This window comes from Vulpes lagopus, chromosome 20 (genome assembly GCF_018345385.1).
Source record: "Vulpes lagopus strain Blue_001 chromosome 20, ASM1834538v1, whole genome shotgun sequence".
NCBI classification, from domain to species: Eukaryota; Metazoa; Chordata; class Mammalia; order Carnivora; family Canidae; genus Vulpes; species Vulpes lagopus.
This window is the reverse complement of record NC_054843.1, coordinates 14,169,910-14,230,857: the sequence shown is the minus strand read 5'-3', so window position 1 is coordinate 14,230,857 and position 60,948 is coordinate 14,169,910. Positions and strand designations below refer to the sequence as shown.

Sequence of the window (60,948 nt, the reverse complement as noted above, 5' to 3'; positions counted from 1 at the left end):
ACTACACACTCCTCTGTGAGAGAAAAATTTGTTTTCAGTTACAAGCTTCCAGTAAGCACAGTTTTATTATTAATAAAAATTGTATCTTTTTTTAAGATTTTATTTATTTATTTATTTATTTATTTATTTATTTATTTATTTTAATTTATTTATGAGAGACACACAGAGAGAGGCAGAGACATAGGCAGAGGGAGAAGCAGGCTCCCTTCAGAAAGCCCGATGCAGCACTCGATCCCAGGATCCTGGGATCACGCCCTAAGCCAAAGGCAGACACTCAACCACTGAGCCACCTGGGCGTCCCTAAACATTGTAGTCTTCATAGACACTACTCTGAAGAAATTTCAGTAAGTCCATAACGGTTTAGACTCATCTGACTTAGCTCCTGTATAGTTTGGGCCTCCAGTTCTTACAGCATAGACACTTGTCAAGACGTGGAAACAGAATTTCAGTTACTTTAATTCTGTCATTTTATGGTGACAAGGAGTTTTTGTTTGTGTTAAATATTAGAATACTAACACAGAATAGCTAGAGAGTGATGATTTGAAAATCATGCCTTGCTGAATCTGAATTGAAGGAAAAACTCCCTCATTTACTCTTGAAACAAATGCACACAGTCATATGTCAGAGCTCACTGTAGCATAACTAACATCTATCTTTTTATTCATCTCTATATCCATCATCTATTATGTATATCTATCATTATGTATTTATTTACTACTTGTCTATCATCTATCATCTATTTATTACCATCATCTCCTCCTCCTCCTCATTATTAAATGTTTATAGTAACTACAACGATTGTTCAGGACTTAACCAACACTTCTTTGTGTGAGGTTCCTCAAAGAGTTAAAAATAGACCTGCCCTACACCCAACAACTGCACTGTTGGGGATTTACCCCAAAGATACAGATGCAGTGAAACGCCGGGACACCTGCACCCCAATGTTTATAGCAGCAATGTCCACAATAGCCAAACTGTGGGAGGAGCCTCGGTGTCCATCGAAAGATGAATGAATAAAGAAGATGTGGTCTATGTATACAATGGAATATTCCTCAGCCATTAGAAACGACAAATACCCACCATTTGCTTCAACGTGGATGGAACTGGAGGGTATTATGCTGAGTGAAGTAAGTCAATCGGAGAAGGACAAACATATGGTCTCATTCATTTGGGAAATATAAATAATAGTGAAAGGGAATATAAGGGAAGGGAAAAGAAATGTTGGGAAATATCAGGAAGGGAGACAGAACATAAAGACTCCTAACTCGGGGAAATGAACTAGGGGTGGTGGAAGGGGAGGAGGGCAGGGGGTGGGGGTGAATGGGTGACGGGCACTGAGGGGGGCACTTGATGGGATGAGCACTGGCTGTTATTCTGTATGTTGGTAAATTGAACACCAAAAAAAAAATTATTTAAAAAAAGAAAATAATAAACAGATCCAGTATTCATTGGGTTTTGTCACTGTTTTTATGTTCTTTTAAGATAGTTCCTTTTATTGCCTATCCTTATCGAGTATGGTCCCCACTGCTCCACTGCACAACCCACAGGAATTCACCTCCTGAAGATACAGATTAGAGCAGATGAAGGACAGGAAATGAGTCTAAGGATGAACAGGCTATAGACAGACCCACTCACTTATCCATCCAAATGTATTACTGTTGTGTTCTTAGTCCCAACCAATGAAGAATTTTTAAAGGTTCTGTGCCAGTCGTGGGCGAATATGAGATATTCTTCTGTTACCATAGCATGTGGAAAACTTGGAAAGACTATTTCTTGTCCTGTAAGTTCAAACATATCATGGAGATATTTTTTATCCTCCAGCACTCTGAGGGCATGAGGAAAACTGTCAACATCCTTGGCTCTACCTGGGTCAGGATACACATCATTTCTGTTCTTAAATTCTCCAGTTCTCCAACCCATTTGGTAATTTTTCATTTTTCTGTACCATTCCCCAGGAAATAGACTAAAGAGAGGCTATAGAGTCATCTCCAGTGACACGCTGATATCTAGACACTCTTAACTCCTTTTTATTTTACTTTCATTCAAAGAGATTATTTTATAATCTGTTTTTAAAGGTTTACTTACTTATATGTGAGAGAGAGAGCATCACATGAGCAGGGGCAGAGAGAGAGAGCGAGAGAGAGAGAGCAGGAGAGAGAATCTCAAGTGGTCTCTCTACTGAGTGTAGAGCCTGATGCTGGGTTTGATTCCAGAACCCTGAGATCATGACCTGAGCCAAAGTCAGACACTTAACCAACTGGGCCACACAGATGCCCCTATTTTATGATCTTAAGAGTGAGGAAAACTTGGTACTAACTGAGCCATTTTTTTCCTTGCCTACAATCTCTTCAGAATTTAGGCTGTTGAGATTAAAAAATCAAAAACAAAAGCAAAACACAAAGCCTGTCCTTAAATTTCTGAGTTCTATTGTTTTATCTCTTCCCTGTGGGATGAGGAGCTTCATATTAGCTAAAAATCTCAAACTATTATCCTCATTTTTATTGTTTAATGATCATACTTCAAATATTTATTACGTGTCTACTTAGTACTATTGTTGACTGCTTGATTTCTCAAGGTTAGCACTACGACTTTGGCCAAGTTATATAACTTAATAAGTTTAAATTCTCTTAGTTGCGACAATTGTGTTCATAATAATGTCTACACTTTCTATATCATATAGTGGTCTGTGAAGAGCAAGTGAGCTAAATATATCAACTTCTTTTGCAAATGAAAAGAATTATTAGTGTGCATTTAACTAAAATTGTAACTTTAAAAGGGCTACCCTTTTAAAACATTTTCAACCATATGTGGCTAGATAATGTTTTCCCTCTTTCTCTGGTCTCTATTCCAGAGGGTAGCCACCAATGCATTTCACTGACTCAATGGAGTGTACAGCACAACTGGAGTCAAAATAACCTAGAACTGTTTTAGTCTTTATGCACTTTTGTTTCTGAAAGTCTAAGCCTCTATGACACTCTGTAAAAATGTTGACAATGGCAGAAGAGGAGGTTTGTGGAGGTGATATCAAAAAACAAAACACTTATAGGAGAAGGGATCATTTCTTTCACCATTGTTGGTAGATATCTGGTAGCCAAGTCAACAGGTCAAGCTTTCGCCATGAATCTAGGAAATGGCATAGTTCATCTTGACATTGGCTGCACTGGTAGTTGTCAAAATTCCCCTAGCAATTCTCATATGCAGCCAAGGTTGAAATCTTCTGATCTAAGCAGCCTAGAACTAGAGAGTCTTAAAAAAGATTGCCAAGTATGATAAAAAAATTGGCAGAACTGGGACTTCTGTATGGCTCAGCGATTGAACGTCTACCTTCAGCTCTGGACATGATCCTGGGATCTGGGATCGAGTCCTGCATTGGGCTCCTTGCAGAAAGGCTTCTCCCTCTGTCTGTATCTCTGCCTATCTCTCTCTGTGTGTCTCTCATGAATAAATAAATAAAATATTTTTTTAAAAAAATAATTGACAGAGCTGAGAAGTCTAAAGGGACCATGTGAGCAAGTATAATATACATCTTCTCAGTGACATGTATGGACTCACCTGTATGGATTGACCTGTATGAATCATCATGGACTGATTCCATGAACTATTACCCCAAGCACTGCTTAGCCCTACACAAGACCCTAAAAAATGTGTAATAAGTGGGAAAATGTGCAACAAGTGGAATTTAAGTTAAATTTTAGAAAATAAAGATGCATTTCTTGCACATCTAGGTTTGTGGTATGAGATTTACATTCATAATGTTTCTTGAAATTCATTAAAAACTACTGAAGTTTCTTTGTGTTGTAATAGGGAAAACATCACAGCACAGTGGAAAACATAGAAATCATTCTTCCAAAAGTATACCTTGATTAATGAAAGAGCAAACAAAAGAATTCTTAATTCTTGAAATTTTGCCCCAATTCTTTGGCTAATTTTATCAATATTTTTGTAATTCTACCCTCTGTTACACCTTTTTACTCTTTGTTCCCCTGGCAAGTAGGATAACATCCCTCATTTAGTCTCTGGAACCTATTATGGATGTCTAGTTACTTCTCTTAGTACCAAAAGGTAAGACAAATGATTCCATGGCAACCTTTAAGCCTATATCTTTCATGTCTTGATTTTGTACTTATTTGCCTGCATATATGATAAGTGATACCTTTTCAACACACCCAAAATTTAGGCCTTTTGGAATGGAGTTTGAAAAAGAAAACAATCTTAGGGAAAAAAAAAATCTGTTTTTTTTTTTTTTAATTTTTATTGGTGTTCAATTTACCAACATACAGAAAAACACCCAGTGCTCATCCCGTCAAGTGTCCACCTCAGTGCCCGTCACCCATTCCCCTCCAACACCCGCCCTCCTCCCCTTCCACCACCCCTAGTTCGTTTCCCCGAGTTAGGAGTCTTTATGTTCTGTCTCCCTTCATTTCCCAACATTTCTTTTCCCTTCCTTTATATTACCTTTCACTATTATTTATATTCCCCAAATGAATGAGAACATACACTGTTTGTCCTTCTCCGATTGACTTATCGGAGCATATGACTTCACTCAGCATAATACCCTCCAGTTCCATCCACGTTGAAGCAAATGGTGGGTATTTGTCGTTTCTAATGGCTGAGTAATATTCCATTGTATACATAAACCACATCTTCTTTATCCATTCATCTTTCGATGGACACCGAGGCTCCTTCCACAGTTTGGCTATTGTGGACATTGCTGCTAGAAACATCGGGGTGCAGGTGTCCCGACGTTTCATTGCATCTGAATCTTTGGGGTAAATCCCCAACAGTGCAATTGCTGGGTCGTAGGGCAGGTCTATTTTTAACTCTTTGAGGAACCTCCACACAGTTTTCCAGAGTGGCTGCACCAGTTCACATTCCCACCAACAGTGTAAGAGGGTTCCCTTTTCTCTGCATCCTCTCCAACATTTGTTGTTTCCTGCCTTGTTAATTTTCCCCATTCTCACTGGTGTGAGGTGGTATCTCATTGTGGTTTTGATTTGTATTTCCCTGATGGCAAGTGATGCAGAGCATTTTCTCATGTGCATGTTGGCCATGTCCATGTCTTCCTCTGTAAATCATTGTTTTTTTTTATTTTATCTTATCATTTGAAGACATTTACATTTATGTGGATTTTGTCATTACATATTGCTAATTTTTTAAATATAGTCTTATATTACCAAGGGTTTGACTTACTGAAGCCTTGCTGGTGGTTTATAGAATAGAGTGAGGGTTTAATGTTAACATCTAGTCTTGATTTAATGTTTCAGAGTTATTAGATGGTCTTCTTTTATTTTTTTTAAAGATTTACTTATTTATGATAGACATAGAGAGAGAGGCAGAGACATAGGAGAAGGGAGAAATAGGCTCCATGCCAGGAGCCCGATGTGGGACTCGATCCCAGGACTCCAAGATCGCGCCCTGGGCCAAAGGGAGGCGCTAAACCGCTGAGCCATGCAGGGATGCCCTTAGATGGTCTTCTAAGGATAGAAATTCATTCTGAAACTGACCCCACAGTGAAATATAGCAACATAATTGAAAATATGTAATTATTTTATTCTATTATTTTATTAAAGATAGACATGCAATAAATATTTGGTGAACAAATTTAATCTATTCATTGCAAATATGCACTGAAAATTAAATAACTTTATTATAAAATAAACACAATATTGAAGAGTTGGATATATAAACATTGATTGGTTCACAAGATATTGGAGATATTCAGATGTGACCCATAGGAGTGAATTTGCCCCACAAATATTCATATCCTCATCCTCCCCGATCCCACACATACTTTCAACGCTGATATTGGCACGTTAAATATGGCATGTTATATGCAAGAGAAATGCAGAATTGAGAAAATAATACACATAATTCAAGCAAAACAAGATGCTTTAGCCATACCTATTTATTTATTACAGAGTAAAATGGAGGTACTTATTTTAGCCTGACTAATTGCCTGAATCATTGCCTTAATTCTTCATTTTACTTTGCGTGTGTAGACCTGAACAATGACTAAAGAATAAAACAAGGAACAGAAACCATTCCATTCAACACCCAAACCTCAATTCCCTAATTAGGAGTGTATTTCCTCTTGATGAGAGTTGAGGATTCACAGCCTTGTATTGATGTACCTTATCAAGACAGTTAACTTCTGTTTGTGTCGGTGCAAATCATAGGTTATGAAACATACTACTTTTCATTTATCAATTATTTTCCCTTGAATATATAATCCCAGGCAAGTTTAATTGTATAAATTAGGTGCTTCAAAATCATTTTCATAAATTTCCTAAGAAAAATCAGGGCTCCACTTTCCCCTAAAAGTGTTTAATTACTGATGCATTTGAGTTTCTGAAAGGAATATCAAATCTTTTCATTAGATGGACATCTCCGTATTTTGATAAATTCAATTAAAAATTCTTGTTTGATATCTATTATTTTTCAGAGTAATTGCTTAAGAAAGAAAAACTCTATATTTCAATTGTTACTGTATTAATACAAGAAATAATTGGGAGGAAAAATAACTTAGGTTTTGTTTTAGAATATGTTTTATTCCTGTGTATTATCAATTGCAATAAAATTTTCATTTCCTAGCAGATGATATACGATTGTCAAAAAAAAAAAACCGTAGTTATCACTATACTAAGGATGTGGATATACCTGATTTTTGACTACACAAGTTGGAGTGGGGATTATTTGTGCCTAATAACAGTAAATGCTTTTAATACATATGAGGTGAGAATGTCCAAAGCAAGTCATTTCTATTCCTCCCACAGGTGACAAAGTACAATCTATATACCCTTTATACTTTCATCTCAATTTAAATGCAGCCATAAAGCAAGTTCCCGTGCCTGACGTACTTACAAGTGTCTGGCAGGACTCTATAAAACACTTTGATTGTAATCCATAGTTTGAGCCGAAAGCAGGTATTAGACATAACTGGTGGAAGTCTTATTAAGCACTGTCACATTCCTCCGTTGCTCTGTGTGTGGCACACAATATCCAGGGGCTGGATATCTGTGCCTTTGCTTCTTTCTGTTGCAACAGCAGAACCCACAGAGCAGACCCCCTCCAATGAAGAGGACAGCAGTGCTCGCCCAGCCCAGGAAAAGAGCTGCTCCCAGCTCTCGTTTCTGACCCACGTGGATGGCTGGGTTGTAGAAATCCCTGATGATGATATTGGCTGTCCAGCACACAGGAATCAGAACGAAAATGCCAGTTAGGATGAAGAGGACCCCAGAAGTTCCCAGAAGGTACACTTTGGCCCTCTCATTAGAGCCCGTGCACTGGATCTGCTTCATGCCACAGATGCCAATGAGCAAAGCGATGAAGGAGAGAGCAACCGCCACACACATAAGGGCTCGGGCTGCTTCTAGGGCAGGTGGAAGAGCCAACAAAGAGCTATAGAACTTGCACTGCAACCGGATCTTGGCTTGTCGAACACAGTTCATCCAGAGCCCTTCCCAGAGCCTTTCAAAAACAATAATGTTGCTGCCAACAAAAGCTGATACCCTCCACTGAGGCAGAAGGGTTGTGGCAAGAGTCCCAACCAGGCCAAAGAACCCAAGAACCAGACCAGCAATCTGTAGGGGATAAAATGCCATTGCCTCTCCTTTGAAGATTGAGCCAATCTGGAATGGTAGAAGCTGCTGGAAGTCCAGAAGGTGGAGGAGGCCTCTTTGAGTCTACAGCAATCTCTGATTGGGTTCTCCGTGGTTACTGCCCATAACGTTTTAGTTGAAATTAGCAACAGTGAGTGAAGTTGGTCTGACGAGAAGTACCTGTTGTCAATGCAGGCTGCCTTTGTACACAGACACTCATTTCTGTATGGATTATTTACTAGTCATATATAATTGTTTCCCAGCCAATAAGAAGGTAGCCAGAGGTGTGTCAAGAAATACGCATTCAACTTTGGTATTCCTCTTATTATTATTGTCTTAGCAGTGTTGTAATTAAATGTCAGAGCTTCCATTGTGGATTTCTAATTACAGAGCTGAAAACTTCCTGTTGAAAAACCACTCTGATAAAAAAAAAAAAAAAAAAGCATAAATACATATGCTAAGTCACAACTGGAGACAGCGCCAAAACCTTGCCAGTTTTTTTGGAGAGCAACTGAGAATCACTTTGCACTTTAGATAACCTATTACTTTCTTCTAATCTAAGCCATTTTTCTTTAATATGGTTAGTCAATTCTGGTTTTTTTTTTTTTAAGATTTTATGTATTTATTCATGAGACATATATAGAGAGAGGCAGAGACACAGGCAGAGGGAGAAGCAGGCTCCATGAAGGGAGCCCTATGTGGGACTCCATCCCGGGACCCCAGGATCTCATCCTGGGCCAAAGGCAGATGCTCAAGGCATCCCACAATTCTGGATTTAATATAGATTTCTGGACATGGAGAACTGTTTAGATATTAGTTTCAAGACTACTTACTTCTACTAAAACCACTGATGCTTTATAAAAGGAGGAGTCCTAAGAAAAAGAAATTCAGATTTCAGTTTATTCTTAAGAGCCGGGAAAGAAGAACATAGAGAAATACCCCTTATAATTTAATTTCCTGGTAATCATTATATTATCTTTTAGGTAACCCTTTGTCTCCAGTGAGATAATGTTTTGTATATAAACTCTCATTAGCTGTTTGTTCAATGGCAGTTTGAAATACATCACATTTATAAAACCTAAAAGCGTATACTCCATTTTTATGGAACAATATAAAAGTGGCCCTTTGAACTAGCTATGCAATTGCCCAAATTCAGATAATTGAAAACTTTTTAGGGAGGAAAGATATTTTCAAATTTATCAGGCTGAAGTCTCCCATTTGTCAGATTCAGAATGTGAGGTCTTCAGAGTGCTTGGTGAGGCTAGCTATGTGGTAACAATCTAGAAATAAATTTGGTCTTTACCTTACTATGCTTACTGCCTCTGACTAGTCTGACTCAAAAGGAGAAGGGAGAGATGCTTTTCAAGTCTTTTCATACGATTGAGACTAAACCTGAAATTAATTACCTTTTAATAGTTTTTCAAATAGTTTTTAAAGCAAGCAAAATTCTGTTTTCAGAATTTTCTGAGACTGTTTCAAAGTTCAAGAATCAAGTTGTCATCGTTGACTGCCACTTGCCTACCACAAGTGCTTAACGTGGGAAGCACGGTCCTTTTCCCTTTTTCTTCCACACCCTATTGCAAGGAATCCATTTCAGGGATGAAAACTATTCAAAAACAAGCACAGCAAGCATATTCCAGCTGGGAGACACTGCAGTTTGCCACAGGTCCATCATCTTAGTCAACCACAGGCCAAGAGCCATCCAATACCATCCAGATTTAAAGAGTCCATTAATTGAATTAGGAAATATGAACACCATTGAGTTTTTAAGATGGGTGATTATCTCTCTATTATTTATCCATTATCTGTCTTTGTTGTTGTTGCTGTATTAATACCATTCTAGACCAAGTGAGAACTCCCTCTTTAAGGAATGTGAATCATTGAGGAAATAGATGACTTCTGGGTAGTTCAAAATTTCCTAACACCAGCTCAGAAGGCAGGGTTTTCTCTGTCTTTGTTCTAGGCTCCTGAGACACAAGATTAGCCATCCTCACCCTGAAGGGATTTGCCAACATTACTCTGACTTGTTGCTTCCACTTCCTCTTCTGTGTTCTATTTCCTCTTCCTCCTTCTATCTCACTTCAAATTTCATCTTTCTTTTGTCCTGGAAGTTTCCAACTTATTGTTCTTTTCCAATTGTTTGACTTCTTCATGAGATAGAATATCTTTTGTATTACAAATAAACATGAGAGCATTATGTTTACTTAGAATATGGAGGTACATTCTGATTATAAGAATAATCTGTGAAACATAAGTAATATGGGAGATTTTATTTTTTGCCTCTCACAGCCAAAGCTAATGCTCAATGCTAGCTTTACTTTCTTGCTTTATATTTAAAAAGAGGTATTATTTTCCTTTCCAACGTTTTTCTTGTCTTCTACCTCCTTGGGAGCCCTGGTTCCATTGATAATTCCCTCCCTCATTGTATCTACATCTTCTTCCTCTCTCTGAGTTGTCCTTTACAACATAAATATATTCAATTCTCCTCCATATTAAAATTCTATCCTGCCAGAAATGTGTTCCCTGCAATTTATGCATACACAGCTTGTAATTCACTTACATTTTCCACTGCTCCAACATGGAAGTCTGACTTCTGTCACAGTGTTGCCCACTAAAACCTTATCAGAAATGTGACAGACTTCCTGGGCATTCTTACCTGCTATCTTCAAATAACACTTGTATATCCTAGCCTCATTGGCTTTTCTGTAGAGGCTGAAGGAAACCACCATTTTTTAATTGACACAGTAAAGAGCATATGCTTTGGAGGGGAAGGGGCTTGTTCTGGTCTTGGTTTGACGCCTTAGCCATCAACTGGTTCTGCATCACAACCTGACTTCTCCTTATACCAATACTCTCCCTTCCCTTCTTTCTCTCAGGTGTTGATCCCAAGAGCACCCCTTAGTAAAAATAACACACCCTAACCTCCACCTTAAAGATTGCTTCACAGGATACCCAACCATTAATAGACACCATATTCTTTTTTTTTTTTTTTGAGAGCAAGAATGAGAGGATGGGGAATGAGCAGAGAGACAGAGAAATTGAGAATATCTCAACCAGTTTCCATGCTGAGCACAGAGCCCCATGTGCAGCTCAATCTCAGAACCCTTAAATCATGATACAAGCTGAAATCAAGAGTTGGATACCTAACCAGCTGAGCCACCCAGGTACACCATTTGATACTGTATTCTCGCTTATTAAAAATGTTTCTTGTTGTAATATTGCTATGCCTTAGTTCTACCGCCAACCTCTCTCATGTGAATCAACTCAGGGATAACTTACTCTCCTTGCCTCTGGTCTTACTCCTATCTTATCTGTATTCCATCAGGGACCACACAGAGCCTTCTGAATCAAATTCTAAACATGCCATCACCTTGCTTAAATTCTCTCAATAGTTCTCCACTTGCTCCAAGATAAAATCCAAGTCCCTCTGCTTGGTGCAAAAGACCAATCTTTGGACTGGCTCCTGCTCAAATTTAAAACTTATCTTCTGACCATGACTCCATCCCATGCCTTCACAAACTTACATTTTAGTGAGAGTAGTAAATACTAAGCAAGCAATTAAAAATATATGGAATTAGAAATTGAGATATAGCTGTGTATAAAACCACAGAGTATAGAGAAAATCTCAAGGTCATGAGATCGAGTCCCTCATCAGGCCTCATACTCAACATGGAGCCTGCTTGAGATTCTCTTTCTCCTTCTCTTTCTACCCTACCCCACTTGCGTGCTCTCTCTCTCAAAACAAACAAACAATTTTTTTAAAAATCTGTATTTGGGGGGAAAGGGTTGGAAAGACACAAAATAGAACATGAAGAAACCAGTTAGAAGGCTATTGTAATCGTCCAAATGGGAGATAAGGGAGGTGGTCACAGAGGACAGGTCACCACCTGGTACAAAGGAGTGGATGGATTTGCACTGTGCATGGGAATTAAAACTGGAGTGTTAAGTGATGAACTAGAGGTGAGAACTGATTCAGGTGTAACTGTCTTCACTGGAAGGAGTAGCACTGTATGAGGGGTGCATGTACTGAGGGAAGGGACCCTTGAAGGATGAGTGACCTTTTAGAAATAGATCAAGAGTTATGTTTCAGATGTAGAGTCTGGTTTGCCCATGAGCCATCCCAGTAAATAATGTAGAGAATTATATGTTTTGCAGCCCATAGGAACAGTCTGGACTATACACAAATGTAAGAATTTGTAACCTCCATCCTGGCCAGAAATTATGATCAGATCACAATCAGGGAGAGGACTCTGACAATACAGACTGATGATTCACTTTATTGTCATGTCCTCCTGGGACTTGTTCTGAGGTCCTAAAGAATCTAATTTAGGTTGCAGGACTTTTGACTTCTCCCTATAAAAATGTGTCAGAGTTTTACCTACAGCATCAGATTCCAGTGAATAGGAGTGGGAGTGTAACATCTGTGTGGAAAAATTAGGACGCTCAAAGCATCCTCGTCTTGCCTTACTTTTCTCCCTTTACAGGAGATACACCCCTGAAAATGTTCAGACATTCTTCCAACTTATTATGTGTCTATTTTGAAAGATGTTGTCTTGTCCCCCTCAGTGGCCAGTGCAAGTCTTAGCAAGTACAAATGAGTTGAAAAGTTTTAGTTGGGTGTCTATTAGCTTGATTTGAAGCCATATGGGAGTAAATGCATGAATATACACATATATAGAGAGATTCCTATGCTATTACTGACTTGGGTATAATGCTAATCTCTCTACCTAAAGCACACTTCCCAATCCCCCTGACCTGTAACCATTCATTCTCCTTCAGGTTTGGATCCAAATTTAGTCACAAGAGAAACTAGTTCTGAAGGAGATCATACCAAATTTCAATTCTATCCCCTGTCATTGGTTTAGCCTTCCATAGTACTGTACATTTTTCTCCAGAGCATTTTCCCACCAATTCTAAATAAATATGCATTTCTAATTATGTTTATTTAAGTCTGTTCTGATCTAGAGTATAGATTCTATGAGAACAGAGACTGTGTCTACTTTGTTTACCATTAGATTCCCAGTATACAGCAGAGAGCCTGTCTCAGACTAGGCCAGCAGTAGTGAGCTCAAGAAATATTGTTTGAATGAATAATGAATGAATTAATTAATACAATGTTTCATTTAAGTAGGCTATCCTCTAACTTAAGGATCAATATTTAATTATATCTTCTTAAATTATAAATTCACAGTTTGAATACTTCTCTCTGGAGTTAAAGACTGGATTTATGTAATGAAATGTACTACATAACAATTTAAACACCTCATTAAAAAAAAAGTTTTCTATTCCAGGAACGCATTTGGGGTAATCTAAAAACCAACTGAATTAGGTTTAATACCACTGGGTAGTCAATCAAATTCATCCTATTATCTTGCATTACTACCTCAAATTTCTACTGTCTTTGGGCTACTTACATGTCAGTATTGAAAATGGACTTTTGTATTAAACCAATCAGGGAAATCTGAGTTCTCTCCAGGTAATGAAAAACCTATATTCAATGTATGTGTTCTTGCTTCCACAGATAGTTGAGAATATGCTATAGAAATCTTTGAATTTATCTTCCTTTACCTTCTCACCTTCATTTTTTGCACCTCATACAGCTGTAGAAATCACTGAAGACAACTTGTCAAGATAGGCAACAAAAAAAGGAGACTTGTGATTAATGAAAAGCAAATGAGGATTTGGGGGACAGGGTAAAATACGACTAGAAAATAGAAGATAGGTGCAGCCCCAGGTGGCTCAGCAGTTTAGCACCACCTTCAGCCCAGGGCATGATCCTGGAGTCTGGGATGGAGTCCCATATCAGGTTCCCTGCATGGAGCCTGCTTCTCTCTCTCTCTCATGAATAAATAAATAAAAATTTTAAAAAAGAAAATATAAGATAAAAATGCATGAAGTTTTTCCAACAAATAGGTGCCACATTTGCTAAGCATTGGCCAGGAACTTGCCTCTACGCTTTTTATTTATTTTTTTAAGATTGTATTTATTTGGGAGAGAAAGAGTCTGCATACAGGGAGGGAAGGGCAGAGAGAGAGAGAGAATCTCAAGCAGACTCCACACTGACCATAGAGCTCAACATGGCACAGTCTCACAATCTTGAGATCAGGACCTGAGCCAAAGTCAAGAGTCAGTTGCCTAACTGACTGAGCCACCCAGGCACCCCTTGTCTCTAAGCTTTTTAGCAGCAATATTGTGTCCATGCAATAAAAGCAAAGACATGTCTTTAGGAGTTGCTTAACTCTCCCTGCTTCTGACACCAGAAAGAACTTCTTTCACTATGGAATACAATGAATAACATCCTTATAGTAAATAGAGTAGACAAATTTGTCCAGGTGTTCTTATTTTACAGGAGTCTATACGATGTTCCAGGTGTTCAGGTCTTAAATCAGTGGCTCTCAGTCTGACTGCACATTAGAATTACCTGTGGGAGCTGTGAAACAATACCAGTGCATGGGGCCCCACCCCAGACCCATTAAATTAGGAGCTTGGGGGGTGGGGATGTGGCTTCAGAATTTTCACTTATATTAGGTTTTGTTATAGCAGATTTGATACTGTAAAAGCACCCCCTGTGATACCAACAGCCAGACAGCATGAGAAGCACTGGTTCAGAGTTTCTGTTTCGGTGGTTCTCAGTTTTGGTTTTTAATTAGAATCATACAAGGGAAGTTATTAAACATATCAGGTCTCACATCAAACTAATTAAATCAGAATAGCTCAAGATGGGACTCGGACATCAGTATTTTTTAAGTGTCTTAGGTGATTTTAGTATGCAGCTGGGACTGAGAGGCACTGATCTATATGAAAAGATGGATTGTATATCCTTAAGGTAATTTTATATTCATATTATTTCTCTCCATAGAGCTTTTGAGACTCGAGAGTGAATCTGAGGTTATTCTCCTTGACAAGAATCTTGAGTGTAAATATTTTATATTTCTAGTTAAACTCCATCTTATGTGAGTAGGTGGTGAAAGAGCTTTGAAATAAAAATGATGAATTTATTGCTCTTATCTTTTTGCAATTAGGCAATGCTATTTTTTAAAAAGCAAGTGAGGGCATGATATTTATCCATTATCATTGAAAACACCTCCACTAGAGTATTTGTATAGTGCTTCTCAACTGTGAATTATGTTCAAATACCTTTGAAGAACAAGTTTTTAAAAAACCTTTTATATCATAATATTACTTCAGTTATGCTCAAACATAAAACGTAGTATAAACTTTTACGTTTATGGCTCTTACAAAAACCATAAAACCCAAATAATCAACAAATTAAATACAGACAAAACTGCACAACTGATATAATTTAAATTATCAATGTTACTTTGATTTGGTACATAGTATTGAATTTCTGAAACTAAATTTTGGTTGTTAGATTTATTAGCAGAAAGATACACTTTTATACTTTACCCTCCACAAATCATTTTTTATTTGTTGGATATCCAGTGTGATACACCATTATCTGAAGCATTCATTTATCACTGTCATTTTTTTTTCATTTAACAAAGAAATTGTTCTTAAACTGATCCAATATTCTGATGAGCCAAAACATTTGAGAGCCTGTTCATAAGCAAAATACTGGCAAATTAAAATGTACTGTTCTTTATTGCATATTTACTTCTATACTTACTAATGAGCTGTGCAAAAATCAGATCCGTTCATTGCATTGGACCCAAATATAAGAAAAGTTTAGCAAGTTCTTTCTTTACTTGATATTTCCTGAGTGTCACTCTATATTGCAAGAATTCAATATCCCACTAGCTAGTTCTGTGACTCTGAACTCTACATAAGTACAATGTGCTATGACTACATTTTACCTGCATTTTAAAAAATTATGTCAGTGTGCAATGTCATGTTCACAAAGGCAAATCAATGTCTCTATTATATGATTTAGCAAACTAAAGACTAATTTTGAATTTATTTAAATTGAAAACTATCACTGCAAAACAATTATATCTGTATAAATAGTAAAAATAATTAAACCATTAACTATGTTACGCAGACCAAATATTCTTACTTTAGTTTTTTGAAGACCTTATTTATTCGAGAGAGCGCAAGTAAGGGGAAGGACAGAGGGAGAGAGATAAGCAGACTTTCCACTGAGCAGGAACCCAAATGTGGGGCTTGATCCCAGGACCCTGAGCTCTTAAGATGAGCCAATATCAAAGAGTCAGACACTTAACCACTGAGCACAGGTATCCATAATATTCTTACTTTAAAATTTGAACAGGCCAACCTGAAAGAAGTCAGATCAAGTATATTACATGTTGAATGTTTTCACTTTAGATAATCACTTGGGTCAGTCATAGGGCAGGAGGCAAGTACAACTATCATCCAGACAAAAATCCAACATAATTGAAAACTCTCATTGAACAGAAATGTCTCTAAATATTTTGGAGACTCTCAAGTTCTTATGGATATGAGTTTAAAGACTACCAAGAGATCTTTCTAACCCTGTTTTTCTCTTCTGTACAAATTGATTAAACAAAATAATTAACATAAATTTGTTAACTTACTGCATATAGTAAATGTTTTCCATATGCTAATTTTATAATCAAAACGATCAAAATATATTCATTCGATACTTATTTTATGACATTCCTTTCATATAAACAGTCCATTTTGTTATATTTCACATAGACCTTTTTTTTTTAAAGATTTATTTATTTATTTATCATAGACAGAGAGAGAGAGAGGCAGAGACACAGGCAGAGGGAGAAGCAGGCTCCATGCACCGGGAGCCCGACGTGGGATTCGATCCCGGGACTCCAGGATCGCGCCCTGGGCCAAAGGCAGGCGCCAAACCGCTGAGCCACCCAGGGATCCCCACCGCTGAGCCACCCAGGGATCCCCTCACATAGACCTTTTTATAACAGTTTTATTTATTTATTTTTCAATGTTTTTAATATTTTATTTTATTTTATTATTTTTTTAATAAATTTATTTTTTATTGGTGTTCAATTTGCCAACATACAGAATAATACCCAGTGCTCATCCTTGTCAAGTGCCCACCTCAGTGCCCGCCACCCAGTCACCCCCACCCCCCGCCCTCCTCCCCTTCCACCTCCCCTAGTTCATTTCCCAGAGTTAGGAGTCTTCCATGTTCTGTCTCATCTAGAAAAATTTCTTTTTTTTTTTTTTTTTTTTTTTTTTTTTTTAATTTTTTTTTTTTTTTATTATTTATTTATGAGAGTCATACAGAGAGAGAGAGAGAGAGAGAGGCAGAGACATAGGTAGAGGGAGAAGCAGGCTCCATGCACCGGGAGCCTGACGTGGGATTCGATCCCGGGTCTCCAGGATCGCGCCCTGGGCCAAAGGCAGGCGCCAAACCGCTGCGCCACCCAGGGATCCCTCATCTAGAAAAATTTAAGAAGCTCATACAGAGAGTTTTTATATCTCACACCCAGTTTCCCTTATTAGTAATACCATTCATTTGGTATGTTAGTTATATATTTTGGAGGTTCCTCAAAAAGTTAAAAATAGAACTACACTATTATCCACCAGTTGTACTACTAGGTATTTACCCCAATATACAAAAATAATAGTTGAAAGTCATATATGCACCCTAATGTTTATAGCACCTTTATCTACAATAGTCACATTATAAAAACAGCTCAAGTGTCCATCAACTAATGAATGGATATATTTTTTTCTCAAAAAACTTTATTGTTTCAAAATGTTATTGGTCTCTGTGGGGCACCTGGCAGGATGGAGGGAGGCTTGGGCTGGGGCGGGGCTCCACCCATTACAAAAATCAAAGGCTTTTATAAAAAATTCTATAAATTGATATTTTAAAAAAAAACGATGGAGGCTGGAGGAGGAAGCAGAGAGGGGGCTGTCAAGAGAGTGAGGGAGGAGGGACCAAACCTTCAACTACTAATACCTGAATCTGGTCAGGAGGGAGGGGGAGAGTCGGGAAGGGTGGGAGGGTGGTGCGGATACAAATAATATTCCATTATATATATATATAATAGAATATTATTCAGCCATAACTGAATGAAATCATAATGAAAAGAATGAAATCTTGCCATCTGCAATGACATGGATGGAGCTAGAGAGAGTCTTATGCTAAGAATAAGTCAGAGAAAGACAAATACCATATGATTTCTTTCATATGTGGAGTTTAAGAAACAATACATATGAGCAAAAGGAGAAAAAAGAGAGACAAACCAAGAAATAGACTCTTAACTATAGAGAACAAACTGATGGTTACCAGAGGGGAGGTGGGGGGGGGGTGGAATGGGTTAAATAGGCGATGGCATTAAGAAGGTACTTGCAATGAGCACCAGGCATTGTATGGAAGTGTTGAATATATTGTACACCTTAAGCTAATACTATACATTGACTAACTGGAATTTAAACATTTTATTTATTTAAGAGAGAGAGAGAACATGTGAGTGTGCCCACAAGTGGGAAGAGGGGCAGAAGAAAAGGGAGAGAATCTCAAGCAGACTCCACATTGAGTGTGGAGCCCCACTCCAGGGTCAGTCTCATGACCCTGAGATCATGAGCTGAACTGAAACCAAGAGTTGGACACTTAACTGACTGAGCCACCCAGGAGCCCCAACTAAGGAATTTAAATGAAACTTTAAAAAAAAAAAAAGATGGCCAGGGATGCCTGGGTGGCTTAGTGGTTGAGCATCTGCCTTTTGGCTCAGGGTGTGGTCCAGGGTGTGGTCCCTGTCGGGGATTGAGTCCTGTATTGGGCTCCCCGCAGGGAGCCTGCTTCTCCCTCTGTCTGTGTCTCTGCCTCTCTCTGTGTGGCTTTCATGAATAAATAAAATCTTAAAAAAAATGGCCAGACTTTTAAAGGACTTGCACCTTTTGTTTTGCTTTTAAGGAAATCAAAATCTTAATAAGCTTACAAAAACATACTGTGATTTTATATATTAGAAATAACACTATGAAATCTGCATTTATGTTATAGTTCTGTGTGCTGCTTGCCTTAAATTTTATTTCTGCTTTGCTTTGTTGTACCAATGTGCCAGAAGTCAGTTAGTATTTTCCCTCATGCTTTCTTTTTAATTTCTTAGCATGCTCTGCCATAAACTATTCCAGTTCTCAAGAAGATTGTGATTTTTACAAGGAAATTTTAATACATTGGTCTTTGAAAATACATGATGTGGGATGAGAATTCACTTGAATTCTTTCTTCATATCTCTTAGCCAATTATATCTACATCTTTTATTGAATAAAGCATTGTTTTCCTGTTTTTTAAAACATGCTTTCTTTTTTACACATTGTAGGAAACAGAGTAACAGCCCCGCAAAGATATTAACAACTTAATACTGGGAATCTATAAATATATTCATTTATATGGAAAAGAGTTAAATTTGCAGGTGAACTTAGATGATTGCAGGTGATTTTTAAGATTGGGAGATTATCTTGGACCACATGAATGGGCTCTTTAAAAGTGAGAGACAGAAGAGGAACAATCAGAGGGATGGCAGCATGGAAAGGAGAGCCAAATGTTGCTAACTTTCAAGATGAAGAGCAGAGCTCGAGTCAACTTCTAGAAGCTGGAAAAGGCAAAGAAACAGATTGTCTTTATAGAGATTCTGTTAAAAAAAAAAACCTCTCAAAAGAACCCGGCCCCATTTAATACTTTGATTTAGTCCAGTGGGACCCATTGTGGACCTCTTACACCTGGAATTATAAAATAATAAATGTGTGAAGTTTAAACCACAAGTTTGTGGTAATTTGTTACAGCAACAATAGAAAAATAGACATACTATATCAAATTGCCCCATGCTTGGGCTCACCCAGCACCTTGGATCTCCATACCTCTTCCTCTGCAGGCACACTCGTGGTGATTTAATCCAGCCTCAGGCTTGAAAACCATCTTCAACTTTTTATCATCAGTTGTTGACATTTCCTTGAAGTCTGAACTCATCTGTCTAACCTGTTGGATGTTTCCCACATTGGGGTCCAATAGACATCTCAAACATAATTTATCCATAACTAAACTCTTGATTATTGAAACTACCCCAAATTACTTCTTCCCAATCTCAGTAAATACAATCTCTATATGCCCAGTTTCTTAGGCCAAAAAAACTTGAAGGCATCCCTATCTCACACCTTTGGTTCACAGCCAACATGCAATCCATCACAATTCTTTATGTTCCACCTTCAAATCCAAAGTCCAACTATTTCTCACCTTCTTTATCCCAAATATTACAGTCTAACCTACCACTCTACTGAAATTGTTTTCTAGTTAGTCTTACTACTGCCATTTTTCCTGTTGCTGTTTATTCTCCACAGACCATGTTTCCCGGTTCTTCCTATAGCTTTTCATCAAACTTAGAATAAAATCCAGTATCCCTACAATATGGTCCCTAGATCCTTTGACGTAAGCTCCACTGTTCTGACCTGAGAGCCCTCCATGCTCTCTGCCTTCATATATGTGCAGAGCTTCCTATATGCTTCTTTAAGATCACTGCTCAAATGTTACCTAGTAAGAGGAGACTTCCCTGACCAGTGACTGACCACCCTATCCAAACTGGAATTTCTCCATCACTCTGTCATTATTTCCTTCTTTATTATTTCTTTAAAATCACTTATCATTATTAAACATTATAATATAAATCTATGAGTTGATTTTTTAGTTGTCTTTCTGTATAAGCAAACTAAGAGAACAAGGACATATCCTGTTTTATGTCCTAATACACCCCAGTATTTAGACCTATACCAGGAAGATAGTATGGGTTCAAGAAATACTTTTGAATATCATATTAAAAGTATACTCATATTGTTTCTAGATTTTCTATTCTACATCATGGTCTTATAACTTGCTAGAAATCTGTTCACATTTTTTTGTCTGCTTTTGTAACTAGGCCGGTTTTCTTTTTAGTCTAATTTCACATCAGTACATCATCTTTTAATTATTGTAATTTTATTTTAAAAAAACTGTTGTCCACATTTTAAATACTTTTGGCCTTTTTTCAGATGAACTTTAAAATAGACTTGTTAAATTAACAACAAAAACTACATTGGATTCTGATAGGAAATAAGCAAATCCTATTATTAGACTAAGAATGGCCAACAGTCATATGAGATTAAAGTTTATTACAGTCTCTCACTTGATTTAAAGTGTTTTATTTTGTTGATTTTATTTCTAGATGTTTTATCCATTTGTTATCATTTGGATCCTGTATCTTTTATAATCTGAAACTGTAAAATAAGAAAACTGTTAACTTTTATGCATTTATTTTTCCCCTATCTGAACTATCTGCTTATTTCTAACGATTATCTACATTTTGCAAATGAGGACATGAGGCAACCAGAGACAGTCAACAATGTTCAGAGCCTGACTTCAAGCTCTGATGTATATCTCAGTTCCAATGAGATATATCATGTTTTAAGTATCTTCCTGCATTTGATGGTATGCTTCTGGCTGTCAGGGACTATGTCAATTCATAAAGGTTCCACCTCCTCCCCATAAAACTTATTATATTATAAAACAGTGGTTCTCAGTATTATTCCCCGAGGCACATTTGGCAATATCTGGAGACATTTTGTTCACACTCGGGAGGTTCTGCTGACATCTAGTGAGTAGGGATGCTACTGAATGTTCTGCATTGTGCAGGGCAAGCCCCCAGCACAGAGAGTCATGGCTACTAGTTCGGTAAGCATGGACATATACCACGCAGATGATATATGTCATTACCCATGTGATCTGCATTATCACTTATCATTATTAAGACTCAAGATAACCCCAGAGGGTTGGCATTATATTCATCTCCATCTTTCAGGAGAGGATACCAGATGTGCAAACTAGGGTGGGATGTCATCCAGCTAATGTAAAGCCAGGATTCAGGCTCAGATAAGGTGGCCTAAGAGCCACATTTTACAATTCCATATGCTACTTTAGGTTTGTTGCATTTAATTAAATTTGAGTTAAGTGCTCCTTTAACCTTAAAAATGTATGGATTTTTCTTACAAAAACAAATTAAAAATCAGTAACAATTGGCACTTAATTATAAGTTTAATTGCATAGAGATGGAAAATTGTCAGGTTCTACCATGGTTAATTTGAAAGTTAATGTTTCACCGTGAAAGATGGAAATATAAAACCAAGGCTCTCCACCATCTGAATTCAGTGATTTCTCCTGAACTTTTTAATGAGGATCATAAAAGCTGATGGTGAGAACATTTAAAGTTTTATGTAATACTGCTCAACTATATAATAAGGTGGTGAATATTTTGTAGGGTTTAGTGGTTAAGAAAAAATAGATAGACACACCTTCCTCTGGCACAGAAAATCCAAAGGAGAATATGATTCACCAAGACCCTTTATAATGACTAGTGTCACAGGATAGAAAAATTTTAATAAGAGGATAGATAATTGTACCGTGGCCTGAGGAACAAAGGCTTTATACACATTATCTAACCTTACAACATTCCCAAGAGAGAGAGCAGGAGTAGGTGCTACATCTGTACTTAGTCGTGGGAAAAGTGAGAATAGAGAGCAGCTCAGTGAGTTGACCAAAGGCATTCCAAATCAGTAACAAGAAAAATGTTTTTAGTGTCCTCTGCTTTTAAGTACTCTTCTTTGAATTAATAATTCTTTTGTAGGAATATTTGTAGTATGCTTTGCAATTCTAACACATTTGCAAGAGTTTTTGGGTAGATATTGTGGCCCAGCAATTGCTCAAACTAACTATACATAATTAACAAGTATGTATGTATCATTTATCAACAGTTTATTTATCACTGTTGAAATGCTCCACTTCAGGGTGATCTGGCTATGACATTTGTCACCCCATTGATCAGGGTTGATTGGGCTGATCTGGTTGCCTAGGCAGGTGTCCCTTCCTCCCTCACCACTTCAGGTACATCCCTCCTGAAGCTGAACATTCTGACTCTCCCCCATAAAGACTGTTCTTGGATCAAGGGTGTATGAGTAGTTGCATCCGCTCCTCTGCTAGAACCTCCAAACAAACTCTCAATGTCTGTTTGTAAGAGAACATCGGGCAATCAAGCTTCCAAGACTCTGAACACAACCAAATGAGGCATTGTATACGGCAATCACCCTTTCTTTACAAAAAATAAATAAATAAATAAAGCTCCACCTTCAAAGAGCTTACCATCTTCTTTAAGAAGCAGGATGGAACTGGAGGGTATTATGCTGAGTGCAATAAGTCAATCAGAGAAGGACAATCATCATATGGTTTCACTCATACATGGAATATAAGAAATAGTGGAAGGGATTGTAAGGGAAAGGAGGGAAACTGAGTGGGGAAAAAAGAGGGACACAAACCATGAGAGACTCCCAACTCTGGGAAACAAACAAAGGGTTGTGGAAGAGGAGGAGAGTAGGGGGAATGTGGTGAATGGGTGATGGGCACTAAGAAGGGAACTTGATGAGATGAGTGCTGGGTGTTACACTATACATTGGCAAATTGAATTTAAATTAAAAAAAAAAAAAGAAATAGGACTAGTACCTTGTACTAATTAGAAAAATGCCTAATATGTGTTAGGAAATTTAAAAAATTTAACAATTTTTATTCTTGTAACTGACATGATTTTCTCCCTACAACAACCTAGTGAGATAGCTACCAATTTCATTTGCTTTTTTACAGAGGCAGAAAATTGAAACACAGAGAAGTTAGGTGAGCTGCCCAAGGACACAGAAGGTATCTGAGACAGAAACTCAGACCAGGAGATTGCCAAGTACACACTCTTGATCACTACGCTGCATGTACAAACTTTAAAAGTTGTCAAAAAAAAATAGTTGTCAAGTATTGAAGAAATGAAATAATGTCTGCAGGGATCACTGGGAAATATGAAGGTGCAGTATTCAAATTGGGCCTTTAAAAATAGGTAAGATAATCCTCCACCAGTGGTTCTGAGTCAGAGGAATACATTTTAGGAGCATTCTTGAAAAGGAAAGTAAGTGTTTGGGGGGAGTGGTATTTGCCACAACCATTGAGAACTTGGCTGGCATTTAATCAATGGGAGTCTATTGGTTATCTTGTACAAACAAGACATAAAAGACAGTCCTTTACAAAGATTCATTGTCCTGTATCTTACACAACTTCTTAGTGATTTTGAGGATAGTGTGAAAAACCCGTTTATGACTATGAACATAGAACTCTACTCCACTTTGAAGTAAAAACTTTTTTTTTTTAAATGCAAGACGAAAAATCCAGGAATGCCATAACCAGTAATTCAAGGGCAAGGGCAGGTTGAATTTTCTTTTGTTGAGAACTTATATTAAAAACTCTTCATCATTTAAAAAGTCCCATTGTCCATGGCAATGGTAGTCAGGGAATTTTAGATACAAATCTAACATTTGTATTAGTCTATTTTTGTAGCTCTCATATTGACAGTGAATCCACATGTAAAGCAAGCATCTAATTTTTATATCTTTCAGTGTGGAAGTTCCAATCAATCACATAATAAAGTATGTATTATCTTAAATAAATTATTTTCCTTTAAAATGTTCCTTACATTATAGATAGGAAATAATAATGACATTTCCAAATGACTATTTCATATAATCTGTGATATGCATTTCAGAATATTCCATAGGACATGAGCAAATATTTTATATAAAAAGGTGACAGGTCCAATAGAGAGGGATATCCTCATTTATATTAATATATGAGAAAAAGGCATGGATAGTAGGACAGTTTCATTGATTCACTTTCTATCTACATCAGCTCAGGTAATGTACCTACTACCTACTATGTGTTAGCTCACTCCACTGTGCAGTAGTCACAGAAAAGTAGGTAAGAATGGTAAGCCCCTGATGTTATAGACTTCACACCTGTAATGTGGAAAAAAAAAAAGGCCACTACTTAGAAATAAGGCAAAATAAGAACTACATGTCCTTTCAATGTCATGTAGGAACGTTGCTTAACAGACTCAACCAAAGATTATTTAATTTACAAAGATTGTATGTTTGTTTTACTTGATATAGACTGTTGGTTAGGGCTCAAACTTTGTGAAATTACATGCTAACTTACTCTTTTTCCTATAAAAATGCAAATAATTTCTGGACAGAGGATAATTTATGTTTTATTGCTCTTGGGACACTAAAGAGGTTTGTCTTTAACTTATCTCAATATGGCTTTACTCAAATACTCTTGCAACCAGCCTTTCTGACCCAGTGGCTCAATTAGTGGTTTAAGTACATTTTTGAAATGCATTTATATTCTATGTTGGCACAAGAGTCATATTTTTAATTATTAAAAACTTTATTTTTATACATTTTAGTAAGATTTATACAGTAAAGGAATGAGGTTGGGGTTAATATTAGAGAGCCTTAGAAGGAGGAGGAGTTTAGATTTTTGGAGATTGAACATTGAGGCCAATTATAAATCTCCTTTTTTAAATAAATATTTTATTTATTTATTTTGGAGAGAGAGAGAGGAGGAGGGAAGGACAGAGAGAGGGAAAGAGAGAATTCCAAGCAGGCTGTGTACTGAGAGTGGAGCCCAATGCAGGGCTTGATTTCCTGACCCTGAGATCATGACCTGAGCTGAAACCAAGAGTTGGATGCTTAACTGACTGAGCCACCTAGGTGCCCCGCAATTATAATTTCTTAAGCAGGTTATTTACTTGACAGGAACAGTATTAAAATGAATCATAAAATCTGACAAAGATATTTGTATATTTTTGTTCAATTTAAGTCAGCGGTTATTCAATTTCCATTAAAGAATCTTCTTGTGCTATTAAGCATAGGCTATCAATTCAGAACTTTAATTTTTTAATTAATTTATTTTTTAAAGATTTTATTTATTTATTCATGAGAGACACAGAGAGTGAGAGGCAGAGACATAGTCAGAGGGAGAAGCAGACTCCATGCAGGAAGCCTGATGTGGACTCGATCCCAGGACTTCAGGACCATGCCCCAGGCCAAAGGCAGGAGCTAAACCGCTGAGCCACCCAGGGATCCTCAATTCAGCAGCTTAATTGACATTCATCACTTTATATTGACCTTGGAAACCAATATTCTATCATTTACTCATTAAAAAAAAAGAAAACTTAAAAGTTTTGAATGAAAAATCACTTTAACACATAGGAAGTTTTCAAGAAAATAAGAGAAATATTTTGAGAATAAGAACTAGGTAGAAACTTTATCCTTAGGAGATTAGCAAAAGAAAAAGCTATGAGTAGCCTTAGGGAATCTACCATTCCCTGGTAGCCTAGGATGACTGGTTGGGATGGCTGGCCCCACAGGACTTTGGCAAAAGCTTGGATTCATATTAGACACCCTAGAATAAGGATAAGATTCTCAAAGAGCAACAACTTAGATTAAAATAGAATTTCTACCAGTAAGTCCAACAGAAAGTAAATTTGTTTTACCTCAGACTCGAATTTCACAAGTAGCCTGAGACATTGCGGACGTGCAAACATTTGGGTCTAGATTAAGACTGTTTGCCTGGTCCACAAAATTGCAGGCTGGGAATTTTAATTTAAAGCAAATCTGGGTTGGCGATGGCTTAAATTGCCTAACAGAAACAAGTGTAACTCTTTTCTGAAGGATTCATCCATGAATTCCCATGGACAGGTTTTCAATAAATAGAACTCATAGTCACAAATCCCAAAATATACAAGGAAACATCATAATATGTGAGAACTGGCAGAAGAAAAAAAATAGCAGAATGAGACCTCCAAAAACTTGATATTGAGATTATTGGATACAGAATATAAAATGAAAATATGTATAATAAAATAAAATGTAGACTTAAATTAAGAACGTAAAGCTCATTTAAAAAATGAGCAGGTGTGTTAGAGACAAAGCAAAACAAAGGGAAATTGTAGAAAAATTAAGAATAAAAAATTGAAAAATTGGTTTTACAAGAGATTAAAAATATTGATATCATTGGAAAATACACTTTAAGAATTATTTATGTCATAAGGAAAAAGTTGGAAAAAAAATTTAAGTGTTGGGAAAGGACAGAGGAAGTCAAAGTGAGCTTAACAGGAGTTACATTTAATTGGAGATAATATATAGAATGAAGAAGGCCATAGTCAGAAATAATGAATAAGAATTTTCCAGAAAGTCAGAATCTGAAATCAGAATTTCCAAGTAGTCAAAGTTAGGTCTCTTCAATATATGATGTTTGGAAAACTTGACAGCTACATGCAAAAAAGAATGAAACTGGACTATTTTTTACACCATACACAAAAATAATTTCAAAGTGGACTAAAAGCCTAAATGTAAAACCTGAACCCATAAAAACCCTAGAAAAGAGCATAGGCAGTAATTTTTCTGACATCAGCCATAGCAACATTTTTCCAGATGTCTCCTAAGGCATGGGAAACAAAAGAAAACAAAACAAAACAAAACAAAACATTGGGACTACATCAAAACAAAAAGCTTCTGTACAGTAAAAGAAACAATCAACAAAATGAAAAGACGAACAGTTAGAAAACACATTTAATTCTCTGCAGATAAATACAAAGATAAATACATAATACCATATGTATTATGGTAAGTTGCAGAACACTAATGACAAAAGACCTTAATACAAAAAAAAAATTTAAAAAAAGACCTTAATACAAAGAAACAACAATTAGAATAACTGTTTTAATTTAATTTTTTAAATTTTTGCAACTTTATTGAAGTATGACTGGCAAATTCAAATATTTAAGGTATACAATGTGACGCTTTCAAATATATACACATTATGAAGTGATTGTCATAATCATGTTAATTAACATATCTATTAACTCACCTAATTACCTTTGTGTATGTATGTACTTATGTGTGTGTATGTATGTGTTTAATAAGATCACAAAAGATCTACTCTTACAGCAAATCTCAAGTACACAAGTCATTATTTTTGTAGTCACCATGCTATACATTAGGTCTCTACAACTTATTCACCTTAAACTGGAATCTGTACTTTTGACCAACATCTTCCCATTTTCCCAAGTTCTGGTCCTTGGTAGCCACCATTTTATTCTCTTACTATGAGTTCAATTTTTTGGATTCCAAATATAAGTGAGAGTTTTCAGTATTGATCTTTCCACGTCTAACTTATTCTACGTGGTGCTATGTCCTCCAAGTTAATCGACACTGTTATAAATAACAGGATTTATTTCTTTTTAAAACTGAGTAATGTTTAATTTGGGTGCGTGTGTACCACATTTCCTTTATCTATTCATCAGTTAATGGACACTTGGGTTTTTTCCACATACTGGAATAATTATTAGCTATTGTGAATAATGCAGCAATGAACACGGAAGTGCAGCTCTTTGAGACACTGATTTTACTTTCTTTGGATATATATCCAAAAGTGGGATTCCTGGATAATGTAGTAGTTCTATTTTCAATTTTTTGAAGAGCTTCCATAATGGATATACTGATTTATGTTCCCACCAATGATGTACAAGTGTGTATCCCTTTCTCTACCTCCTTACTAATACTTGTTATCTTTTGACCTTTTGGTAACAGTTATCCTAACAAGTATGAAGTGAAATCTCATTGTGGTTTTCATTTGCATTTTCCTACTTTGGTGTTTGTTGTTTCCTTTCTTCTGATAATTTTTTATTTGGTTTGCTCTTCTTTTTCTAATTTCTTGATATGTATAGTTATTTTAATTTGACGTCTTACTGTTTTCTTAACTTAGGTGCTTATCACTATGAACTTTCCTGATAGAACTATTTTTGCTATATCTATCTCATAAGTTTTGATATGTTGTGCCTCCATTATAATGTTTTAAGATTCTTTTTTCTATTCCTTTTTTTACTTCTTCTTTGATTCGTTGGTTGTTCAGGAGCATGTTGTTTAATTTCCACATAGTTGTGAATTTTCCGATTTTCTCCTGCTAATTGATTTCTGGTTTTATATATACCACTGTGGCCAGAAAAGTTAATTGATATAATTTCAATCTTCCTAAATTTGTTAAGACTTGTTTTGTGACTTATCAGGTGATCTATCCTGGAGAATGTTCCATGTGCACTCTAGAAGAATGTGTATTCTGCTGCTGTTGGATGAAGTGTTGTATTTACGTTTGGGAGGTCCATTTGGTCTAAAGCGTACTTCCAGTTCAATGTTTCCTTATTGATTTTCCATCTGAATGATCTATCCATTATTTTTAAGTGGGGCATTGAAATCTTCTATTATTATTGCATTGCTATTTCTCCCTTTGCAACTATTAATAAGTGCTTTATAAATTTAGGTTCTCCAAAATTGGGTGCATATATGTTTACAATAGTTATATTCTCTTGATGATTTGGCCCCCTTATTATATAATGACCTTCATTATCTCTTGATATAATTCTTTATTTAAGGTCTGTTTTGTCTACTATAAGTATGACTACTGTTGCTATCGTTTGGTTTCCATCGGCATGGAATATCTATTTCCATCCCTTCACTTTCAGCCTATTTGTGTGTCTCGTCTCCTTCCAATCCTAGAGTTGGTCCAGCTTTCTACATGTACTTGCTTGCTTTCTGCAAAGGCTCCCATTCATTGTCCATGGAGGCATGTGCAGGGTACCAGCTACTAGGGGTTGATGAGGCAAGTGGCGCATTGAAGTGGGTGAGTCAGTTGATGGGTCTGTTAAAGAAGCATCCCAAGTGGCAAATGGGTGGGCTTCCTAACGGCGTATGTTAAGTAATAGGATCCATGTCCCTTTAATGAGTTCTGAGCCCTGGTTGTCATGCTGCCAGCCTCTCCCAATCCCTCAGCCACATAAGTCACCTCTTCAGAATTGAGCAAGACAGAAGTGGGCCTTCTGAACAGCGTCCCACTTGGCTGGTCTAGGGAAGCTGGGCGCTCACTCCCTATGCTTTCACTTTCCCCATGAGAGAAATCAAAGGCCCAAGTGTACTTTCTTGGCACTGAGCTGTGCTGCTTTGGGAGAGAGGTGATGTGGGTAAAGTGAAACTGTTCTTCTCATCCTCTTCAAAGAATTTATTCTTAGATTTTTTTGGTACAACTGTGTGCTGAACCTTATCCGCTGAACTCTTGGACTCCCACAAAGCTACTCTTGTCCATTAATGACTGTCAAAATCAATGTTTTGTGGTGGGGATATTGGTAGAAAACATCTATTCTGCTGTATTGCTGACCTGATAAACTATGTTTTCAAGAGTAACAATGAAGCTAGAAAACCATGCAATAATATCTTTAGAAATCAAGATAGATTTTGCCTCTGAGATAGATGCAGTCATTTTAGATTGGGTGAGGAACACAGGCAGAGAAATATCTTCCTAATTTGTCTTGCTAATTCCACATCTCTATACCCCCAGTACATACAACAGATGTAAATTCAGTGACTATTATTTGTTTAGCAAGCAATATCTACTTGTGATTTCAGAAGTAAATAAAACATAGCCTCAGCTGCACAGAACAATGGCCCTTCCCTCAAAGATATCCACACCCTACTCCCCTAAATCTGTGAAAATGTAACCTCACATAGCAAAAAGGACTTTGCAAGTGTGATTAAGGTAAGGATCTTGAGATGGAGCCATTGTGCTGGATTATCTGGCTTGGCCTGAGGTAATCACAAGAGTCCTCATAAGAAGGAGGCAGAGGTTTCAAGTCAGAAAAAGGACATGTGGCAATGGCAGCTGAGGTTGGAGTGACACAATCTAATGGTAGAGGATAAGGCCATGGATTAAGGGATACAGATATCCTATAGGAAGCTAGGAGAGGTGAGGAGACAGATTATTCCCTTCTAGAACCTCTCAAAGAAAGGCAGACCTGCTGACATCTTGCTTTAGTCCTAAAATACTCATTTTGCACACCTGACCTTTAGGACTGTAAGAGAACAAATGCATGCTGTTTTAAGCCATTAAGTTGGTGGTACTTTGTCACAGCAAGTAAGGAAACCAATTCTCAGTATTTCATACTCTCTTATAAGGACTCTGTGCTATATAACACTTATGATTGGTTAAGAAATAATTATTATAATGTACTTGTTTGGCTTAGAAGAGGGGATGGAGAATAGAGAAGAAAGGGACAAATATTTTTATAGAGAAATCAAACATGAGCTAAATCTGGAAACTTGTGCGTTTGCCAGGCAAATAAACCCATGGATTATCTCTCTCCACATGCCTTCCCCACCTCCCTAAGCATGGGGTTTCAATTAGGTGCTCCTCATATGGGCTCGCAGAGCATGCTGGTCATTGTCAGACTTGGGTCACTTGTGCTTTTTACTCCCTGTTATAATAGTGGGAATCCTCTTCTATTGGGGTCTATGTCTCTGGTAATAAAGGAGGACCTGGTCAATAATGGACATGGAACATGGTTTTTCAAATCAATGAATTGTGGAAAAGGAAATGTTATGAAGGACATAGAGATGTGAGTCTACCAGTATTTTCAAGGAACCAAGTGTCATTCAGTTTTATTGGAGCATAAGATTCAACTCAAGAGGAACAGAGATTGAAGAGCTGTATCTCACCTGTTGCTGAATAATATTATATTGGGCACCTTCGACCGTGTAATTTTCTCTCTCCATGGCTTCTGATGTTATTAGGGTGGCTTAGTGAAGCATTTTCCGTTGGAGTTCATGGTTCTGGACCTGTATTATGGATTGAAATGTCCGTTCTCATCAAATTAGTTGCTATTTCCTTTCATGTAATCTCAACCAAATTGAATACACCCTTCAGTTTTCCAGCTCCATGCCATTGTCAAAGTTCTTCATTCATCCACTTTTACCAGAAAATTTCCAAGTCCTTCATACCCAACCAAATCTCCAACTATTTGTCCTTCAAGTTTATCTAAATTTCCATCTAAATGAATATTTTCCTGATTTTTTCCCCATACTCACCTTCAGATAGGAATTATTTTCTCTCTCTAATAAAACCTATAGTGCTTTATCCTTCTCTTATGAAAGTCTATCATTTTGGATGCCAGTCATGTGGCAGTTCGTGCCACTTTCTCCTCATGTCTGGATTTAAACATCTCTAGGATGATCTCTTACTCATCCATTCAATTTTGTCTCTTTCAATACCCAACTTAAATTTAAAACACTATATGCTCAATAACAGTATACTGAATTAATTTTATTTTGAAACTAACACCAATATAAAGTGTGATGAGTGGATTAGTAAAAATCTAATGTGTTACTTGATTCATTCTTCTGATATAATGTGTGAAGTGTATTAAATAATGTTCCCAAAAGCTGATGGATACATTTCTCAGTTATGCAAATTTACATTTATAGTGCAAGATGAGTTTTGTCATCTGTCAGAGAAAGTAGAATCTATTCTTAAGGAATTTAAAGTTTTGTCCTTTTAAAGCAACAGGTGGGCATTATTCCTGCAGGCAAGTCTGCATTGCACCTTGAAAACAACAAACAGCCACATAAATCAGCTGTATTCTTTCATAGAATGGTTAGAGAAATGTACAAAATTACACAAAAAGAAACACATAAAGCCTAAGAGAATTCATGATCACAAAAGGTTTCACCTTACTTAATATTTTAGATGAGACTCTTGATAAGTCAAAGTGGTTTTTGCTCTTTTTGTTGTGCTTAATGTGTGTGATTCACATCTAAGAGAATAAAATGTCAAACCTCCCCTCACCTAAGTAGGAAAGCCTTCAAAATTTGATCAAGCGGTGACCTCTAGAGTATAACATTTTCTAAAGAATATCCCAAAGCTAGCAGCCATAAATAAATAAATAAATAGATAAACAAACTAATAAAAATGCAGCCCTTAGCAGACACAGATTTACTAATCAGTCACTTGGAGAGGAAATGTGTAAACACTGTGGATATTTTTCATATTGATCATACCTCTTGCCCAAATCATGAGAAGGCTTATAAAATAAGCTACACAGGGTTGCCACGCACTTGTGAGTCCAGTGTGTATAAAAGGCTTCATTGAACAATGTTATGCTTTGTACCAGGTGCTCTGCTGGTTTGTTTTTGTTTTTGTTTTAAGAAAGAGAAAGAGCTGAGAGGGAGGGGAATGGAAAAGGGCAGAGGGAGAGGGATAACGAGAATCATGAACAGGCTCCATGCCCAGTGCGGAGCATGACCTGGAACTTTTTCTTATTATCCTGAGATCATCGATTGCTTAACTGACGGAGCCATCCAGACACCCCTCTGCTGGTTTTAAGCATGTGTTTGCAAATAGAAGTGCTAATTGTTTATGCACTTGCTTAAATGCATAGTCCATGGACTCAGGGTAGTTTTACCATTTACCTTTTTCTTTTTTTTTAAAGATTTTATTTATTAATTCATGAGAGACACAGAGAGAGAGAGAGAGAGAGAGAGAGAGGCAGAGACACAGGCAGAGGGAGAAGCAGGCTCCATGCAGGGAGCCCAACGTGAGACTCGATCCCGGGAATCCAGGATTAGGCCCTGGGCCAAAGGTGGCACTAAACCACTGAGTCATCCAGGCTGCCCCTACCTTTTTCTTATAATTAATGTAGAGTAATGAAAGAACACTTTAAAAAAATGAAAAAACACAGTGTTCTCTGAAGCATATTCACATCAAACATGGAGCACATTCACATTGAATGTAAATGTAGAGGCCAGATTATAAAATGATTTTGGGCTTCAAATAGATAAGTCAAACATCAAAAATTATTGACATTCAGGGTCTTCTGAGTTCTAAAAAGTTACCAAAAAAGCCCCTAAACATTATTTAATAAATTTAAGTACCACATATTTAACATTTATCAATAATTGGCCTCTCTAAAACTAAAGGTGAACAATTTAAAAAAAAATAAGCCATTATCTTGGCAAAACATTAGCCAATAAACTTAAGCATGAAAAAAGAAAAAAAATAATGCTATATTTTTTAAAACTTTCTTTAAAGTTGGTTTCTTGAATTTTTCAAGAACTCATAAGAAGGATGAGTATACGTTGCTTTCTCCTCATTGCAATGCAGCCACTCACCCTACATTTGCACAGACCAGGGGCTTTATGCTGGGCTGTGCCATAGGCAGGCTTGGTTCTCAGGACACATCTCCTTTACTCTCACCATGACTCTGATTGCCACAACCAGACCTGAAAAGAAAGAAGAAAAATATAGATGAGATTTAGGTGAAAATAAGTCTAGTCAAGACCTAGTATACATGCTATTCTGTTAGCTCCTTTTCTTTTCCACCTAAGAGTCTATCTTGAGAATTTTTATTGCATTACATATTTGTCCAGCTCAATTGATGCTGATTCCACTGTAGGAATGAGCATAAACATGATTTAAACATAATTCATGTATGGGCAGCCTGAGGGGCTCAAAAGTTTAGCACCACCTTCAGCCCAAGGCCTGATCCTAGAGACCTGGGATCAAGTCCCATGTCAGGGTCCCTGCATGGAGCCTGCTTCTCCCTCTGCCTGTGTCTCTGCCTCTTTCTGTGTGTGTGTGTGTGTGTGTGTGTGTGTGTGATGAATAAATAAACAAAATCTTTTAAACAAATAAAATTAAAATTAAAAAATAAACATAATTCATGTAATCTACTGATTAAACAATTTTTTTTCCATACTGAGAGTGAAGGATACAGTAAGGCATTTTTAAAACTCTTTGAAGAAAACTACATTCATTAGCAATTACATTTGCCTTTTTATAACACATAGTCTCCTGAAGTTGCTTAAACAAGCTAGATGTTTATTTTTCTCTATAAAAAAAAAAAAAGTGTAGTGTTTGGCAGCTCAAGGCTGGCAGGGCTGCTCTGATAATTCCTCAGGGATGGAAGTCTGTCTGCCTCCCGCTCACAGCAATCAAACCTGTGACATTGGTCCACAGAGTATCAGAATGCCTGAGTCGCCTCCAGGCAAAAGGGAGGGGAATGTGCAAAGGATCGAAACCCTGTGCTCCCAACGAAGTCTGTCTCCATCAGAAAAAAACAAACCAAACAAAACCAAATTTTCTCTGAAGCCTGACTTAGGAGATTCGCACTAGATCTCAATGGCCAGATGTGGGTCATATGGCAAAACGAGGTCAAGGAAGACTCGGCATGGGCACATTTTTAACATAGTGCATTCTTGCTCTAAACAAAATTGAGATTCCCTTAGTAAAAGAGATTCTCTTAGTGAAAGAGAAGGAAAAATAGATTCTCTTAGTAAAAGAGAAGGAAAAAAAACATGTAACTATCAGTGTCTGTGCCAGAAGTATACGCTTATACTTAAATGGTGCTTAAATGCCTGGTGATGCCTCGGACTTGATCTTGGGGTTTACCTATGTGTCTCTGAGCCAGAACACTGGTACACATAACTTGTAGTTTAAGTCCATCAATTTGTCAAATATATTAAATTAGAATTCTATAAACATTTCCCATTTGTAATGGTAGAGGAGGGTGGAGAGAAACTCATCTATTTCTTGTTCCTTTCACATCAACCAGGCAACATGCTGCCCAAGATTTCTAGACAAATAATTAATGCAATTGTCCTTGTGCTAAGAAGGACAAAAGCCTAATTTATGATAATGACGAAAGTTTCCATAACTGTAGGATAAAACAGCTGACAGTTCCGTAATACTTTTCCTTGAAAGAGGTCAATTCCAACTCATGGGTTTTCTTGTTCATCTTTACAACATACATATTATCTCCTGTGCTTCCAGTGCTCTTGTTTTCAAGCCATTCAACTACCCACTTCTGTGGAATTCAAATTTTGCCTGCCTATTAGATTCATCCAGGAGAATTTTGAGGAAATACTAATGTCTGGAATCCATCCCCAGAGATGCTGATTTAATGCAGGCTTGACTTGCACTCCCCAGGTGATGCCAATGTGCAGCCCCAGAGATCAACTTCCTGCACATTCTTATTCTCATTAGCTTCACCCTCCCAAAGCATATTCTCAAACTTCCTACTCTCTGGCTTTTATCACCTCCCTATGCGATTGCCAATAACTCTGGTCCCACTGATATCTACAGTTCATTGATTTGCCATGTTTTTAATGTCTCTAATTTAGATGCTGTCCTCATTTTCTTCCTAAAGCACCTGAGTTTCCCAGCCTCAATTTTTAACCCCAGTTTTCCCTGTTTTGTTTCTCTGGCAAAATCTGTTTTGATTAAACCCAACTCTCCACAGACTCTGAAATAGATCTCTGAGGCTAAATATGACTAAAGAAAGAAATTAAACAAACAGTCCACCACCACTAACCTCAAGTGGGTCCTTATTTCTTCCATCCAGTCTACATTACTCTTCTCTCTTCTATTATTTGCCTAAACTATCGCCTACTTTCCCTCAACATCTCTCCCCAGTTCTCCAATTGTAGCTGATGCTGTTGATTGAAACTTCACTGAAGAAATGGAGGGAAGGCTTCTGCCACTGAATGTATCAACTGGTTGCAACTCCATTTAATACTACCCCTGCTAACTACAGTGAAATCCTACCAATGTCCACCCCTTTATGTACTGCATCCCATCTGATATCTTCAGGATACAGGTTGAAAGACATCATTCCAGATGCTGCCATCTCTCCCCTGCATTACCATTTTCCCTTCTTGATTGTATCATTCCCAACAGCATTGTATTCGCTTCCTTGCTGCTACTGCAAATTGCAACACATTTAGTGACTTAAAAGAACACTAATCTATTAACTTACAGATCTGGAGATCAGAAGTACTAAAAGGATTTACAAGGCTCCATATCCTTCTGGAGGATTTAAGTGAGAATTCATATCTATTTTTCACCTTCTAGAGACTACCTGAATCCTTGGCTCACAACCCCTACTTTCATCTTCAAGTACAGCAATGTAGCATCCTTGAATCCCAAGCCTTCTCTCTTTCACACACACACACACACACACACACACACACACACACACACACATACATCTGCTTCCATCTCCTCCCTTCTCTCACCCTCTTGCCTCCCACTTGCCCTTATAAGGACCCATGTAGTTACAATGGATCTACCTGAATAAATAATGATACTGGATCCACATAGAAAATCCACACTAATCTCCTTCATCAAGATCATTAATCCAATCATGCAAAATCTTTTGCTATGAAAAGTAACAAATTCACAGGGCTTGGGGATTAGGACATGGCCATATTCTGTGGGCCATTATTCTGCTTACTGTAAACATTCAAACCTATTGCAATACAACCAAACTTTTTAAAAGAAAAAACAAAAACCTTTCCCTTGGCCCAGCAGCCCCTTCCTAATGCAGTTTTTTACCTCTTTCTTTTTTTCTCATTAAACTTTTGTTTTAATAGGTCTCAAAATTCTGTGACAGATTTTTGGTCAAGTTGTTTCCATTAAAAAAAGTACTGATTTTAAGATCTAATAACTTAAAACTGTCACACACATTTAAAAAAAATGGTCCACAAAACATTCTCCTTACCTTCTGAAGATTTTATGATGCATTGTTCTCATTAACCAGTCTTTTAGTATTAAACTTAAATTAAAAAAAATAAAAAAATAAACTTAAATGGCCAATTGACACATACAGTTCTGAGACCGTTCCTCCACCACTGTTTAAGACTGGGGTGGCAGGGGATCCCCAAGTGGCTCAGCGGTTGAACGTCTGCCTTTGGCTCAGGGCGTGATTCCAGAGTCCCGGGATTGAGTCCCACATCAGGCTCCCTGCATGGAGCCTGCTTCTCCCTGTGTCTCTCATGAATAAATAAATATTAAAAAAAAAAGACTGGGGTGGCAGGTGTTAGGGATAATATTCATTTAGCCTTCTGAGCTTCCTGGACAGACTTGGAGACCTGGCCAGCTCCAGCTGCTGTCTTGTCCACTGCTTGGATGATACCCACAGCAACCATCTGTCTCATGTCACGAACAGCAAAACGGCCCGGAAGAGGATAGTCAGAGAAGCTCTCAACACACATAGGTTTGCCAGGAACCATATAAACAATGGCAGCGTCCCCAGATTTCAAGAACTTGGGACTATCTTCCAGCTTTTTTTCCAGAACAACAATCTATCTTCCCTTTCAGCTCAGCAAACTTGCAAGCAATGTGAGCTGTGTGACAGTCCAGCACAGGTGCATATCCAGCACTGATCTGACCTGGATGGTTCAGGAAAATCACCTGAGCCGTGAAGCCAGCTGCTTCCATTGGTGGGTCACTTGCTGTCACCTGCCACATTGCCACAATGAACATCTTTGACAGATACATTCTTGACATTAAAGCCCACATTGTCCTCAGGAAGAGCCTCACTCAAAGCTTCATGGTGCATTTCAACAGACTTTACTTTAGTTGTAACATTGACCGGAGCAAAGGTGACCACCATGCCAGGCTTAAGAACCCCAGTCTCCACTCAACCCATGGGACAGTACCAATACCACCAATTTTGTAGACGTCCTGAAGAGGCAGACACAAGGGCTTATCAGTTGGATGCGTTGGTGGCAAAATGCAATCCAGAGCTTCAACCAGTGTGGTTCCACTGGCATTCCCATCTTTACGGGTGACTTTCCATCTTTTGAACCAAGGCATGTTAGCACTTGGCTCCAGCATGTTGTCACCATTCCAACCAGAAATTGGCACAAATGCTACTGTGTTGGGGTTGAAGCCAATTTTCTTAATGTACGTGTTGACTTCCTTAATGATTTCCTTGTATCTCTTCTGGCTATAGGATGGCTCGGTGGAATCCATTTTGTTAACACCAACAATTAGTTGTTTTACACCCAGTGTGTAAGCCAGAAGGGCATGCTCATGGGTCTGCCCATTCTTGCAGATACCTGCTTCAAATTCCCAACACCAACAGCAACAATCAGGACCGCACAGAGACCTGCCTGTAATCACGCTTTTGATAAAGTCTCTGTGTCCTGGGGCATCAGCGATGGTCACATAATACTTGGCTGGTCTCGAATTTCCACAGGGAGATATCAATGGTGATACCACGTTCATGTTCAGCTTTCAGTTTATCCAAGACCCAGGCATACGGCATACTTGAAGGAGCTTTTTCCCATCTCAGCAGCCTCCTTCTCAAATTTTTCGATAGTTCTTTTGTCAATCCCACCACATTTGTAGATCAGATGGCCAGTAGACTTGCCCGAATCTACCTGTAGACTTGCCCGAATCTACCTGTCCAATGATGACAATGTTGATGTGAGTCTTTTCCTTTCCCATCTTGGTTTAGGTTTAGTGGTGATTTTCATGACACCTGTGTTCTGGTGCCAAACCTGTTACGGAAAAAGACTTTTTTACCTCTTTCTTAAGTAGAATTGACAGAGAGCTTCTTACTTATCTTTAAATTATCTCCTCCCATTCTACTATGTTCAAGTTTTGTTCAATCAGACTTTATTCTTTACAATTTCCATGAAAACTATTTTGAAGGCCATGAACAATTTCTATAATGTTAAACTTCATCATCAATTCTTAGTTTTCATCTTACTTAACCCATCAGAAGATTTGTCCCCAGTAACAACGCCTTACTCTTACAGTGCTTTCTTCACTTAGTATCAGGGAGGCCACTCTCTCTATTAGTTTGTTCCCTATCTTTCCAGTCACTTTTCTCATTCCCCTTGGTGAATTCCTTCTCATTTTCCCAGCCCCTATAACACAAAACTGCTTCAAGGTGACCATATGGATGGCTTTAACTCTACACCCATGCTGACAGTGCCCACACTTTTATCCCCAGTCTGGAGCTCACCATAATTTCCTTTGTAAATCCTACAGGTGTCTCAAACTCACTGTGACTAGCACTAAATTGCCAGTTGTTAGAAATAGCCACCCCAAACCACTTCATCCTTTCCCAATTTTATCTCTTATCTTCCAATTTCATGTATCTAAAAATCTTGGTTTTTGTCCTCTTGTCCCCTTTTTATTTCACCCTTCAGACTTCACCCATCAACACATCTGTCAGATTTGCCTTCAAACATATTCAAAACCAAAAGTCTTTCTATGAGGCTCACTACCATCCGCCTCTTCTAAACCACTGCCATCTTTGTCTACATTACTGCAACCTGGACCCCAGCCTTCTCCCCTGCTCCCTACAGTCTACTTCAGCACAATAGCCAGGGTGACACTCTGAGAACAGAATCATATCATGCCATTCTTCTGTTTAAAGCTCCAAAGGCATCTCTTCTTACTCTAGAGCTTAATATATGGCATGCCTCTGAACTCCTATCTGGCCTCTCTCTCTCTCTTTTCTGTACTGACACTGAAAATGGTCATTTTTTTCAAATCATAAAGCAGTCTCCCCTTCAAGGTTATACTTGCTCTTCCTCCTTTCAGGAATTCCCCTCCCTAGATATTCACGTGGTCCAGCCCTCACTTCCTTTAGGTCTTTGCTTAAGTCTTGCCTTGCCACTCTACATAAGATAAACCTCTCTCCTGCAAGTACTCCTATTCCTTAATTATGATTTATTTTTCTCCATAGTACTTTCCCAAACCTGTCATATTCTATATATGGAAATAAATGAGGACTAACCAAAGCGAAAAGCAAGGCTATTTATTCTGAGCTTGCTACATAGCAAAGAAGTCAGCCGTTGTCGTATGTGTTTGACAGACTCAAAGGCAGGCAAAGGAATGGGAAAGCTTCATAGTGGAAGTAGGGAAATTTCAGGTGTGCCCTGATTGGGGGCTGTGGGCCCAGGAAAGCCATAGGCAGGCTAACCAGAAGGTAGGCATCCTATGTGATTAGTGAGGAGTACATATTGGGCTTTCTCTGATTAGTCTTAAATTGCAAGTAGAGGCAAAAATTAGGGAAGATATAAATTATTAATTGAGTCCTGGTCACTTGGGGTCAATCGTTATAGAAGTTATTGTTTACATCCCAGATTATTACTAGATATAGAAGGCTGATTTATAGAAGTCTGGCTTCCTCAACTGTTTATTGTGGATAAGGGAGCTGGCTTTATGGGCAGGTTGCAACAGGTTGTGGGTCAGAGTTCTATTTTTATACTTGGTTTGACCATTGTCCAGTTATATATTCAGTTTTTTGGCCATTTGCTTCTTTGGATATCCATTGTCAATCTCTTCTCACTAATATGTAAGCTGGGGGCAGACTCACTGTCAAGTGATTTATTATGTGAGCGACCAGGATTGATGTTTATGAATTTCTTTATTCCCAATGTCTCACACATAGTCCCACCTCAGTAAATATTTGCTGAATGAATGAATGAATGAATGAATAAAAATGGGGAAGATAGGAGCTCACCTATTTTGATGAATGTCTAAATGAAGGATAAGTCACATTAGGGAGAAATGGAGACTGAATTATTTCAGTAATTTGAAAAGCTACCATCAGCAAATACTCTCTCTCTTCTCAATTTACTTCTGTAGGTACAATATTCCTTGCCTATAAATGACTTGGAAATTCCTATTAAAACTATGGAATCTCTAAAGAGAGTTTTAAAAAAAAATTCATGTAGTACAAGGCAACCGTGGTATTAATGTTAGAAATCACATTGCATTGTTTTCCTTCTAGTATGACACCCTTTTGAAAGCTAAATAAATAAGAAAAAAAAAAAAGATTTGTGACGAATTCTAAATTTAAACCACAGTAATAGTGAGTTTTTCCACAATCTATCCTGACCTTTAGCCTGACCTTTAGCAAGTTTTGACCTTCTCAATTTATAAGGGTGACAGAGTTTGGTTTTTTTCCCTTAAACTGAGAGCGCCCCCTGGTGTTGTGTGATGTCACTACTCCCTCTTCAGTTAACTAATCGGTGGTATCTACCTTTCCATAAAGTGTGAGCATTGAGTACAATCTCCTGAGTATGAGCAAGAGAGGGGTTGTAAAATAGTAATCCTGAATTCTGGGCCCAACCAGTTGTTTTATGACCATCTTTATTGTAGAGAACCATTGATCTACTAATTCTCAACTGAGCTCAGAATGTCAAATTTTTTTTTCCAAAAATCTTACCTTGTCTTTATCCCGAATATCTGAACATCTACTTTTAAGTGGTACACAGTAATCACTTATCTTTCAAGAAGGACAGTTTGTAATTCAGTTATTATTGGGAACACCTACACTGTTCTGGGCCCTAGTTAAGTGCTTTATAGGCATCATTATATAGAATCTTATAAGGAACTAATTTATGAGGTTCTGTTATTATTATCATTTTGCAAATGATAAAACTGTCTAAGAGGTTTAATAATTTGTCCAAGTTTTCAGAAACAGTGGGTTGCAAAGGTGGGATCTGCAGTTGGGTCTGTATAACCTAATGGCTTAGGTAGCTTAACTAGTCTACTATACTATCTTTTTACATGCCAGATTTTGATTTGTCAAATTCTTGTCTTTTTCATGAATAAAACAATCCTCCTCCCACAGTAATATGTATATAGATTACTTACTTTCCATGGATGTTCATGTGATCTTCTTAATTGGAACTCAAGTTTCAACACTAAAGGACATATCTTGTCCTAAGAAAAATTATGACACAGATCAATTATTTAGATCCCAAGAATCCTGCAATTTCAGTCTAAACTCCCTTCATCATCCCTTCTCTTATTTTGGCTTTTTCTCAGATACTTCAGACCTGGTGCTCTTTTCAACATCATAGAAATCAAGAAGGAACAGCCTTACAGTTAATGAAAGAAAATATATTTTAATTATAAAAAGGCCCTTCAAGATAATTCAAATCTCCTTAAAAGTCAAGATTTAGAATGGTGTAGATAGATAGGTGCTCATTAATTACTTGTTGAATGAATAAATCATACATGCATGTAATCAATTCAGGGTAGTCTACAAAACCCTAGAAATTATGTGCAGACTTTGCATGTGTATATGTGTCTATGAATGTGTGTATATATATTATATATATATATATATGTGGGGTATGTTTGTATAATATATATGTATATATATTATATATGGTGTATGTGTGTATAATTTTTTTAAGAAAATATTTCATGACTTTCATCAGATGCTATAACAGCTCTGGAACCCATAAAGGCTAAAGGCTATCCCTCTATTTGCCTACATTCTGAATAATCCAAGTTGACTTCAGCTTATCTAGACTTATAATTTATTATTCACTAGTTTGACATTCTAGTGTTAAGAGTCCAACATTTCAGTTTATGAATTTCTTCACACGGAGACTACCAAATATGTTTTCCCAGAGTTGACACAGAGTGATGCCGAGACCCTCTGGTCTGGTCCTGGAGGAATTGCTGAACACTGAGCTTGATGCAGATCATCTGCAAATGTTTGGTGAATGAAGGACTGGGTCTTTTGAATTATCAACCTCTGAAATTTTTAGAAAGATAAAATTTCAGGAGATTGATGTTAAGCTTGGTGAGAAGAAGAAGAGATCTACCAAAATAGGACATGAGAAATAATAGGGTATTAGTATTACTCTCATTTTTAACTAGATTATAGATGCTTGGAGAGAAAGCTTCATCACCACTTAGGGAGTGCGTTTCCCATAAATCTATCCTTTATGCTGTAATTTTGTTATCCTTTTCTACAATGATAGATAGGATTCTTCTTCTAGCATGAACACAGAGAGCCTCCAGAGATTATCTATTTCGTCCCAATAACCAGACCAAGCTAGTTAAATTTAAAAATTACCATTTATTCTTTTAAAACCTAATGAATATATGCAATACTGGAACTAATTCTACAGAGGTAGATATCTGATTAAAAATTTCCAAAGCACCTTTTTCTCCAGCAAGTACCCATCTGTGTTCCATATCTTTGTCATGTGCACATAAAGTCCGATCCTGCTGAGAATCTGAAACACATTAGTACATTGAGTGATGCTTTTACTGGGAGCAAGTAATAATTTGCACATCTTTAGCTAAAGCCTTTCATCTCTTAAGAAGTAGTACAGTCAGAAAATAACAAAAGGACCCCAAAGATAAAGAAGGAAACACTGAGAGGTAGAAAATGTTTTGCTAGATTTTTTTTTTAAGATTTTATTTATTTATTCATGAGAGAGACTGTTTTGCTAGATTTTTAAACAATGTTGACTTTCCATTAATTATTGGAAGTGAATCAGTAAGTGAATTTGTTTCAACATATATGTTGAGTTAACCAAAAACAAATCAATTTGTCTTATTTACACTATATAACTACTGAATGAATATTTAAGGGATATTAATTTGAGGCACTAAAATTACCAACATTCCTGGGATACAGACCAACTCAATCTCCCACAGAAATGGAAGTGATACTAGCATGCAATGATGGAAAGGCATGGGCTTCAGATTCGGATACATTCAGATTTGTGTATTGCTCTTCCACTTCCTTACCCTCTTATCTCTTTGAAGTGGGATTTTGGATGATTTCCATTTTTGGTGCATTGCTAAATTTTTAAATGGAAAATACTACATAAAATTTCATATATATACATACATATGATATGTATAGTCAGAGGCACAACGAGTTAACAAATTGATCTTGAATACAAAACAATAAGATTGGATGGATTTTGGATTTTAGGCACCAGATTCAAGGAACCTCATCACAGAATTTTGGTCTTAATTAATCCAAGGTTTATTTTCAAACAGCACACGGTAAATGCACAATGCTCCATTATCAAGGAATTTGTGATGCCATGTCCTCAAGACCCAAGGTCATGTACCCTGAGATGGCAGGCTAATTTCATGCCACCCAGTGATTCAGACAGACTTCCTAGTAATCCCAGGTATTAGGGTTTGTTGAAGACATGGCATCTCAGTTCATCAGATTTTCAGAAGACTCACCATTAAAGGACTATTGCTTATATAATATGTTCTCAATAAACACTTCCTGCTTTCTGGGTTTACGACTTAGCTACTTGACCTATATAAACAAAATCCAGCAATTTCTTTTATCATTTATTAACTTGGCTCTTGTATAAATGTTATCCAGCTATTGAAAATGTTCTCCAGGTACCCAAGAAAGGAACCATATAAGGTCATTATTGGTTTCCAGAGACCCATGTACCTTAACTGTGTAGTATGGCCATCGTAGTAAATACCTTACCTATTTGTAAGCCTTGGCAAATATAGAGTAAATCTTTTCCTGGATTAAGTCTCCAGATTTCTACTGTGGGCAAATATAAATGAGAGCAAATAGCAGCATAGGAAGATTTTGGTTCCAACATAGCACTAAAATGACCTTGAATTAGGGCCATTGACAAAAATAAAATGGCATCTGTATCTTTGAACCTGATACCATCCCCTCAAAATTCATAATTTTAGAGTTACTTAGAAAAAAAAAGAAAAAAAAAAGAATTACTTAGAAATGTTGCTGAAAATTACACAGTTAGTTGCAGAAGCATTAAAATCCCGACTTCTTTCCTGAAGTTCTAGTCTTCTACCTTGGACCTGACAGATTTTTGGTAGAAGGCTTTCTGATTAAACCTTGATTTATAAAAGCAGTCTCCAACTGAATAGTGCCATCTGTGTTCTAAATCCAAACTGCTCTTACATCACAGTGGATTTTGAAATTGGTAAGAATAAATGGGTGCAAGACACTACCTGAGAATGCCTGCCACAGTTGAAAAGAAAAAAGATTTGATCTGGTCTCCTCATTATTAATACATTTTCTTCTTCTTGGTGTTCATTGTGTAGTGAACTGGCACAAGCACTCTGTGAAAGTATTTTGTTAAGAAGTCAGTAGAACTGAAGTGTATTCCAGACAAGTATCCACAGACTTGATGAAACTACCAGTCTTTATATCAATTAGTGATAATCTACTTTTAATAGATCCAGAGATCAATGAAGCAGAATAAATAGCCCAGAAACAGACAGTGAGACATGCATGCATTTACTACTTGATAAATAATGCATCAGCAAACTACAGGGAATGGATTATTTAACAAATGGAGCTTAAAAAAAAATGAACTACTTGGGAATTTAAATGTTTGTATTTACCTGTTACCATGCTAAAAAAGTGAATTCTGTCTACAGAATCAGACAAAAATCAAAGTCAAATGACAGATAGAACAAAAACTACTTGCTCCATGGTGCTATTAAGGGTAGAACTCAAACATACAACTTATATTTGTTTACTTGATTGGACTTTTTTTTTTTTTTAATTTGGATATTGCCCAAAGAATGTAACAGGCCAGCTCTTACTTTTCTCTTAATATTGTTAATTTTGCTTAAAACATTGTAAACCATTGGTTTTCCATCACAAGGCTTTATATCCACAGGTCTATAAAAATGTAATTTGCTTCTTCTTTTTCTAATCACCCACCATTTTGTATTCTGTTTTGTCATTCCTCATCACCTTTCCCTATAGTTTTATGGTTCTTCTCAGAGTTCAGTGATCTTTCCTAATCCCTTTCCACCACAGTTCTGTTTTGATTTTCTGCCAAGTCAACCATCTACTGTTCTCTGTATACTTCTACCCATAAAATATATTCATTTATAAGTTCATTTTTTTCTCACTATGAAAATACTTGTTTATTTAAAACTGAAAATACAAGGGCGCCTGGACAGTTCAGTGGCTAAGTGTCTGCCTTTGGCTGAGGTTATGATCTCAGGGTCCTGGGATCAAGTCCCACATTGGGCTCCCTGCTCAATAGGGAGTCTGCTTCTCCCTCTCCCTCTGCTGCTCCCCCCATTCATAGTCTCTCTCTTTCTCTCATTCTCTTTCTCTCTCTCTCAAATAAATAAATAAAACCTTTTAAAAAAAGAAAATGAAAATACAGAAAAAAATTTTAAAAAGTAATCACATATAAATTTGCATTTCAATCAATTTCTTTCCATCTGTTTCCTTGTGTGTATGTATGTGTATGTAAGTGAGAGAGAGAGCAATTTAATCATGACCATGGTGAGTATGGAATTTTAAAACTGGTTTTATTCTATTTTTATAATATTATGTCAGAAAAAATATGTAGGTCATTAAGGATTCCTCAGTAGCAGGAAAATATGCAATTGAGTGGACAGGCACACCATCTTTCATTTAACCTTTCTCTATGGGACACTTAGATTGTTTCCAATTTCCGTCATTGTAAGTAATGCTCAGATAAATGTCCATTTACAAAACATTTGGAAACCTCTCTGATTATTACCAAGCATAAATTTCTAGACTATGGAAAATTTTCTCATCTGTGTTTTTTCTTATTATGGTTTATGCTGGAGAAAATGTAAAAACAAAATTTTCCAGCCCAGAAAATTCTCCACAAAGGTAGTAGGGAAATAAATCATTTTTTTTTTCAAAAGAGCACATGCATGCAAGTGGGGGAGGTGGGAAAAGAGAGAGAGAGAGAAAAAAAAAATCCTAAGCAGACTCCATCCTGAGATGACCTGAGCTGAAATCAAGAGTCAGATACTCAACCAGCTAAACCACCCTGGTGCCCCAAAATCAGTTTCATTATTGAATAAGCATTAAATCAGAATGTGATGTGCATGACAGGCAATCTGCTAAGTGATTCCAAAGACAAAAAGAAACCTCACCTTTTTACATAGTCAAGTGGATATAGCCCATTACGTACCTGTTTTCAAGATAAACAATTATTCCTCAAGCAAAAGGACTTGACAAATACCTTTGTCACACAGAGTTCTTTCTAAATCTATTTGGTAATTAGGGTGATAATCTATATCTATATTAACTAATGACATTGTCCAGAAGAGAAACAAACTTCTCGTAATTTTATGATTAGTTGTTTTGCAACTTGGTGCAAGATTTACACTCCCACAGAAAGCAGAGATAGGTGCTATCTCCCCTCATGCTTACGTTTAAAAGGGAGATCTCTCAAGTCCTACAGAAAGACATTCCGGGATCACAAAGCTGACAGAAGACCTGTCTACTATCTAAAGAATTTATATGTATTTCAAAGAAAGGAGAAAACACAAGTTTTCTAAAGTAAATGTTCTAAGAAAAAGAAGAGGAAGGAAATCTCTTCCCCTCCTCTTTTTTACAGAGAGAAATAAGCCTCTTATTTTTAATTTATATATGTCTTTACACCTGCTTTTGTCCAATAGGTAACATGTTTCCTCTTATCTAATTTAAAATACAAACCACTTTTTAAGTTGTGCCTATGTTTCATGAAGTAAGTCCATTTGAAAGAAAAAATTCCCTTTAATTCTTAAAACTTCACTTGGACATAGGGTGGATTGAAAATGGTCTCTGTTCTTTGACAGTCCTCCCATTGTACAGTAGAATTTAACTTCTTTTCTTTGACCCTGTGATGCTTTTGACCAATTGCGAATGGTGAAAGCTACACCAGGTCTATCAAAAGTAGTGTTTCTTTCCCTTGGAACCTTAGGGCCCCTATCCACCATGCTTAGTGTCTGACTACCTGGCTGGAAAGACATGGTGGAGAAGCCCTAAAACCACAAGTATGAGAAGATGGGTTCATCTGAATCCAGACTTTCAGACATCATTGCCAAGTGCCAGGCAGTGAGGCAAGTTGTTGTGGGTTCTTTGGACCAGAGCTACCAGCTGCGATTAGTGCTATAGGCCAGCTGAACTCTGCTGGGATTTCTAACCCACAAACTCATTACATTCTAAGAGGTTGTTGTTTTAAGTCACCAAGTTTTGGGACAGTTTGTCATTTAGTAAGAAATAACTAGAATGGAGCCCAGCACTCAATCTTTTTTTCCTCTTTTAATTTTCCCTTTGATAAACATAAAAGCATTGCATCAAGATTCAGTGTTGGACCATAGTTGGGCAATAAGACTAGGCTTCATTGACTTCAGAAGGCTTCTCTACTTTAAAGCTGGAAAAAAAAAAAGTTTAATTTCTAAAGCGTTTCTACAATTTGGCATCTAATAAGTCACAGTTCCCACTTCAAAGATGATCTCCAGGTATCTACCCATATCTCTATTTTAGGTGGGGGGAAGGCATAGGAAAGCTGATCTAATTCAGACAAAGAGAGAGAGAGAGGTAAAGAGATTCATTTATGATTTTTGCACAAGTATATTCTGACTGGCTTGCAGACAAAACAAAAAAATCTTCAACCATGGGCTTTCTTCTTCCCTAACTCCCTCCCACACATCAATCACAAAAAAACAAAAAAATAATCAAAGATAGAAGCAACAAAGTTAATGATATTAGGGACTGGTAGTTAAGGAGGAGGATTGGGTATCTGGAGAAAAGCCAAGTAAGAAAGAGGTGGGTATATGGATGGTTTTCTTATTTGTTTTGGGTTGCTTTGTTTTGCTGCCTGTTAGTAATATTTATTCTATCTTTTAAAAAATTAAAAGACAAGAAAAAAAATTAAAAGACAAGAAAAGCTGATTTTTCTTTTAACCCTTTGCTAAGAAGGATTGTATAAATTCTTTCCTGAATCAAGAAAATGTTCAATTCTGATTTTCTCTTTTTTACTCCTTTTTTTTTTTTTTTTTTTTGCAATGGAGTATTTCTTTTCTCTAATTTTTTTTTTTTACAATGGAATACTTTTTCTCTGCATTTTTTTTACAATGGGATATTTTTTCTTCTGATTCTTACATTTTTAATAAAAGTTTCTTTCTGTTTCCCACATATCCATAGGTATTTATTGGCCTACGAAGAAGAGTCAGAGAAAGGGGCAGACAATTCAGTTTAGCAATATAGGGCAAAGACAATTTATGATCCACAGTGGTTTGAAGGACAAGGAGGGGGCCCACTGAGCTCTTAGTCTAAGAAAGACTAAGTTTGCTTTCCGGTGGAGAGGTAGGCCAGTGGGTACACATCTGTCTCACAGCAGGACCAGCTGACACAGGCTCACCTGGCCTGGGGGGGATGTGGGTGCAGCCAAAGGGAGCCAGGATAGCAGCTCAAGGGTTCAACTGTACCTGACAATAAAGGATGACCACAGCGTTGCAGATCATCAAGGTCTTGGGGAAAATAATTCCTGGATGGCAAAGCAATGACATGGAGCCTGGCAGGCTAGAATATGAGCACTATGGCACCTAGGGTAGAAGATGGGAAGAAAAAAAACCCTGAATCTGGACTGTTAGATGATTTTGTTTTCCATGCTAAAGGTGTCCAATTATCTGCAAGAGTGGGAACACAGCAGTTCTGAACTTGAGCACCAATAGTGGCATAGTTGTAGTGGTTTCCTGAAGCAAATGTTCCTCCAGGCTCTGGGCCAGCCAATTCCTTATTGTTTATTGCAAGATTCATGGCTGCCCAAGGCTTCCCTCCTTCCCACATTCCTTCCACCCTGCATTGCTTTAGTCCTGCCCTCAGAAGAGCTTTATGAAGGACAGGGTGCTAGATCCTAGACTAACCACAAAATGCCTTTCTCTCTCACTCACAGAGGAATGAGGTTCTTCCTGGGAGTAGACTCAGGTCTACTTAGGTTAGGGATGTGCTCTCCCAGGGCATTTACTTAGTAATCCACCACCTAGTGGTGGAAAGATTGGATACAAGTATCATTTTTTTTTTTTTTTTTTGGTTATTGTTAAGTAATTTCTTATGGTTGGTGAAAGTTTGCACACGTGGGTTTTGTTTGTTTTTGTTTTGTTTTATTGTGACTTTAAGAGTTTAACTACAGGGATCCCTGGGTGGCGCAGCGGTTTGGCGCCTGCCTTTGGCCCAGGGCACGATCCTGGAAACCCGGGATCGAATCCCACGTCGAGCTCCCGGTGCATGGAGCCTGCTTCTCCCTCTGCCTGTGTCTCTGCCTCTCTCTCTCTCTGTGTGTGACTATCATAAATAATAATAATAAAAAAAAGAGTTTAACTACAAACTTTCTTTTTAGTTTTCCTAGGCCTCAATGAGCCCTTTCTACCTGCAAATTAGAGACTTTTATTTTATTATTTTATTTTATTTTTAAGATTTTATTTATTTATTTGACAGAGGGGGAGAGAGAGAAAGAGCACAAGAAGAGGGAGCTGCAGGCAGAGGGAGAAGAGAAGCAGGCTTCCCACTGAGCAGGGAATAGGATGTGGGGCTCCATCCCAAGGGGCTCACCCCAGGATCCCAAGATCATGAATCTTAACTGACTGAGCCACACAGGCGCCCTAAGCCTTTCATTTTAAACACTGATTTTTCCCTGTCAGGGACTGCTACTCCTTCCATCTGGTCTTTATTCCTCTCTCCAAATTTTCTCTTTAGATCCTTGAATTTGTTCTCTGAGTCTTCTGTATTTTTCCTCACGAATTGCATCTTTTCCTCTGTTTGCTCTGTGTTATGAGCTTGTCTTCTACTTGGGCTTCCAAACACCCAATTCTTATCTCAGCATTGACTCCCCTCAACTCTCGGTGCCCTACAGATTTTTTAAATGTTGAAACTGCATTATTTAGTAACAAGAAACCCTTTAATCCTGCAATTCAATCTGCTTTAGGCTCTTATTTGTTTGTATAAGATGTCCTCCCTTTCCCAGCAGATCTGTTTCCTCAAAGGTTGCCTGCTAGTTATGAGCTTTCAGCCTGCACTTCCTTTTTCTGGCAGTTGAACCCTGTATGTGATTCTAGGATCTCTTTTCCTTGTGGAAGTTAAGTTGTTGTAATCAGCCACAGCACGCCCTAGGGTGGCAGGAACCCTCATTGTTGGCTGGTGACCCAGTGACCTGAAAGTTGCCATCTCTCTGCTGGGGCCATGGAAAGTCACCTCTGAGCTCCCAGTCCTCTGGATTCTCACCTTCCAAGGCCTCAAAATAAGAAGGAACCTCCCCCAGTTTTTCTGGCATCTGAAATTATCTCTCCATGACTATGCAGGAGTACAGATGCCTCCCTCCTTCCAGGACTATTTGTAAATTAGATAGAACCCACAGGTCTCCACGTGTGCCACTTATGCCGAGCACAGAGCTTCAGGCCTAGCCTTGGGCCTCGCACCAGTGATCCCTGGCTTCTCATTAGTCTGTCCTTTCTTCCTAGAATCTGGCAGAGCCTGAAGATCTGCAGAAAGCAGGCCTCTGGGCTCTGCCTATTGGCTAGGTCCCAGCTACTAATTTGCTTTGCACTTGGGAGAGTGGGATCAGGGCTGGAAGGAGGGGTTGCCCGGGATCCAGGCAGCTCTGGGAGGCTTTCTCAGGACAATGAAGGAGGCCTGGAGAATTTGAAATATAAGGCCTATGATAGAAATCTAGAAAAATACAATGTATTCCAAGGGGAAAAAGATGATGGATGTTAGAAACTAAGAAGCAGCAAATCGTGCATATGGTTTGAGACTGGGGAGATGGAGGAGAAAAAAGGTAGCAAAAACTGATGATGAGGTCTACTCTGGAGTTCCGGGGGAAAGGGTGCTGTGACCAAGGAGACATAGGGAGCCCAGGGGACGAGATGGTGAGATCACACTTAATTGTACACAAAGTTTACTCTGGAAGGGATGCCTTTGGAAAATATCGCCCTAGGAAAAACATAGGCTCTTGATTTAGGATACACACACACACACACACACACACACACACGTGTGTATATATATGATATTATATATAACATCACTTTGAGATCAAATGTTTTCATGATCTCATATATAATTCACAGAATTCTTAGAAGATTGATATGGTAAAGAAAGAAAAGCACCAAGCACATGGTAGACATGCAGTAAGGCTGTGTTTCTTGCTCTTCCCTCTTAACTCTTAGATCTAGATTCCTTGAACACAAAAACATCCCTGTATCCCTAAAACTTAGCATAGTGCAGCCTAATGACTGTTTGTGCAGTGCATGAAGGAGTCATTTTGAATAAAAAATCAATAGAAGAGGTTCCTGGTGGAGCAGCAGGTGGTACAGTAAGAAAGAGTAGGGAAAAAAAGGGGAAAAAAAACCCAGCTCTAAGTTCAGGTTGTAAAACCATGTCCTCTGTGTTCTTTCCATCACGTCACCTTGTTTCTCCATAAAACTACGTTATAAAACAACATTATAAAATGTCCTCTTGTACATAATGTGCCACTAATCAAACCATCTCCCAATTCCAGTGCCTCTCTTTCAAGATATTAAGGAAGCCCTTTGGCATATGAATTATTCTAGTTTCTGGACATTGACTTTAGAATTATTACCATACTGGGTATACGCTGATGGTACTGTGTGATAACGTTTGCCATGATGATTTTAAGACAGATCTCCCTCCCCATAGTTATCACCCACGAAGGTATTTGGGCCTACTTTATGGCAGTGAAGCATTCCTACAATTAGGGGGGTGAGATGCATTTTAGGAAGAACTGAGACAGGAACATGATAGGGGGCTGGGGCAAGAAGATCCTGCAGATCTTGACACAAGTCTGGAAGCCTTTATCAACCAGGTAAGAAAGAGCTGAGGTGACAGCAAGTGTGGAAAGTTGGAGAAAAACTTCAGAGACACTCAAGAGGTGGTGCCATAAGGAAAACTAGCAGTGTTATAATTCTGTGGTAGAGAGGAGAAGAAGAAAATAAAAATTGAATTCGAGGCTTTCAGAAGAGGTTTCTAGGTAAGGGGGATGTTTGGTCAAGACCTACTTAGAAGACTGGATTACCTCTCCAAGGCCCTCAGTTTTCCTTGCTTTCTGTACACATGAATGGTTTAAACCAAGGGGGCAAGCATGCTTAGGCTAAATTAGCATTTGGCTGTTGCAAAATCACCAACCTGGGGAAAAAACACTAACTTTTCCCAACTATTACTGGTTAAGCATGTCATTTCCACATGCAAAGATAAGGTGATAAATTGAACACTCCTGAAGAAAATTTACTTTCTCTGGAGAGAAAAAAGCATGAGCTGTGAAGTCAGATGGTCCTTATTCTTTCTCCTGACTCTATTGGGTAATCATTGAATTGTTCCCAGGGGTCCTCATCTGAGATTATCTTTAATGACATAATTTGTATAAAGCAGTAGAGGTCCTTAGCATATAATATGTGCTCCTAAAAACATTAGCCCTTGTATTAATTAATGTTATTTCTCCGAGGTAGAAACTTACTTAGCTATGAAGGTTTTATAGAAATGGGTTAATAGTGGCTTAATAGAAATGGCTCAAACTTACATAATATTGACAGTAGATAGATTTGTTGGAACCTACAGCACTGTCTCAATAAGTTACGAATACATTGTCCACATCAAATATTAGTGTGTGAATCCAATGATTATAACGAATAATATTAAATTATATACAGTATTTTATATTCTCAAAAAGTAATGCTGAATCTATCTTTATATTTAAGATGTGGCCTCTTTTTACAATTGGAAAGCCAAAAATATCAGGATTCTAAACCTTTTAAAAGTTAATAAACAGGAAAAAAAAGAAAAAGAACAAAAGAATATCAAATTTATATAAAAGGCATAATTTATTAACATAAAGGACATAAAACAGATATATACGGTCATTTAGGCTAGCAAAATAAGGAAACAAATTTCAAATTGAATTATCAGTTGCATCAAATTTGTGGGAAACACAAAGGTATGATATTTCTCTATCCCTTAGTAAATCTGAATAAAAAAAGGAACAAGTTAAATATTTGCTTTTGATGGGATTCAAATGACAATCTGATCTTTGGTATCTACAGATACCTCAGGAAAAGATAGAGTATAGACAGGATAAATTGTTTTTGATTTTTGACAAGCAATTAAAAACTAAGATATATTATTGTCCTATCCTGTTATTTATATTGCTAAAAGCCCAAAGTCTGTATTCAAATAGTTATTAAAATATTCACATACATACATGATTTCTTGCCAGAACGCATCCTTCTCCACCACAAAAACTTCAGAGGGGGGAAAAAAATCACTTTTCTGAAGTCTTTAATGTTTCTTAGACTACAGTTTTATCTTTCTTCTTAGACTAACCCTGGAAAAGCAGTTTGAATGCAAAGCCCCTTGACAAAATATCTGCCTTTTAAAAGATGTTCATTTAATATACAAGAAAAGAAAGGCCTCTAGGGAGAGAGGATAAAGGAGTTAGGATTCCTAACTTCTAGGTTGAAAAACAAGATATCAGAAAGCCATTTAGTTTCCTTTACGCTGATGATTAAAGCCTTTGTTTTAACCTTCGTTATAAATCAGGCGCATTAATCGCTAAGCTGTTTTTACACAATTAATATTAACCTTCTTCAATCTTATCCCTGATTCCCCTGAAAAGCAATAGTTGAATTTTATTTATTCAGTGTATTGAATCAGAATTTCATTTAAAATAGAGCCCCGTGAGCCTGTCTCTATTTATCTGAGATATAAACGTCATGCTGATCTACATACATAATGCTGTGTCATAGAGAAATCACAGTTGTAAAATAATACAGTCTTTAACAATGTCATTTTGAAGTAATGGCAAAAGGAAAAGATGCATGAATCATTTTAGAAAATGTATTACTGCACTTCCTAGAACAATCAAAGCACTGTGTGTAATATCTCATTCTGCTGAAATAGCTTATAGAATCATAAATAGCCAATGCACAGTTCCTGTAATTAATGCTAAGAATGGCAGTTAAGAATGACAAATCAATGTTCCTTTGGGTTCCATTTTTAGAAAACAGTGGGCATTTCAGTCATTGGCATAGCTTTATCGGTAAAGTTAAAAACTAGACCCAACTAAACATACTGACTTCTGGAGTACACGCTCGGTGACTTCTTTTCCATGTGATAGCTTTTTTGGGCTGTGCGATGGGAAGGTATGGAGTATCTGTAGCTTCTGCTCTTCTCACTGGAACAGGAAACACAGCAGAACAGGGCCCCTCCAGCGATCAGCACCAGCGCGGTGGTCCAGCCTATGTAGAGAGCATCTCCAAGCTCATGCTTTTGGGCAGTCTCCACTATTGGGTTGTAGAACTCTCTGATGATGGAATTGGCCACCCAGCTCACCGGGATGAGCACCAGGATGCCCGTGACGATGAAGATGATACCAGCTGTCAGCAAGATGTGTCCCTTTACCTTCTCATCGTCCCCAGTGCACCTGGTACATTTCATGCCCAGGACAGCGGTCATGAAAGCCAGGAAGGACAGCACAGACGCAGCACACATCAGCCCTCTGGATGCCTGTAGGTCTGGAGAGAGAGCCAGCAGGGAATCGTAGACTTTGCATTGCATCCTAATGTTAGCTTGTCTCACGCAATTCATCCACAGTCCTTCCCAGAAGTTTTCAAAAACCACAATGTTGCTTCCAATGAAGGCAGACACTCTCCACTGAGGCATGATGGTAACAGCCAGTGTGCCCACCATGCCAACGCCACCAAGCACCAGTCCAGCAATTTGCAGAGCGTAGGTAGCCATGTGTCCTCCGAGATGGGTGTTAGGCCACCAAACTCCTGAGCCAGTAGGGCTGCTCCAAAGCAAGTTTCTCTGTGCCTCAGGAGAGAACAGTTTTCCTGTAGTAATGAACTCAGAGCCCAGTGATTTTTCAAAGAGCCTGCTCTGCTACTTCCAGCTAGATTAAATCCAGTGTTGGCTGGCTGCAGTGCCCCCCGCCCCCCCACATTGACTAGGACAGGTAAACTTACAAATCAGGTGTGGCAACTTTCTCGGCCAATAAGAGGGGGATGGTAACCCAGGTGTGTCTAAACCGACAAGAGATACTTGGAACGACTGGACCTGCACATAAACATTCTTTGTACCTCTCAGTTTTCCAAGAAGACAGCAGTAGGTTTACCTGCAGGCACAATTATGAATGTTTGCACAATCATCAAGAAATGCACCAATCTCTTGCAACATCAAAGGTGTACTTTGTACAGGCAATTCTGAAACTCTTTATGTGAGCTCCTGTGACCAAGGTATAAAATAAAACATCTACCTAAGAAATTGGCCAGGACGGTCAAATTGCCAAAGTGAAAGGAGAGTAGGGGATTGATGGATTGCTCATACTTGGGAAACCACATTCTTTGGGACACATGTGATCCAAGTGGTTGATTTAATGTGTCTACAATTTCAAAGCAAGCTTCACTGTGGTGAAATCAGGGAACTGATTACACCAAAAGACAAAATAAGGTGAAAGTAATTAAATACGCAAGGTTGTCCTCTTCCATGGCACCGAACACATGTTGTTCTTTTTAGAGCCAGAAAAATGACTTTATTGGTGTTTTCCTGATAATCTTGATTTATTAGAAAAATAGTCGCAAAAACAATACATTAATCCATAGAATTTTCTTTTTTTTCTTTTTTTTTTTTTTTTTTTAGGATTTTCTTATGTAGCAAGCACTCACACTAAGCAAGCAATGAAGTGAATTACAGATTTATCTTCTTTTGTGGCTCTATCTTTGCTTCTCTGTCTTCCTAGACTCCAGGAACTAGAACCTGCAGATGATACAAGAGTCCTGAGTCTATATAAATGGCTGATATTTCTATATAAAATATTTACAGGGTAACGTGACTGTATTCATTGAATCAAATTGTATAAGGTGTTAAACAACCTGGTCTTTATTTTATTTTTTTTTTTAATTTTTTTTTTTTAAAATTTATTTATGATAGTCACAGAGAGAGAGAGAGAGAGGCAGAGACACAGGCGGAGGGAGAAGCAGGCTCCATGCACCGGGAGCCTGATGTGGGATTCGATCCCGGGTCTCCAGGATCGCGCCCTGGGCCAAAGGCAGGCGCCAAACCGCTGCGCCACCCAGGGATCCCAACAACCTGGTCTTTAATACTTTGTCTGCTAGGGGAACTAGAAGCTCCTAAATGTAAAGCAATTTGAACTGTCTCTTCTCAAAATAATGATGTTGACTGTGGTGGCAGAAATAAACATGCATGTTGATTTGGGAAACTTCCACTAGCAATTTTCTCTGGAGATCGACCGCAGTGCTCTTCCTTTTCAGATCTTTTCAAATTTCAAGCTGTATTTTCATCTTATCTTTACATCATAAAAACAGTCTTTTCTTTACAATTTTACTTCTTCCTTGCTTCCTTGTACTGTACGATCTGAACTCTGAGTATGACAGAAAGCATTTCTTGCTCACTTATTGAACTTTGAAATTTTAATAATTCCAAAAATTCTGAGTAGTTTACAGAGGTTATGGAAACAAAGTGGTAAATGGCCTGGATGGGAAGAGGGAGATGCCGGAGTGAACTGTCTTTGGAAAAACAAATAAAACAAAAGAAATAGACAGTTGTCCAAGTTGTTATTTTATTAGATGGGACAAGCCAAAGTTAAAAAAATTGACACTTGATATTTACAGTAATTTTCTCACTTGCTGCCTTGTTAAGGACTAAACTATAGGGTGTTCCTTATGCTAACGGAAATAGCTAGCATTTTCTCCTTCAGGCTTATATGAGTTACAGATTTGTAGTAGAGAGAAAAATGGATTGATCTTGGAAAAATAATCTGCCATGCTCAGCAAAATAGTTGAAATCAAAACAGCAGATCTTTTTTTTTTTTTTCTTTAATTGCCAACCTGGGAAAAGGAATGGAATAGCTGATTGAATTAATCACTAAATATAAATATATAAATTTATATATATATATATATACACACACAGAGAATCAAATAAAAATTTCTTTTTCTAAATGCATATATGACATGTTTTTAGTAGCTCTGTTTAGATATTGCTAGATATTCCCATAAAAATTGGGAAAATTTGAGACAGAAATAGGAAATTACATATGTGAGATATGTGAGAGCCTCTGCCTTCATAGGAGCTGCATCCCAGGTGGACACTGATGCACTGTTGACTTCTTATACTAACAAACCTCTCCTCCCTTGAGCATCAAGCTTTATTTCACACACACACACACACAAAAATATTTTCCTCACTTCAAGGATATTAATTCTTTATCACTAAAATTGTCCTGGCCAGAAGATTAGGATCGGAATGAGAAACCATCCCTGGGTTCGCATTAGAATAATTATAGAGTCCTAGCAGGAACTAGCCCAGGGCATCCAGGTAGGTTTCTTATCACATAGTGATCCATTTAACCCCATGATATTTTGAAATAATTGTGCCCTAAAGATTGTAGGAAATGAGAAAAACAGAGAGAAACGGTAATACCAAGTTTGCTAGGGACAGAAAGGCCTAAATTCAGAGATGAAACAGTCAAATTAACTGCTTACCTGCTTTTCTATAATATTATGTCTCTACAAAATGAGTAACTTGCCTGCAAAAGTCAGAAAGCAATGATGGCTGGAGAATAAGCAGATTGATAACATTTTTGCTGTTCCTTAACTCAGAACTACAGAGCAACCAATACAGGTTATTCTATAATCTGTACCTCCATGTCTATGGAAGAAGCAAAAGATTACCAAGAGCCATAAAAGAAAAGCATGCTCATGTTGACCCACTGTATTTGCTCTTTGGAGATCTCCCTTTTGTCTATATTATCAGAAGCATGATTTAAATTTAGCAATTAAATTTGTGAAATTAAATTCAGCCCTGATAACTACATAACACATGCAAATGCTTTCCTCTTATAAGTGATAACACACAATGTCACTGTCAGACTGCCCTTGTTTTTGTCATCCTTATTCCTACGGCAATTAATCTTTAACCAACAATCCTTTAGTCTGGGGTTTCTATTAATTCTTATCACTACTTGAAATAATCTTTGCTTCTGCCAGTCAAGCAATAGACAATTTCTATTGTTTTCTGAATTTGCTTTTGAATTTATTTTTCTCTGTTGTGTTGACAGTTTTCAACCTGTATTTATTTTTAATTATTTTTCCCTGCTAATTAACTGTACTTGGCTGATCATCTTGTCCTGAGAAAACAAGTGAACATATCAATAGATCTCTTTGTATGTGGTTCCCAAAATAATATTGTGCATTGCTACATGTTCTTGAGCCATCATCCTATTTGTCCTTCATGACGACCAGCTGTTCATGTTCTCTGTTCTCAAAGCCCTCATCTATTAAGTAGTTCCCTCCATATTTGCCACCTCTATGGTTTATATTTAATTGCTCTATGTATTCCTTCTTGTATAATAATTTTCTAGTGTCTTAGTCACTTCAGCTGCTTTAACAAAATATGAGAGACTGGAAGCTTAAATAATAGAAATTAATTTTTCGCAGCTCTGGATGCTGGGAAGTCTGAGATCAAGGGGCCAGATGGTGGGGTTCTAGAGAGAGCCTTTTTTTTCTGGTTTGCAATTGGCCATCTTCTTGTTGTACTTGGCAGAGAAAGAGATCTACTCTTTTTTTCTTCTACAAAGGACACTAATCCTGTCATGAAGGCTCCATCCTCATGACCTCATCTAAAAATCACTGCATTAAAGGATTTCAAACACAAATTTTGGCGGGAAAAAAAATTGCAATCTATGGCATCTAGATACTAGCTAATCTAATTAAGTAAGCCACATTTGTAAAGTCTATTCTTAATGTCTCAGGAGTTCTCTTTATTTCAGGATTATTCCCCCTCCCCTCCCCCCAAAAAACTCCACATAAATGTAAATAACAAATAGACAGTGGGAATAGTGATCACTGAAATGTTTTTATTTTCTACTTTCCATTGCATTTTTCATTTTTTAAAAATGAAAATCTGAGTTGCCATGAATTCTGACATATCTGGGGAAATAGGTCCATGTGCTTCATTGAGCATAATATATGATATCCCCACTAAAGGACTAGAGATCCAGGGAAATAATGCTTTAAAAATTAGGCTATACTGTGCAATTTTTTGTGTGTGGGGTTAATGAGTAATTTCTATCGGCAGAATTGACATGAACTGCCCTAATTCTAATGAGCTGGGAAAACTTTTTAAAAGAGCTAGAATTTGCTAATAATAATAACAACTGGGGATTAAACGTTGCCCATGTCAAAGGCTCCTTCTATGCACTACACTTTATGTTTAAAACATCCCTAGAAATCACCTTTTTCTAACTGAATATATTAAAACGCAATAGAGACTACACCTTTTCTAAAGCTACATAGCTTTTTCTTGTTGACTCCCCGCAAATGGAACTCAGATTGGGACCTAAAGCTTGAGTTTTTTCCTATATGTTTATTATCTCCTCCAAAAAAAATAAATAAATAAATAACAACAACAACAACAACAAAACTGGAGAATTTCTATGACACAGGTGGTCAAAGTTAATGAAAACAATGAAATTTGCTCAACACAGTTTTTTCCTTCTTAGCATGTTGTTGAAAACTTTAATGCCAAGCTTTGTGATTTTTTTTTTTTCAAATATCTGATACACTGGAATTTGCATTCTATTTCTTTAGATACTCTGTTCAGAGACATTTTTACTGGGGCAATCACACCACTATTATTTCTTATTTAGAGTTTCAGAGTCCCCACAATGTAGTCACCATTGGTATTCCTTTCGTACTAATCTCCCATTCTCATCTCTATCAATTACAGACTTGGTCATGGTATTAATTAATGACCTAGGGCAGCTTGGGTGGCTTAGTGGTTTAGCACCTGCCTTCAGCCCAGGCTCTGATCCTGGAGTCCCAAGATCGAGTCCCGCATCGGGCTCCCTGCATGGAGCCTGCTTCCCCCTCTGCCTGTGTCTCTGCCTCTCTCTCTGTCTCTCATGAATAAATAAATGAAATCTTAAAAAAATATATATAATGATCTAACCGCCACTGAAGATATTTTTGACGAAAATAAGAATTAAACAAAGTCAGGGCAATGAAGTGAACAGCCTTTGGTACCAGTGCCCCTTTCTTATTATAATACAGGACAACTCTCCTTCGTGTTTTGCAGAGATGTATTAGTGGCCCACAAAGGTGTGATGTCATGGTCACCTTCATTAGTTCACTAGAATTCTCTTTCCAGTGACTCATTAATACCTCTTCTACCTTTGGCTGAAAGTCAAAATAAAAACAGTTTTAAGTTGCATAAACTGTACCCCACATATTTAAGAAATTGTGAAACAAAATTTTTTAAATCTCTATTTCATGCAATAATCCTTTCTG

At 37.5% G+C, this 60,948-nt stretch overlaps 2 protein-coding genes across 3 annotated transcripts; both read right to left on the bottom strand.

The window, feature by feature from the left end:
• Nucleotides 1-6,735: 6,735 nt before the first annotated feature.
• On the bottom strand, nt 6,736-36,910 carry CLDN17 (claudin 17). Of its 2 annotated transcripts, XM_041734727.1 has the most exons (4): nt 36,794-36,910; nt 33,405-33,515; nt 30,957-31,076; nt 6,736-8,017 (listed from the first exon to the last, which is right to left on the bottom strand). In XM_041734727.1, the coding sequence occupies exon 4, from the start codon at nt 7,599-7,601 to the stop codon at nt 6,927-6,929; it is 675 nt and encodes a 224-aa protein (XP_041590661.1). In that variant the 5' UTR covers nt 7,602-8,017; nt 30,957-31,076; nt 33,405-33,515; nt 36,794-36,910; the 3' UTR covers nt 6,736-6,926. The 2 variants fall into 2 exon arrangements, with proteins under 2 accessions (XP_041590661.1, XP_041590662.1); XM_041734728.1 differs by lacking the exons at nt 33,405-33,515; nt 36,794-36,910 and having other exon boundaries at nt 30,957-31,208.
• A 16,529-nt stretch (nt 36,911-53,439) lies between these two features.
• On the bottom strand, nt 53,440-55,532 carry CLDN8 (claudin 8). The gene has a single exon (XM_041734721.1). It carries the CDS (start codon nt 55,376-55,378, stop codon nt 54,701-54,703), a length of 678 nt encoding a protein of 225 aa, XP_041590655.1. The 5' UTR covers nt 55,379-55,532; the 3' UTR covers nt 53,440-54,700.
• Nucleotides 55,533-60,948: the final 5,416 nt, after the last annotated feature.

Excerpts from the sequence above, each read along its gene's own strand:
- CLDN17 (XM_041734727.1), bottom strand. The coding sequence starts at position 7,601 with ATGGCATTTTATCCCCTACAGATTGCTGGTCTGGTTCTTGGGTTCTTT.
- CLDN8 (XM_041734721.1), bottom strand. The coding sequence starts at position 55,378 with ATGGCTACCTACGCTCTGCAAATTGCTGGACTGGTGCTTGGTGGCGTT.